Source organism: Bufo gargarizans, chromosome 2, assembly GCF_014858855.1.
Source record: "Bufo gargarizans isolate SCDJY-AF-19 chromosome 2, ASM1485885v1, whole genome shotgun sequence".
Lineage (NCBI taxonomy): Eukaryota > Metazoa > Chordata > Amphibia > Anura > Bufonidae > Bufo > Bufo gargarizans.
In genome coordinates, this window is record NC_058081.1 from 491,942,552 (window position 1) to 492,014,640 (window position 72,089).

Sequence of the window (72,089 nt, forward strand, 5' to 3'; positions counted from 1 at the left end):
CCAACATCCACCATGCAGTCACCCCAGCCAGCTGAAGTCCCAAAGCAAAAGAACTTGGGACTGAAGCTGGGGTGACTGCACGGTGGGTGCTGGGGGCAGCATTCCCCAGGGGACTACTACCCCAAACATCCACCATGCAGTCACCCCAGCCAGCTGCAGTCCCAAAGAAAAAGCACTTGGGACTGAAGCTGGGGTGACTGCACGGTGGGTGCTGGGGGCAGCATTCCCCAGGGGACTACTACCCCCAACATCCACCATGCAGTTACCCCAGCCATCTGCAGTCCCAAAGCAAAAGCACTTGGGACTGAAGCTGGGGTGACTGCACGGTGGGTGCTGGGGGCAGCATTCCCCAGGGGACTACTACCCCCAACATCCACCATGCAGTCACCCCAGCCAGCTGCAGTCCCAAAGCAAAAGCACTTGGGACTGAAGCTGGGGTGACTGCATGGTGGGTGCTGGGGGCAGCATTCCCCGGGGGACTACTACCCCCAACATCCACCATGCAGTCACCCCAGCCAGCTGCAGTCCCAAAGCAAAAGCACTTGGGACTGAAGCTGGGGTGACTGCACGGTGGGTGCTGGGGGCAGCATTCCCCAGGGGACTACTACCCCCAACATCCACCATGCAGTCACCCCAGCCAGCTGCAGTCCCAAAGCAAAAGCACTTGGGACTGAAGCTGGGGTGACTGCATGGTGGGTGCTGGGGGCAGCATTCCCCAGGGGACTACTACCCCCAACATTAATTTGCTGCCTCCTACATGCATCTACTATGTCTAGGACATAGTAGATGCATGTAGTTAATGTATTAAAAGACAAAACACACACTGAATACTCACCTCCAGGAGCTGAAGACACGACCTGTCCTCTCCCGCGCGGGTTGTCTGTGGAAGTTCGTGCCAGCCAAGACCTTCCTACTTCCTGGAGCAGGCGCAGATGCAACTTCCGGATCCGTCGTTGCGTCGTAACAACTGAAGATGTTAGGACGGATCCGGAATAATACATTTCAATGGGCTATTATTCCGGATCCGTCGATGCGGCAAGTGTTCTGGATTTTTGGCCGGAGCAAAAAGCGCAGCATGCTGCGGTATTTTCTCCGTCCAAAAAACGTTCCGTACTGGAACTGAAGACATCCTGATGCATCCTGAACGGATTTCTCTCCATTCAGAATGCATTAGGATAAAACTGATCAGGATTCTTCCGGCATAGAGCCCCGACGACGGAACTCTATGCCGGAAGAAAAGAACGCAAGTGTGAAAGAGCCACATGGTGAAAACGGGTCAAGAGAGTCCAAATTTGGAAAATGTAATTCAGGAAAAACCCTTTATGGTGGACTGTCCTAACAGGACAGTACCTAGATATGTCCTATGTCTTCAAAAATCAGGGAATCCTGGAAATAATACCCTTAGTGACCACTAATATGCCTTTTTACTGTAGAACTTGTCCTGCAAAAAATAAGACCTCATACAAGTACATTGATGAAAAAACAAAAAAGTTATAGCTTTTGAAATGCGATAAAAAAAAATGTGCGTGGTTACTAAGAGGTTAAAACTAAAACAACCATTTGAAAGTACAGATGGGTACACATACTCGATCACACTCCACTACAATGCATTTACAGGTTTTGTAGTCCTTGGTGGAGACTACGTGCACATTCCTGGCCACCAGACATTAGTAGTGGTACAGGCCACCAGATCTGTCTTGTATAACATGTCCCGTGAAACCCTTTTAAAGACCACTGTCTTGTATACGTCTTCACATTATGTGTGTGCCGCTGCAAAGGTTGGAAATAGCAGACAGGCAGCAGAATGATTGAGGCAGCAGCTTTATGGAAAGTGATGCAAGGCAGGCATGAAGGCATTAGTGGCATGATGAGGGCAGCAGCAGCAGTCGTACAGAACATGATGTTAGACAGGCTGTAGCAGTGCCATGATGGCAGCAGAGGCATGATGGGGGCAGGACAGCAGATAGGCAGACAGCAACAGTGCTGTGCAGTTTGGGCCACTGTTCCAGTCTGCCTGCCCAGAAATCCATGTTGTCAGGGAACAAGTTATGCGCCAGAGATTGGTTAGTGTAGGTAGTCCTGAACCTGGGCATTGAGGCAGGAGCTCTTAGCTTGCTGACTGTCCTCAGTTTGGAAAAACTTCTTCGTCATATCGAGGAGATTGAACTGGCTGCCGCTGCTGCTACTGCTGCTGTGGCTTCTGTTGTATGTGACGGCAAGAGGAGGGTTACTCTACACGAGGAAAAGAGGGGTCTTCCTTTCAGAGACACTGACAGCAGGCATCTGCTCGCTGAAGGATGGGGCAATCTTCACAGTTTTTTGTGGTGATAACGTAATTTGTCCTCCCTTTGTGCGGGAGGGAAACATTCCCCCATTTTTGCTTTAATAGCGAGGGTCTAAAAGCATGGCTATCCAGTAATCACCAGACAGCTCGCTGTCAACGATATGCCTGTCACAGCATAAGCAAGTGAGCATACAGGTCGCTATTCTGGCCAGCGTGCCCGAGGAGCCAGTTCTTTCTGGCACTGCCCCCCACTGAGACGATTAGGCGTTTTGGCTAGTGCCAGCGTCAACATTGTCCTCTTGCTCCTCTTACAGCTACAGGACGGACAGCAAGATGCGTTAGCTGTTCTTCTGCTGCATGAGCATCAGCATCTGTTCTAAGATAAATATGAGGGGGATGAAATTGCTCATGCCACTGACAAATTTTGTGGCCTCTTTGAAAGGGTTCAGCATCTGACAATTGTCTCAGATGAGCTGCCGCTACCTGACCTCGAAACAACACATCCTCTATTCTCCATGAGGAAGTCTGGTGCATGACAAAGCTATTCAAGGCTTTTCACTGCTCGATCAGACTCTCAAGCATGTGCAATTCTAGCGAGTTGGAATTTGCGGATTAAGGGGTGTTCAGCAGGCTGTTCTGTCTCTGGAAGTCCAGGAGAGTATTCTTCAGTATACAGTTGCAAGAAAAAGTATGTGACCCCTTTGGAATTATATGGGTTTCTGCACAAATTGGTCATAAAATGTGATCTGATGTTCATCTAAGTCACAACAATAGACAATCACAGTCTGCTTAAAGTAATAACACACAAATAATTAAATCTTACCATGTTTTTATTGAACACACCATGTAAACATTCACAGTGCAGGTGGAAAAAGTATGTGACCCCTTGGATTTAATAACTGGTTGAACCTCCTTTGGCAGCAATAACTTCAACCAAACGTTTCCTGTAGTTGCAGATCAGACGTGCACAACGGTCAGGAGTAATTCTTGACCATTCCTCTTTACAGAACTGTTTCAGTTCAGCAATATTCTTGCTGTCTGGTGTGAATCGCTTTCTTGAGGTCATGCCGCAGCATCTCAATCGGGTTGAGGTCAGGACTCTGACTGGGCCACTCCAAAAGGCGTATTTTCTTCATTTTAAGCCATTCTGTTGCTGATTTACTTCTATGCTTTGGGTCGTTGTCCTGTTGCGCTTCAGCTGGTGGACAGGTGGCCTTAAGTTATCCTGCAAAATGTCTTAATAAACTTGGGAATTCATTTTTCCTTTGATGATAGCAATCCGTCCAGGCCCTGACGCAGCAAAGCAGCCCCAAACCATGATGCCCCCACCACCATACTTCACAGTTGGGATGAGGTTTTGATGTTCGTGTGCTGTGCCTCTTTTTCTCCACACATAGTGTTCTGTGTTTCTTCCAAACAACTCAACTTTGGTTTCATCTGTCCACAGAATATTTTGCCAGTACTGCTGTGGAACATCCAGGTGCTCTTGTGCAAACTGTAAACATGCAACAATGTTTTTTTTTGACAGCAGTGGCTTCCTCTGTGGTATCCTCCCATGAAATCCTTTCTTGTTTAGTGTTTTACGTATCATAGATTCGCTAACAAGGATGTTAGCATATGCCAGAGACTTTTGTAAGTCTTTAGCTGACACTCTATGATTCTTCTTTACCTCACTGAGCAGTCTGCTCTGTGCTCTTGCAGTCATCTTTACAGGACGGCCACTCCTCGGGAGAGTAGCAGCAGTTCTGAACTTTCTCCATTTATAGACAATTTGTCTTACCGTGGACTGATGAACAGCAAGGCTTTTGAAGATACTTTTATAACCCTTTCCAGCTTTATGCAAGTCAACAATTCTTAATCGTAGGTCTTCTGAGAGGTCTTTTGTGTGAGCCATCAAACCCAGAACTGGTGGGTGTTTTTTATAGGGCAGGGCAGCTGTAACCAACACCTCCAATCTCATCTCATTGGTTGGACTCCAATTGGCTGACACCTCACTCCAATTAGCTCTTGGAGATGTCATTAATCTACTTTTTCCACCTGCACTGTGAATGTTTACATGGTGTGTTCAATAAAAACATGTTAACATTTAATTCTTTGTGTGTTATTAGTTTAAGCAGACTGTGATTGTCTATTGTTGTGACTTAGATTAAGATTAGATCACATTTTATGACCAATTTGTGCAGAAACCCATATAATTCTGTATGTCCTCTGGAACTGCCACTGCTGTGCTATTTAATAATTGGGTAATTAATTTGGCTAATTTTATCCCTTTTACCAGCTCATATCCTTTTAACTGACCTTCGGTGTTGTTAGCTAATATGCCTGTCAGGAGATCCTGTACAGTACTGTTGTTACAGGGTAGGTCTTTTCCGTTCATGGCATCTACACCAATACACTGCACATGGCTGTCTGTTTTTGAGTCATTGCAACCTGAGTGTATGTGTGAACAATAACAGTGTGTCCAGCTAGAAAAACATGTGACATTAGCCCAGTGTCCCTCTTGCCAGGGGGTAGAGCTATAATCTATCGAGGGTCCTGATCTGTTTATCATAAGCCATGGGGCATCTGCCCACCCTGCGACAGGCAAGGACACTTCCCGGTCCTTATCTTAACTGCATTTAACTTGGTATATGGGTCAAAGTCATGATAAGTAGGTGGATCCTCATAACTTATTGTTTTGGGGTCGTCAGGACGGAATTTACTCTTTTACAATGTGAGGCATGGATCTAAGTAGACTCCCTTCGAGTTTCACAGAAGTTGGGGTAGTCAACAGCACTTGGTAGGGTCCCTCGTATCGTGGCTCGAGGGTGCTTCTGATGTGTTTCTTGACTACTACCCAGTCTCCAGATTTCAGAGTGTGGATTCCTTTTAGGGAGTCTGGATCTGGAATGGAATAAAGAACTTGTGCATATATGTTAGACAATTGTTTGTTCAATGCTATCACATATTTTGCAACAGATTCATAATGCATTTGTAGCTGATGCGGAAAATACTGTGCCATTCTTGGCCCTGTCCCAAATAAGATCTTGTATGGAGTCGGTAAGGGGTGTGAAACGCTAGGTGTGACCCTACAATCTTCCAGACCTCTTGGGTTAGACTAGCAGTGAATGCTGCCCTGATCACTCTCAATGACCTCAGATACCCCAAACCTACAAACAGTTTCCTGCATTAGTTTCTTAGAAGTGGTAGTTGCTGTCTGGTTTTGGATGGGGTAGGCTTCTGGCCACCCAAAGAACAAGTCTATCACTACTAGCACATATTGAAACCCTTGGCACATTGGCATCTGGATGTGGTCGATTTGTATCCTCTGAAAGGGATATAAGGCCTTTGGGAGACATTTCCAGGGTGTGGGCTCGGTTATGCCGGGGTTACATTCTGCACAGATGAGGCGAGACTGGGTATGTCTTACCAGGATTGGGGTGATTCCTGGGGCCACCCATATTTTGTCAATTAGTTCTTTCATGATGGTTTTGGATTGGTGGGTGGGTCCATGAGCTACTAAGGCTATTAGGTGATAGAGGACTCTGGGTAGGCACACTCTCTTTCTTTGTGTCCAGAGTCCATATTCTTCTTTGAGGGCTGACTCTTTCAACCAGGTTTCCTTTTCCATGGGAGTGGCCTTTTTCTGCATTTGTTTCAGTAGGTCCTATGTGACTTCTTTTTGTTCCAAGTCTTCCTGTGCTACCATAATCAGGTCTGATTGGACTCTTTCCTCTTCCACTGCTTCTTTTCTGGCTGCTTGGTCAGCTAAGGCATTTCATCTGGCATCAGAGATATGGGCCTTTACCTTGATCACTGCCACTTGGGTTGGCAGGAATACTGCTGCCATTAGAGCCACTACTGCTGAAGCATTCTTGATTGGGGTTCCTGCGGCTGTCATGTAATCCCGGGCCTTCCATTTTACTCCAAAGTCATGAACTACTCCAAAGGCATATCTAGAATCTGTGTAGATATTAGCGGTAGAGTGTTTTGCCATGAGGCAGGCTTCAGTGAGGTCAATGAGTTCAGCCTCCTGTGCTGACTGGTATGGGCGCAATTGTCTTGCACACAGCACCTCATGCTCACCAGTGACTGCCATGCCTGTATGGAACTTCCCCTTGTCATTGGCGTACCTTGAGCCGTCCACAAAGAAAGTCCAATGTGGGTTTATCAGAAAAATGTCTTGGAATGATGGTGGAGTCCCTACTTCAGCTTCCATCATTGTGATGCAATTATGTTCTTGTTCCTTGTAAAGAGAATAGGTTATTGTTCATAGTTCCTCTTCAGCATGTAGATCAATGAAATCTTCAGAATCACCAGAATACTCCCCCCTTGTGCAGCAGGGTTGAGGATGTGGCATTTCTGAATGGTGACATTATCTGCCAGGAGCAGACTACACTGGAGCTGGAGGTGGCGTTGTGCAGTGAGGTGTTTAGGTTGAGTCTGCTGAAGGATGGCAGAAATGTCATGGGGATCCAGAATAGTGAGGGGTGGCCAAGTATGACGTCAGATGTGACGTCCAAAAGAGAGCAGGCAGCAAGGAAGGCTCTGACACAGGAAGAGGCGGCTCTGGTTACTGGGTCAAGGCACTTTGAATAGTAACCCAGGGGTCTATTGCAGTCACCATAAGTTTGAGTAAGGACTCCAAACGTGTGGCCCTGACGCTTCATGATACAGTCAGAAAGGAAGGTTGTAGTTGGGGATGCCAAGAGAAGGGACAGATGCAGCAATGGCGGCCTTTAATGACTCCGACCTCCATTGTCATCTGGAAAGGAGTAGTAGCATTGCAGGGTATTCAGTCTTATAGGGGCTGCATTAGTACTGAAGCATCAGGGATCCAGGGTCTGCAGTAGGAGATGAGCCCCAGAAAGGTTTGCAGCTGATGAGGGGTGGCCGGGAGTTGGATGTTAGAGATGGTCTTTTTTCTGGCATCAATGCGATGTTTGCTACCTTGAGAGATACAATGTCCTAGGAAGACAACTTTGGGAGACACAGCTGCAATGTGGCTTGTGAGCAGAGGCGTACATAGAAATCACTGGGCCCCATAGCAAAAATCTGAATTGGGCCCCTTAACCCCGCCCACTACCCACCATGGCCCCTCCCACTTCCTGACCTGGCTCCTCCTATGCCACACCCCCATTAAATAAATTTATACATGACCTACAGAAACTGTTAGGGGTTTCCTGGGGGCGACCTGTCACATGGGATATCTGCTGCAGCCTGCAGGTCTCCTTATTTGGGGTGCCCTGTTAAAGGGAATCTGTCACTAGCAATTTACCACAATTTTTTTTCCCATGAATCCATGTTTAACAGAGTACCTTTTTTCCATCTGTCTTGTTCTTTTGATTGTGAGTCTTGTCATTTCTTCAAAAAATCGATTCTTATGATATGTAAATGACGCTGTAAGGAGCCCAGAGGGGCGTTATTCTTTCTCCACGGTGCCCAGGAACGCCCCTCTGAAGTGCCGTGCCCGGCTAAATTTGAAAACTAATAACGCCTCCAAGACAAGTTCATCTAAATCGCCTCCCAGAGGCGCGGCTAAGTGCTCAACACCCCCCTCCTCAGCGCCGCGCTCTGCTGCAAACACCCTGATCCTCCTCTCGCCGGCATCCCAAATCCCGCGCATGCGCAGTGCCGGCGATTGCCTGCGCTATGATAAGAAGACTGACGGCACTGCGCCTGCGCGTGATTTGGGATGCCGGTGAGAGGAGGATCGGGGTGTTTGCAGCAGAGCGCGGCGCTGAGGAAGGGGGTGTTGAGCACTTAGCCGCGCCTCTGGGAGGCGATTTAGATGAACTTGTCTTGGAGGCGTTATTAGTTTTCAAATTTAGCCGGGCACGGCACTTCAGAGGGGCGTTCCTGGGCACCGTGGAGAAAGAATAACGCCCCTCAGGGCTCCTTACAGCGTCATTTACATATCATAAGAATCGATTTTTTGAAGAAATTACAAGACTTACAATCAAAATAACAAGACAGATGGAAAAAAATGTACTCTGTTAAACATGGATTCATGAAAAAAAAATTGGGGTAAATTGCTAGTGACAGATTCCCTTTAATCGGGACATCTGCTAGATTTTTGGGACCTGTCACATGGGACATCAGCCATGATGGTTGGGGGCCGGGGCACTATTTCTGGGGTTCCATGAGTCAGTAGTGGTAATTAAATATCTCTGGGTACATTGTGCTATAATATATTTGGAATTTGGACTAGTCGGCCGGGCCAGGCACTGCTGCAGGGAGTGCAGCCGGCAGTGACACGGCAGGGACGAACGAACGGTACTTCACTTGACTGAGTCTGAGACTAGTGACTTACTTCAAGACTCAAGTTCAGGCCAGCCCCAGCCAGGGACACAACCGGTGCACTGCTCAGTGCTCACTCACAGTACTACTCACTGCTTCAGAGTTCAGAATCTTCCTCCGGACTCCCTCTCTCTCCTCAGCTCAGGCACTGACTCTGGTGAAGGGCTGACGGCGAAGTTCGAGCCGATTCTCCCGCCCGCCCCCTTGTGCCACTGGCCAATCAGCAGCTGCCTCAACAGAGTTGCCTTGTGCTGATTGGCCAGCGCCATGAGCGCCACATGCAGGCTGGTGTTTGATGCTGATTCCGGCAGATACGGTCAGGAGGAGGTCAGGTCAGAGGGGGGGCGGGGCGATTGCAGAAGATAAGTTGATGTGTGGGCTGGGCCCTGGGGAGAAAAGCAGCGCATAGCCGGCTGCAGCAGGCTATGAGTGGGCGGGGCCAAATAGTGTGGGCGGGGCCTTCGCTGCGCTACGGGCCCCCTAGTGCCGCGGGCCCCATAGCAGTGGCGTGGTCTGCCTCTATGGGCGGTACGCCACTGCTTGTGAGACTCGCCAGCCAGCTGGGTAAAGGGGCGTGTTACAATGTTGTGAATTGATCTGCTAATTTTGCTTTTGACCATTTCTGTAGTTTCTCTATAAAGTATTCCCCAGACTCATGATCCCGGGGGTCAAAGTTCTGACCCTTCAGCTCAGGGATGGGAATGTGGTCCATTATCAGTGACGAGTATTCGCCTTTCTTGTTCTCCACAATGCTTTGCAGGTCTGTGCAGGTCTGACCATGTGCATCCATATGTTTGGTGCACTTGAGACAGTTTCCTGAAAAAGGGCATGGGGTGGGTCTCAGGATCACGCAGTAAGTTCACTATAGTGAACAACTGTTGTGGAGTAAAAAACACATGCTTGGGCGGGCCCTGGGGATGTGTTAGTGCCAGGGCTTCCCTAACGGTTTCGTAATTGCCCCTCTCTAGATCTTGTATGTTTCTTTGCAATGCAGTAATCTGAGACTGGAGGGCGGTGTTTGGGTTCTGTGCAGCAGGGCTACCCTCGTTCCATGGTGCCAATTGGGGAGGGGTGGGAGTCCTTGTGCCCAACACTGATTCTACCGCCTCGTCAGACTGCGTTTGATCGGGCTCTTCTGTCTGACCTCCCACTATTATGGGTGTGGGCCTCGTGATCTGACGGGGAGTCATAAAAGTGTCATCCGGGTTTATCATCAGTTACAGTGTACAGACCACCGGGACACTAGGGGGTGATGGAGGGATCCGGTTCAAAGGAGATTAAAAGGTCCAGTCTTCAAAACTTATAAACACAACACAGTACATCAAGACTATAAAACACATGGGGTTCTTACTTTCATGCCCTCGAGGATGTCCCAAGCTGTCCTAAGACACGCACTGATGGACTACACCAAATGACACATGGAGGAAAGATAAGACAGTTTTCTTAACTCTTATCATGGGCCTGCAGTCCCGGTGTCTGTTAGTGAGGTCCTCCTCGTCTGGTCTCTGGGGGTGCTGGATCAGGGGATCCTATCCTCGAGCCCCACATTGGGACCAACTGTTTTGGATCTGGACAAGTTACCAGTTCGATTGATGTACTGTTCCAAATTGTTAAATGAATACGTGAAAGATGAAGCTGAGATACACACACCTGGGAGACAAAGCAAGATCTCGGGTTTATTGTGGAACAGCAGACAGTATATAGGACAGCGAATATAGAACAGGAAGGAGTGGGGGCGTGTAAAGTGGCGCATATATTTTCTATTGGCTATAAACTCTGTATTTTCTGTCACATCTATGTGCAAGAGGAAGTCCCCCCCCCCCCTTCTAGATGGGGGAGGCTGCTTGCTTGAGATGAACAGTAAGATTCTTGTTCTAGGTGTTGGCTGGGTGACTGGCCGCCATTTTAGCTAAAGTATAGTTCTCAACAAGCAAGTATCCATTTTGTCTAAATATTCCATAACACTACTGCAGAAAAAACATTGACCCAGTGGGCTGTAAAAGAAATATACTGTCCCTGGCCATAAGAGCTGCTCCAGGTATCCACCGTGGCGTGAACCTTGCGCACAGCGAGAATGGCAGGGAGTGGCAACAGTCTCAACCACGTGAGAGTACAAAGTAGGGATGGATTTTTGGGAGGAATAATGGAGGCTAGGTCTCTTCCAGCAAGGCTGAGCACACACCATCTGTGGCAGGTGCAGCACTGTGAAGTGCCTTTTGTGCTGTGGCATTAGAATCATTTTTATATCTCTAAACTTTTAGTACAACCAGACTGTCTGTTTACTCTATAATTCTTCTAGCGCTGTTCTATGGAAACAATAGATTTAAAGAGCACACCAAATGCTTTAAATAAATTATTTATTAATTTTAACTTTTCTTCATATATAGCACTGCCGTCTCCGCAGCAGATAGTCCATGTACATAACACGTGTTGAATAAAGTATCACAAAATGGTGGCATGCATAAGATGGTGGTTCAACTCTTGTCATTCAACATAAAATGGTGGATATATTTCTCTCTTCACTATCTGTACTCTCACTTTGAGTTATTTAACACCTTATGGACCGGGCTCCTTTTCACCTTAAGGCCCAGGCCATTTTTTGCAAATCTGACCAGTGTCACTTTATGTGGTGATAACTTTAAAACGCTTTGACTTATCCAAGCCATTCTGAGATAAGTAATGCCTCCAAAAATAGTTATTACTTTACACTACTAAAGTAATTATTTTCTACTTCATGTTTGGATCATTTTGGGAATGATATTTTATTTTTTGGGGACGTTACAAAGCTTAGAAGTTTAGAAGCAAATCTTGAAATTTTTCCGAAATTTTCAAAAACTTACTTTTTAAGGACCAGTTGAGGTCTGAAGTCACTTTGTGAGGCTTACATAATAGAAGCCACCCACCCATTCTAGAAACTACATCCCTCAAGGTATTCAAAACAGATTTTACAAACGTTGTTAACCCTTTAGGTGTTCTACAAGAGTTAATAGCAAATGGAGATAAAATTTCAGAATTTCGTTTTTTGGGCAAATTTTCCATTTTAATCCATTTTTTTCAGTAACAAAGCAAGGGTTAACAGCCAAACAAAACACAATATTTATTGCCCTCATTCTGTAGTTTGCAGAAACACCCCATATGTGGTTGTAAACTACTGTACGGGCACACGGTAGGGCTTAGAGGGAAAGGAGCACTGTGTGGTTTTTGGAAGGCAGATTTTGCTGGATTGGTTTATTTACACCATGTCCCATTTGAAGCCCCCCTGATGCACCCCTAGAGTAGAAACTCCATAAAAGTGACCCCATCTAAGAAACTACACCCCTCAAGGTATTCAAAACTGATTTTACCAACTTTGTTAACCCTTTAGGTGTTCCACAAGAGTTATTGGCAAATGAAGATGAAATTTACGAATTTTAATTTTTGGGCAAATTTTCCATTTTAATCAATTTTTTCCAGTAACAAAGCAAGGGTTAACAGCCATACAAAACAATATTTATTGCCCTGATTCTGTAGTTGCAGAAACACCCCATATGTGGTCGTAAACTACTGTACGGGCACACTGAATATGTGATTGGTCAAGACTCCTGCTCAGTATGAGGCTTGCTGTGATTGGTCAAGATTCCTGGGCAGTAACAACAGTTTAACTCTATGCTTTATGTTGTGTCTGCTGTGTCATTGAGCTTACCTTACATTCATATAATGAATCTTAAAGGCATATTATCTTTTCTGCTTCTGTGAACACAATATATAACTGTTACATAACATCCAAAAACATAAAGTCACAGTAAATAACTCTGCTTTTGTCTTTAACATATAAACATAGGAACTGCATTAAGATTATTGGCAGGTCTAGCTGTATACACATATAAGCCATATTAGCAACCTAGGGCCGGTTTTAGCTGGCCAGCTACACCATCAGCTCCCTAAAGGCAGCAGCCTTGACTAAATAGTATGGCAGCAACTGCACCGCCAGCAACTTGCGAAGGTGGGAATTAAGCATGCTTGGCTTGTACAGTTGTTTCCTGACCACTCATTCCATTATCGATGGCTGACGATGGAGCAGGGAAGTAGTTTGATCGGGAGAAGCAGAAAAGGATAATGATGATTTGAAAGACGCCATACTGCCTGTGGAGTTGCAGTAGCTGGCTGCCACCTTTGCTTACTCACAGGATGTGGTGATCCAGATTCATGTGGTTCAGTAGAGCTATGGTGCCTACGTTTGTGTTTTGTCTACCCACTTTTTATTTTCTTCTTGCAGAGCTTGCACAAGGCAATGCTTCTGTTCTTTGGCAGCATGGAGAAAAACTGCCAGATGGGAGATACTAGAGGCCTTGGTTTAGCTCTGACACTTTTGGGCCTAACCCACCCATCAGATCCTGAAGCAGACATGGCCCTGGCTGTTCTTCTTATTGCTTCTGCTATCAGCCTTCTCCTCTGATGTTGCCTTCTCCTAAGCACCGCAATCCAGCTTCCAGGTCCTGTCCAACACACAATCGTCATTGGAGTCCTTACCCTCCCTGCTGCTGTATATGTGAAATATCATGGTGGGTTCTTTGTCCTCCCTCCCCTGTTCTGCATTTGGACTGCCCCCAAGTGGCTACAGGTGTCACTACTACCACTACCAACACAGCTATGCATGGGGTCTGCAACTTCCTTCTCAGGTCAGTACAAACGATGACTGCTCTCACACAAGTCGTCAACAGGGAGACTCTCTGACTATCTGTCATTGGGCATGGTTGCCACTTTCTAGGAAAAAGGAAGGCTCCCCACTAAAAAGGGGCAGTGAAGACTGAGAGGACCCCACTGAAAGACTTCTTTGGATCTGCAAGGAGGAGGAGCAGGAATAATGCTGTGACCACTAGCTACACGGCATGGTGTCAGACATCGAAGTCACCACCATGTCATCCTGCTGCGACTGAGAAGAGGAGTGAGCCATCCAATCCACAATCTTATCCTCTTTCTCCTCAACGATCGTGTTATGCCTTTCCGAAGCCAGGGACAACTGAGGCCCACTACTACTTCTGGCTAGATAGATGGTGCTAGTACAACCCACATTCTGGCTCTGGGTCTTTTATTTGCAACCCTTCTGTAGCCCTTACATTTTTGGGCCTAAATGTACACAGTCACACAAAGTATGCAATGGTTTTCAAATCTGCTTTCTGGAACTTAAAGACAATGAGGCGCAATACGATGTTCTTACCTTTCCACAAACAGACTGAAGACACTGCTATTGATTCAGAAAAAAAAAATCTTCACAAACTACTATGCAATTATTTCCTCACCAGCACCACCACTTGAAGTGCCTTGATGAAACAACTGTATTTCAGCCTAGTATGTCACGTTTTTTCTTCACAGATGATATCATCTGCTACCCTGCGTATTATACGTACTGAATTTGCTGAGTTTGAAAACTTCAAAAACAATAAAACGGGCTGTAGTAAAATGTAACTTTTAATGTTATTCCTTAAAAATTTTGAAAGGCCCATACTTCTATTCATGCACACCACCACTTAATGGGCCAGTACCACCAACAATTCCCTACCATGAAACTGTGTTAATACCTAAGAAGGGTAAACCAACATACAAAAAGGTATACACTTCTTACCAGAGCACGTGTACAGGTAGGGCCTTGCTTAAATCTCACAACCAATCAGGTTGTTCCCATCCCCACAGATGAGCGGTGGGGATTCTGCTGTATTCCACCATCTGTGACCACGCCGATATCTCACTGTCTGGTCCGTGTGTGTGTATATAATATTGCAGAAAGGGCAAAAGTCCCACCACTAATAGTAAAGAGTGCTAGGAAACCTAAATATAAGTGCTCAAATAAATAGATATATGTGTCCCTACGCGTTTCATCTATTTGTCAGCCCCAGATTCATCAGGGTACACGGGGCTAGTGCTACATCTATATGGGCTGGTTAGTCTCCGATGTAGCCGTCCTGAAAGATGATGCCACATGTAATATGGGACGCCATATATCGCTAATGGCGTGATCCCATGTAACAGTACCCTCATCCTATAAGGGTTAATAGATCCGGAGGTGCGAATATAAATCTTTCAGGACATCTACATCAGGGACTAACCAGCCCATATAGATGTAGCACTAGCCCGTGTCACCTGATGAATCTGGGGCTAAAAAATGTGTGTGAGGGGGGGGGCGTTGCCTGACCGGCAATGTAGGAAGCCGCACTCCGCTGAGCTCCTGACTGCTCCCAGCCCTATCCTCCTACATCCTGCGGCTAGACATCTGGTTTCTGCTCCGGATAGCTGCTACAGCTTCAGCGGTGCCTCCTTGTTCCTCGTCCCCTATATGATCATGACAATATCTGGTAAGAAGGATCGGGAGGCGGCGGGGTTTTGCTGTCTTGACACCTTTTTTTGGGAGGTCATTATCACCTACTGACTCCAATTAGGATAATGGAGTCAACACCTTTGACCCCATGTTGGGTATAATGACCTCTAACCCCATGCTGGGTATAATTGCCAGATGTTAATTCAGTTACATATTTATTCTCAGAGAATTCTTGTACAGTCACTCAGAATTGAGAAAGCTCGTTGGAAGAACGAGTGAAACGTTTTCAAGAAACCTACAGTAAGTCCAGTTGCCTTGATTTATTCTTTACAGATATACCATGACCTGGATAAACGAGAACCTTCACAGACAACTACTAGTAAAGATATATATGCTACAGTACAACAATGCAGCTCCGCTTTGCTTACTTTGAATACTTCAGTGGGATCACTGCAAGAGAATATGTCATTTATACGACAAGATATGCGAAAAATAACAGAAAGAGTTACAGAAATTCAGGATCGGGTGGGTCGCCTGGAGGATCAAGTTCCACCGGTAAAACGCAACTAAGTCAAGGTCATACATAATATTACACTTCTGATAAATAAAGCGGATGATCTGGAGAATAGGTCCTGTCGTAACAATCTTCGCTAAATAGGAATTCCAGAAAGAGCTGAGAGACAATATCCTGTCCGATTTTTTTTTTTTAAGATTGGATCAGAAATATGGTTGCTAAGGACTCCCTATCTCCTTTCATTGCTATTGAAAGAGTGCACAGGGTGCCATCTCGTCCTCCGCCTCCGGGGGGTCCTCCCAGACCAGTCTTGATGAAGCTTCTACATTTCCAGGACAGGGATATTATTCTTCGTAAAGCGCGGAATCATCCAGATCTTTCGATTGGTGGATATAAAGTCTAAATTTTTCCTGACTTTTCGGCGGAACTGCAACGACGTAGAGCCCGCTTCCTGGATGTGAAACACACTCTAAGGTCCCATGGAATTCAATATTCTATGCTCTAACCGTCTAAATTATATGTGCAATTTCAGGGCAAAAGTCACTTTTTTGAGTCGCTAGAGGAAGCCTCTCGTTGGACTGAACAATCGGGATGTCTTTCTGCTATGCCGAGGGAAGATTCGTCGTCGCAGACCTGAAGATGTCCTTCTGTAGCTAAGACAGACATTTGCCTTCACACTTGGGCGGGTGAGTATTCTGCTCTCTATTTGCACTAACCTTACTTTTTTCCTGCAGGATAGTATCCGTCGATAAAAAGATCTTTTGCCCTTTCCTGATGCAGGTTAATATATATGCTTTCTCAGGGGTGCTGCTTGCTGCTCTGGTGTTTTTTTTTTAATGCCGCACAGGACTAAACAGCCGCTTGTCATGTTTACTTATTAATGGCCGGGGTTGCTGTTTGGGAGTTCTGATAACTATTTTTATGTCTACTTTTTATGTGGGCCCGTTATTGCTTTCTATGTTGTGGGTTGCAGGAAAACTTTCTGTGCCTCACACTCTCCGTTGCGACTACCGAGAGTGTCCCTTTTTGTAGAATTTACTCTTATGTTTTCTTTCTACTGGGGAATTTTTTGAGCAGAGAGACAACATTTCTTATGGTGATACTGTTGGGCGATGAGCTTTGGTATAACGGATTTCTTATTATCCTTCAGCTATATGTACCATTGAGCGATGGCGGGTAAAACTAATGTTATAGCGTAGAACGTAAGAGGTTTGGGTAATCCAATCAAGCGTCAGGCGGTATTTACAGCTGTTCAACCTTATTAACCAGCCATGTTATGTCTTACTGAGACCCATTTGTCACGCCAGCATCACAGACTGCTTGCTAAGCCCTGGATTTCACAAACCTTTCATTCTACCTTTTCTTCGCAAGCTAGAGGGGTCAGTATTCTGGTTCACAGAGCCATTCCATTTGTATGCCATTCTAGTAAACTAGACACGGAGGGGCGGTATGTTTGCCTGCATTGCACTATTTTCAGAGTACAGTTCCTGTTGGTAGCTGTTTATGTCCCACCTCCATATTCCACTGTGGCATTTAAGGAGATTTTGGAATGGATCTCTTATAACCCGCAGATTCCAATTTTGATGGTAGGAGATTTTAATAATTGTCTTGATCCTGAATTGGATAGGTTTTCATCATCCCAGGCTGCGGCGCCTTCTGGAGAGACCTCATTGGCAAGACTATTGAGGGAGGTAGCTCTATATGATCTCTGGAGGATTAGTGTGACGGTCACGTACACTACACACAGGGGGGAGGATAGTGACCACTGCGCTCCACCCTCACCCCTGGCCCTGCCTACTTGCCTCGCAAGTCCTAATGACAGGGGACAACTAGACGGCAGTCCCTAACTTAGGATACGTGCTGGGAAGACAGACAAGACAAATAACGGAACGTGAACAGGCCGGGTCAATATCTAGAGAGCTACGCAGTACTAAGGAATGAGCAGAGAATAGTCAGGAAAAGCTGAGGTCAAATACCAGGATAGAAACGAAGTGCAACAGGAGTCCGCAAAGAATCGTCAGGTGGAAGCCGGGGTCAGGATACCAGGAGAGACGCGCAGTACAGGAGGAGAAGGCAAAGGATCGTCAGGAAACAGGGTCAGGTAGTATTCAGTAGTCCAACAAAATGCCAGGAACCTAGAATTAACAGACAACCTGTGGCCAGCAGGCTGCCTGTATTTATAGTGGGGAGTGAGGGTCATGTGACGTGGCCAGCATCACATGACCGACAGACCAACCAGTCGAGCACCGAGTGATCAGCTCGGCGCTTAAGGCAGACCTAGGAGCAGGGAGCCTCCCAGCTAGCAAAGCCACCCTGGGAACGAGGTCAAACACAGATCCTCGCTCCCAAAGCTAAGCAGCAGGTCTGCGGCTGATGGGAGACCAAGTGCGCCTTCGGCACCCCGTTAAGATTAGATTTCCAATGGAGAGACAATTTTCTTGCTTTTCTGCCTCCCACTCCTCTCTGTCCAGGATAGATTTGCCTATTTGGTCGCTAGAGGCCTCTTCTTATGTATCGGCAGTGGAATACTTACCCCGCAGCCTCTCTGACCACTCCCCCCATTCACCTGGTAATGATGCTTGAGGAATCCGGGAGTCGTCGGGGCATGTCATTATGGAAGCTTAATCCATTCTGGATCGAATTATTGGATGAGGAAGAGCCACTGACCAGATTTATTATTGAATTCTTTGATAACAATGTAGGGTCTACGAATTCAGTTTGGGATACCATGAAGGCGTATGTACGGGGCCTCTTTATTCAGAGTATCCAGAGACCCAAATATAAGTCTAGAGCACTTACTAAGGCCATGCAACTAGAGGTGCAGACATGGGAACACAGGTTTATAGGCGCCCCATCCCCACATATAGAGGCCAAGTGGAAGGAGGCGCAAGCTAGGCTCAATGAGCATTTACTACATATTGCTAATAATAATCGTTTTTTTCTGCAACAAAATTATTTTGAGGCGGGTGAGAGTACGGGTAGCTTATTAGCGAGGGTGATTCGTTCACAAGAAGGCCCTTCTAGAATCGCAGCAATACGGACTCCTGACGGAGATCTTTCCGTTGAGGATGATATTATACTAAATGTATTCCATGGCTTTTATAGGGAGTTGTACGCCTCTAAAATAGCAGTAAATAAGGAGGATATTCAACAGTATCTTGCTCATATATGGCTTACTAGGCTATCCCCGGAATCCGCTGCTCTCCTGGAAGAACCCCTGACACTAGAAGAATTAGAGATGGCCTTAAGCTCCTCTCCTAATGAGAAATCCCCAGGGTCGGATGGACTCCCGGCGGAATTCTTTAAGCGATATAGGGAGTGTCTTCTCCCTCACCTATTAAATACATTCAATGAAGCCTTACAGGTTGGTATCCCGCCCGCATCTCTGCGTGAAGCTATAGTGGTAGTGATCCCAAAGCCAAATAAAGATTTAACTCAACCCGAATCTTATGGACCCATTTCTCTTTTACCACATGATGTCAAAATACTAGCTAAAGCACTGGCCAATAGGTTAAATAAGGTCATATCTATGATAATACACAAAGACCAATCTGGGTTTATGCTGGATAGAAGCACAGCTGTTAATCTAAGGAGATTGTTTCTCAATATACAAAGACCGGTACACACAGGGGGCTGTCGGGCTGTAGTATCATTAGATGCTGCTAAGGCCTTCAACAGTATAGAATGGAGTTATTTATGGGAGGTACTAACAGCTATGGGTTTTGGTAAGGGTTTTATCTCCTGGATACAGTTATTATATCATTCCCCAGTTGCGAGAATTAGGGCGAATGGGTTGCTATCTGGATATTTCCCTCTACATAGAGGTACTCGGCAGGGATGTCCCCTATCACCCTTGCTATTCGCAATCGCCAGTGAATCCCTTGCTTGGTTGTTGCGTACATCGACACACTGGCAGGGTTTTCAGTTGGATCATCGGGAAGAGAGAGTTTAGCTGTACGCGGACGACTTGTTATTATATGTGGGAGACCTGCAGAATTCCATAGATTCCATAATGCAGGAAATTGCTGGATTTGGGACTTATTCCAGACTCACCATTAAGTGGGATAAGTCCACGATCCTTCCACTTGATCCACTTCCAGCCTCATTAGATATTAGAGGTCTACCCTTACAAGTGGCTGACAGATTTAAATATCTAGGGGTGATAGTGACCTCATCTCCGACAGACTACATTAAGTTGAACATAGAACCATTGATTGTCAAGTTTGTCACTAAATCTAATACTTGGTGTAAATTGCTTTTATCAGTTATTGGTCGCAGTAATTTTATAAAAATGGTACTTTTGCCTAGGGTTGGACAATATCAAAAATATTCCCACGATAACGATATTAAGAAATTTATTGCGATAACGATATATAGCACGATAAATGCCCATTTAGAAGAAAAAAACACTTGGGGCCACAAGGAGACATTATACTGTATGGGGGCAGCCACAAAGAGATGTTACACTGTATGGGACAGCCACAAGGGGACGTTATACTGTATGGGGGCAGCCACAAGGAGACGTTACACTGTATGGAGGCAGCCACAAGGAGACGTTATACTGTATGGGGGCAGCTACAAGGATATGTTACACTGTATGGGGCAGCCACAAAGAGACGTTATACTGTATAGGAACAGCCACAAGGAGACACTACTGTATGGGGGCCACAAGGAGACGTTATACTGTATGGGAACAGCCACAAGGAGACACTACTGTATAGGGGCCACAAGGAGACGTTATACTGTATGGGGGCAGCCACAAGGAGACGTTATACTGTATGGGGCAGCCACAAGGAGACGTTATACAGTATGGGGGTGGCCACAAGGAGACGTTATACAGTATGGGGGCAGCCACAAGGAGACGTTACACTGTATGGGGGCAGCCACAAGGAGACGTTACACTGTATGGGGGCAGCCACAAGGAGACGTTATACTGTATTGGGCCAGGCACAAGGAGACGTTATACTGTATGGGATCAGCCACAAGGAGACGTTATACTGTATGGGGCAGCCACAAGGAGACACTATACTGTATGGGGCAAGCCACAAGGAGACACTATACTGTATGGGGGCCACAAGGAGACGTTATACTGTATGGGGGAAGCCAGAAGGAGACACTATACTGTATGGGGGCCACAAGGAGAAGTTATACTGTATGGGGGCAGCCAGGCAGCCACAAGGAGACGTTATACTGTATGGGGACAGCCAGGCAGCAACAAGGAGACATTATACTGTATGGGGACAGCCAGGCAGCCACAAGGAGACGTTAATTGTTATACTTTTATATGTCATTTTTCACCATTTTGGGTATCTGTAACTAGTCGATTGACTTCTAGTAACAACAAAAACATTACAGGGTTAATTCTGTACTAGAACGAGTGGTTTATAGTAATCTTGTGTATCATCTCCTACTAGAAGGTGTATTGCAGGCTGTAAGAAGAAGTGTTGGTGGCGCTCCTGTCCTGTCCTGCGCTGCTCAGCCTCGCCTGTCATCTGATTCCGACGTCAGACGTCAGTGGGCGGAGCCTACATGGAGAAGCGGGGGTAGATGCTGGGACGTGCGGCCGCGGACGCAGATCTTGAAGCAGTCAGCGCACATGACCTTTTCTATGATGTCACGAAATACTGCAGTAATTAGGAAACAGCGATATCGCCATATCGCAGTTTTTTTAATACCGCGGTATATCGTGATACCGGTATATCGCCCAACCCTACTTATGCCTCAGTTGCTGTATCTTCTCCATAATTCTCCAGTCTGGATTCCACAAAGGCTGCTTTTTTAAATACAGGGGATTTTTAGATCCCTAATTTGGAGGAAAAAGCAGCCGAGGATAAGTATTGCAACGCTTCAAAAAAGTAAAGAGAGGGGTCGCCTATCTTTACCAAATGTATGCCTGTCCTAAAATCTACGGACATTGATGTCTCTCTGCTCAAGTTAGGATGGGGTGGGGGGAGGGTGTTATTGAATACAATGTTACGATACTTCAATCATTTTAATGGTGTATTGTTCATATAAACCTTGATTTCCCATAATTGCCTTAGGTGTCTGCGTACACCAATATCTTTGTATTTTCTTGTACTTATTTCTATCTATACAAAAACTAAGAACTCCTTTATGATGTTCATATGATAATGTTTATTTCAATACAAATAAGCTGATAAAAAAAAACGGGGGTGTGAGCTTTAAGCAAGGCCCTACCTGTACACGTGCTCTGGTAAGAGGTGTATACCTTTTTGTATGTTGGTTTACCCTTTTTAGGTATTAACACACTTTCATGATAGGGAATTGTTGGTGGTGAGGGCCCATTAAGTGGTGGTGTCTATGAATAGAAGTGTGGGCCTTTCACAATTTTAAAGGTATAACATTAAAAGTTACATTTTACTACTGCCCGTTTTATTGTTTTTGTTCTATTTACTGCAGTAGTCTGCTTGGACTGTATGTGGTCTTAAAAGTGGAACAGCCTTTTGGTTGGATTTGCGCTGCTGTAGTTTGATTTGAAAACTTCAACCAAACAAAAATACATTTGAAGTTGTGTGGAGATAAAAAAAAAAAAAAAACACAGATTTTTGCTTAATATGTCATGTTATCACTCACAGATAATTTTGTCTGCTACCCTGCGTATTGTAGAGCATGTATATCCTTGTTTTAATAATTACCCAAAACAAATTAAAAAACTGTGTGAATATGAAAAAGCACAGATTTAGGCCTAAAATGTCACGTTATCACTTACAGATAATTTTGTCTGCTACCCTCCATGTTGTAAGACATGTATATGCTGGTTTTCAAAAATTAAACAGAAAATAAATTAATTTTGAACTGTGTGGAGATGGAAAAACACGGTTTTAAGCCTAATAGGTCACATTATCACTCTCAGATATTTTTTTTTACTGCTACCCTGCATATTGTAAGACACGTATATATGCTGGTTTTAATGACTTCAACCGAAAATAAATAAAATGTAAAGTTGTTTGGAGATGTAAAAACACAGATTTTTATGTGACGTTATCACTCACAGATAATTTTGTCTCCTTCCATGCGTATAGTAAGACACAGTTGTGTTGGTTTTCAAAAATTCAGCCCAAAATATATTAAATTTAAAGTTCTATGGAGATGGAAAAACACAGATTTAAGCCTAATATATCCCATTATCACTTGCAGATAATTTTGTCCGCACACTGCATATTGTATAACATGTATATGCTGGTTTAATAACTAAACCCAAAAAATTTAATTTCAAGTTTTATGGAGATAAAAAAAAAAATTTATGCCAAATATGCCACATTATCACTCATAGATATTTTGTCCACTACCCTGAATATTGTAAAACATATATTTGCTGGTTTTAATAACTAACCAAAATAAATAAAATTGTAACTGTGTGAAGATGAATAAACACAGATTTAGGCCTATTAGGTCACAATGTCACTCAAAGATAATTTTGTCCACTACCCTGTGTATTATAAGACACATATATGCTGGTTTTAATAACTATCCAAAATAAATTTTAACTGTGTGGAGATAAAAAAAAAACATTATGTCATGTTATCACTTACAGATAATTTTGTCCGCTACACTGCGTATTGTAAGTGACATACAAAAATTGGTCATAAGAAATACAAATGCTGGCATAGGTTAAGTACACTTCCAAAAATTACAGACTGAGGCTACTTTCACACTGCCGTTTCTGGGTCCGCCTGTGAGATTAGTTTCAAGGCTCTCACAAGTGGCCCCAAACGGATCAGTTTAGCCCCCATGCATTCTGAAAGGATAAGGATCCGTTCAGAACGCATCAGTTTGGCTCCGTTCCGCCTCCATTCCACTCTGGAGGCGGACACCAAAACGCTGCTTGCAGTGTTTTGGTGTCCGCCTGGCAGTGCGAAGCCAAACGGATCCGTCCTGACTTACAATGTAAGTCAATGGGGACGGATCAGTTTACATTGACACAATATTGGTGCAATTGTAAACGGATCCGTCCTCCATTGACTTTCAATGTAAGTCAGGAGGGACCCGTATGACTTACACTTGGACTTAGACTTTTTTTTAACTTAATTATGCAGATGGATCTGTACTAAACGGATACCAGCGTTTGCATTTATAGGTGAGGATCTGTCTGTGCAGATACCAGACGGATCAGCACCTAACGCAGGTGTGAAAGTAGCCTGAGACATTTGTTCTGACAACTTGTGTTCACAAATTTGTATACATACTCCATCCTCATCTATAGTGTCACAGAGGCTGAACAGGCTACATTCTGCTTCCTAACTCTACTAAGAACAGAAACCAATGTTGATCATGTCAATAGATTTGTAGCTCTCTCATACATAGCAAAGGTTTTCCTCCAATAGTCGGTTTAGGCTGCAAAATCAGGTCATCAATGGCAACTGTTAGGACCTTCATCACCATTCTTGAAGGTCTTCAGCTGATCCACATATTGCAGGTGACAAGTTGTCCAAAATGTGCACTCTGAGAACTACCTGTAATTATCCTAAAACAAGGATCCTCATAAAATGGCCAAAGTAGATACAGTATTTTTCGCCCCATAAGACGTACTTTCTCCCCCCCCCCCCCTCAAAATGGGGGAAAAATGCCCCTGCGTCTTATGGGCCGAATGCTGACATTTTTACATCGCAGGCTGCGATGTATATGCGAGCGGGGAGGGACTGGGAGGAGGAGCTGGGGTCCGGTAATTGCGGCGGGGCGGTTCAGTCACCCTAGTCCGGCCCCGCCGCTCCACTGCTGCACTATACAAATATAAAATGTCTCATTCAATTAAAAGTGATTAAACATCCCCCCCCCCCCACACGTTTAATATTACCGTACACCCTAACAGCTTCTGTAGAATGCAGGCAGGCCATGTAACTCCCTGATGTCACGTGCCTGCGCCATCTATTAATGAAGCAGGCGGCGCAGGTAAGTGACGTCAGTGAGTGATGCGCCGGCCGTCCGGCCTGCCTGCCTGCATTGTACAGAAGCTGTTAGGATGTACGGTAATATTAGGAGTGAGGGGGCATGTTTAATCACTTTTAATTGAATGAGACATTTTATATTTGTATACTGCAGCACTGGAGCGGCGGGGGATCTGTGGATGACAGTTTTATGGGGAACATCTGTGGATGGCACAGTTAATGGGTGGGGGGTCTGTGGATGGCACTGTTATGGGCTGGGGGGTCTGTGGATGGCACATATATAACAATGCCACCCACAGATCCCCCATAACAGTGCCACCCACAGATTCTCCCCCTGTAACAGTGCCATCCACAGATCCCCCCTGTAACAGTGCCAGCCACAGATCCCCCCTGTAACAGTGCCAGCCACAGATCCCCCCTGTAACAGTGCCAGCCACAGATCCCCCCTGTAACAGTATCAGCCTCAGATCCCCCCTGTAACAGTGCCAGCCTCAGATTCCCCCTGTAACAGTGTCATCCACAGATCCCCCCTGTAACAGTGTCATCCACAGATCCCCCCTGTAACAGTACCAGCCACAGATCCCCCCTGTAACAGTGCCAGCCTCAGATCCCCCCTGTAACAGTGCCAGCCACTGATCCCCCCTGTAACAGTGTCAGCCACAGATCCCCCCTGTAACAGTGTCCGTCACAGATCCCCCCATAACAGTGCGTCATCCACAGATCCCCCCATAACAGTGCGTCATCCACAGATCCCCCATAACAGTGCGTCATCCACAGATCCCCCATAACAGTGCGTCATCCACAGATCCCCCCATAACAGTGCGTCATCCACAGATCCCCCCCATAACAGTGCGTCATCCCCAGATCCCCCATAACAGTGTCCTTCACAGATCCCCCCATAACAGTGCCATCCCCAGATCCCCAGTAATAGTGCCATCCACAGACCACCATTAGTTCCAAACCCACCAAAAGCACACCTTTTGGTTAAAAAAATGTTTTTCTTATTTTCCTCCCCAAAAACCTAGGTGCGTCTTATGGGCCGGTGCGTCTTATAGGGCGAAAAATATGGTATATACATTTTTGGTATCTGCTTTCAGTTGGCTTCTCTCCAGTTCAGTTAAGCAGGCAGTTTCACTGGTGTCATCTTGGAGTGATCGAGATAATATGTTTATGGGGGGAGATAGATGTCTAAATAACATGATCGATTGACTAAGTAGTGGGATCAATACACACTTAAAGATTTAGGCCAGGTTTGTTCCTTGTAAGAGTTAGACTAGTTTCACACTAGCGGCAGGGGAGTCCGGCAGGCGTTTCCGGCGGGTGAACAGCCTGCCGTATCTGTCCTACCGCTAGTTCACGTGTGCCCCGGACTGCCACTCCATCCCTATTGGGGGTGGAGTTGGCGGCAGCATGGCAGTGCAGGGTGAGAGACAGCCGGACTAAAAGGGCATGGGATCGCGCAGTAAAATAGAGGACGCCATGCTAGCGTGAGACTTCAGAATTGCGGGCTGTCACTCAAAGGCAAGAGGGGGGGTGGTTACCTTGACTTGAAGCAAGGAGGCCGCTGCCCCTTGACTTCAATCTGACATGCAAAATAGCGCAGACAGAGGATAAAAGATCGTTTTCTGACCTTATGCAGCATCGGACTCCACAATGAAAAGTATAATTAGTATCACACTGCGGGTTACCCTGAGGTACTGCTGGCGGTTTTACATGCATTTAGGAGGTGACAGGTGTGGCAGGTGCAGCACTATGAAGTGCCTTTTGCACTGTGGCACTAGACGAATTTTGATATCTCTGAGTTTTAGTCTAACCTGTCTGTTACTCTGCAATTCCTCTAGCGCCGTTCTATGGAAACAGTAGGTTTAAAGAGCACACCAAATGCTTGAAATAACTTCTTTATTAACTTCAACTTTTCTTCATACACTACGTGCAGAATTATTAGGCAAATGAGTATTTTGACCACATCATCCTCTTTATGCATGTTGATTTACTCCAAGCTGTATAGGCTCGAAAGCCTACTACCAATTAAGCATATTAGGTGATGTGCATCTCTGTAATGAGAAGGGGTGTGGTCTAATGACATCAAGACCCTATATCAGGTGTGCATAATTATTAGGCAACTTCCTTTCCTTTGGCAAAATGGGTCAAAAGAAGGACTTGACAGGCTCAGAAAAGTCAAAAATAGTGAGATATCTTGCAGAGGGATGCAGCACTCTTAAAATTGCAAAGCTTCTGAAGCGTGATCCAAGCGTTTCATTCAAAATAGTCAACAGGGTCGCAAGAAGCGTGTGGAAAAACCAAGGCGCAAAATAACTGCCCATGAACTGAGAAAAGTCAAGCGTGCAGCTGCCAAGATGCCACTTGCCACCAGTTTGGCCATATTTCAGAGCTGCAACATCACTGGAGTGCCCAAAAGCACAAGGTGTGCAATACTCAGAGACATGGCCAAGGTAAGAAAGGCTGAAAGACGACCACCACTGAACAAGACACACAAGCTGAAACGTCAAGACTGGGCCAAGAAATATCTCAAGACTGATTTTTCTAAGGTTTTATGGACTGATGAAATGAGAGTGAGTCTTGATGGGCCAGATGTCTGGATTGGTAAAGGGCAGAGAGCTCCAGTCCGACTCAGACGCCAGCAAGGTGGAGGTGGAGTACTGGTTTGGACTGGTATCATCAAAGATGAGCTTGTGGGGCCTTTTCAGGTTGAGGATGGAGTCAAGCTCAACTCCCAGTCCTACTGCCAGTTTCTGGAAGACACCTTCTTCAAGTGGTAGAGGAAGAAGTCTGCATCCTTCAAGAAAAACATGATTTTCATGCAGGACAATGCTCCATCACACGCGTCCAAGTACTCCACAACGTGGCTGGCAAGAAAGGGTATAAAAGAAGAAAATCTAATGACATGGCCTCCTTGTTCACCTGATCTGAACCCCATTGAGAACCTGTGGTCCATCATCAAATGTGAGATTTACAAGGAGGGAAAACAGTACACCTCTCTGAACAGTGTTTGGGAGGCTGTGGTTGCTGCTGCACGCAATGTTGATGGTGAACAGATCAAAACACTGACAGAATCCATGGATGGCAGGCTTTTGAGTGTCCTTGCAAAGAAAGGTGGCTATATTGGTCACTGATTTGTTTTTGTTTTGTTTTTGAATGTCAGAAATGTATATTTGTGAATGTTGAGATGTTATATTGGTTTCACTGGTAAAAATAAATAATTGAAATGGGTATATTTTTGTTTTTTGTTAAGTTGCCTAATAATTATGCACAGTAATAGTCACCTGCACACACAGATATCCCCCTAAAATAGCTAAAACTAAAAACAAACTAAAAACTACTTCCAAAAATATTCAGCTTTGATATTAATGAGTTTTTTGGGTTCATTGAGAACATGGTTGTTCAATAATAAAATTAATCCTCAAAAATACAACTTGCCTAATAATTCTGCACTCCCTGTATATAACGCTGCCGCCTTCGCAGCAGATAGTCCATGTACATAGCACATGTTGAAAAGATATCACAAAATGGAGGTATGCATAAGATGGTGGTTCAACTGTTCAATCTTGTCATTTAACATAAAATGGTGGATATATTTATCTCTTCACTAATAGTACCTGTACTCTCACTTTAAGTTATTTAAGCACTTTATGATCTCTCTGAGAGGTATATCTGAGGTCTAACTAATAGTTCACTTGCTGAATTTGGTCGCAATTTGCAATATGCAGTTAGCAGTAACTATTTGCAGATTGCTTGAGTATGATCTGGTATGGTTGTATGCAATTTGGATTGCAATATGGAATTTGAATTTGGATTGTGAACTTTGTTTTTTGCAATTGGTGGAACTGTAAGTAAACACACATATAACTGGTTCAGTATACAGTTCTAATCACTATATTAACAATATGGAACATTATATAACAGTTTTAAATACCTATTTTTGGCCTCACTGCTTCCATAAAACACAGCTCTTAGTAGAGTGAATGTCTGTTCTGTAATGATTCTAGCAGTTCCTGCTAGGGGAATTTCCCACACAGACTGTGTGTGAGGCTGGCTGTGATTGGTCAAGACTCCTGCCCAGCAACAACAGTTTAACTCTATGCTTTATGTTGTTTCTGCTGTGTCATTGAGCTTACCTTACATTATGTAATAAGTCTAAAAGGCATATTATCTTTTTTGTTTCTGTGAACACAATATACAGTGGATATAAAAAGTCTACACACCCCTGTTAAAATGTAAGTTTTCTGTGATGTAAAAAAAGGAGACAAAGATAAAATTATTTCAGAACTTTTTCTAATTTAATGTGACCTATAAACTGTACAACTCAGTTGCAAAACAAACTGAAATCTTTTAGGTAGAGGGAAGAAAAAATATAAAAATAAAATAATATGGTTGCATAGGTGTGCACACCCTTAAACTAATACTTTGTTGAAACACCTTTTGATTTTATTACAGCACTCAGTCTATTTGGGTATGAGTCTATCAGCATGGCACATTTCAACTTGGCAGGGGGTGGGAAAGTGACCACTGAGCTCAACCCGCACCCCTGTCCCTGCCTACTTGCCTCGCAAGTCCTAGCAACAAGGGACAACTGGTCAACAAACGCTCAGCTAGGATTAGTGCAGGGAAGACAGACAATACATGCAACAGAGTAATCAAACAAGCCACGTCAGAAACCAAGAGAGCAGCACGGTACCAGAGGAGCAAGCGGAGGATCGTCAGGAGAAGCCGAAGTCAGAACTAGGAGGAAATGCCAAGACCAAGGGATGAGACAGACAGGTAATTAGAAGACAAGCAGGACCAACAAACCAGGTAAGTAATATCGCAGGAAGGACCTCAATAACAGGCAATCTGTGGCTAGCACATTGCCTGTTTAAATAGGGCGCTAGGGGAGTCATGTGACGTGGCCAGCGCCACATGACTCCTGAGTTCCAATACAGCCGAGCACCAAGTGATCAACTCAGCCCTCAGCCCCAGTGTGGTTACCACGGGAACGGGCGACGCCGGACGCGCTGATGACGTGAGTGCACCTTGGCCATCCCCGCCTCCTGGAACCACGCACAGAGCCCGTGGCCCCAGTTCCAGCTGAAGAAAAAGAACCCCAAAGCATGATGCTGCCACCACCATGCTTCACTGTGGGTATGGTGTTCTTTTGGTGATGTGCAGTGTTGTTTTTGCACCAAACATATCTTTTGGAATTATGGCCAAAAAGTTCAACCTTGGTTCAACCTTGGTTTCATAACACCTAAAAGATTTCAGTTTGTTTTTCAATTGAATGGTACAGTTTATAGGTCACATTAAAGGTGGAAAAAGTTCTGAAATGATTTATCTTTGTCTCATTTTTTTACAGCACAGAAACCTGACATTTTAAAAGAGGTGTGTAGACTTTTTATATCCACTGCATGTAACAGTTATATGACATCCAAACATGAAGTCACAGTAAATAACTCTGCTTTTGTCTTTACAGGGGTTGTCCGAGTTATGAAAAAAAAAATATATAACACTGAAAATCTGATGGGCAGCAATATATACTAAGCTAAGCAAGTTTCAGGCAAAAAAATAAAATATATTTCCTCATTTCCCTGGTTCTCTTCTGGCCCTTGTTAACATGCAATAAAAACAATCTTTGCCTCTCCCCCTGCACTGCTAAGGGAGTGGATACAAGAGCTGCCCTGAGTGACATGTCTGCCTGCTGGGAGACTCTGCAGCATGTTGTATGTGTAGGACTACAATTCCCAGCTGTATAATGACACTGCTAAGGGAGTGGATACAAGAGCTGCCCTGAGTGACATGTCTGCCTGCTGGGAGACTCTACAGCATGTTGTTTGTGTAGAACTACAAGTCCCAGCTATATAATGACACTGCTAAGGGAGTGGATACAAGAGCTGCCCTGAGTGCTGGGAGAATCAACAGCAACTTGTATGTGTAGAACTATAAGTCGCAGCTGTATAATGACACTGCTAATACACACAGGATCTTCCCCCTACCTACTTGTGCAATGCTCTCTCTAGTCTGTCAGCTCCAGTGCCCAGCATTGTCTCCTCATTGCCTGCAGCTACCCAGTCTGTGCAGCTGAAGGGGTTAAGAATCCTAGGAGAGAGCAGACAGCCTGACAGTGAAGGGGGCGTGGCCAGCACAGTGACGTCTCGTTTACAGGCTTGTGCAACGAACTTTATCAGAGCAGGGAGAGAAGCTGACATCACAAGTCATGTGACCCTCAGTCAAATCTGATAAACCAGGCACGGCAGATAAAGTGAGTTAATTGTAAAGTTGTTATATTTGCCTAGTTAGAAACATAGAAAGAACAAAAAAATAACTTGGATAACCCCTTTAATTTATAAACATAGGAACTGTACTAAGGTTATTGGCAGGTCTAGCTGTTTAAACACACAAGCTATATTAGCAACCTAGGACATGTCTTAGCTGGCCAGCTACACTCCCACCAAAATTACCTATAATTCTATGTTCTTAATTGTAGGATTTAAACATGAATTTGAGGAATTTTCCAACAGGTTCTCAACTTCCAAGTGTCTTTTATCACTCTCAAGTAGAACAACTAACTTCTGTATAAGACGTTCCAACTTGAGTGGAGTAGTGAGACGTTATCCTTTTTGTCAAGTTCCTATCCAACTCTGGCCTCAAATTTTCAGATATGGGCTCGTCCCATCCCAACTTCTGTCTTGCAGTATTTCTTTTGCTCTGAGGATTACTGCGGCCAAGAATCCTAATGGATCAAATATAGAAGCCACTGCGGAAAGAATGGTAAGTCTAGTTGCAACTTTCACTTCAATAGATACTTCAAAGAAGAAGTTGTAATTCTCTACATTCCATCCCAATCCAAGTACGTTGATAATTGAGATATACATTCTTCATTGTTGATGTACGTTCAGAGTCACTGATGGATTCCAGTACCTCTCTGTTGTTTGAGATGAATTTATGCCTATTATGTCACTTTTTTTTCTCTACCCTGCGTATTGTTAGACAAATATATGCTGGTTTCAAAACTTAAACCAAAAAGAATTAAATGAACTATGTGAAGATGGCCTGACATAGAGTTTGGACTAGTATTTCAGGTGTACCCATTGAGATTTCAAATGCTACATGTTTTGTCTTGATGGTAAAACACGTAAAATAGTTTTGTGTATTATTTAATTTCTGTGTTTCCTTTCTTTTTTCCAGGCAGTAGAATAGAAGCCGTCCCTCAGCTCGTTTTTCTGTCTGACAATGCTCATCCACCCTTATTCACAGCCCAACAAAGAATGGCGTTCTGCAAGGGCACCTGACTGCCTGCTACAGCACTGATTGGCTCATCCAGGTTGTCTGTCAGCCTGGGACCCAATCAGGACAAGCCCTCCCACCCCCACTTCCTCTCGGGATCATGTGAGCACCTTTCTTCTTCCTCCCTCATGCTTTTTCACTGTCACTATCTGGTTTTAACTGGCAGATAAAATGTTTGGTGACACATTTCCTTTAAATCAACTTTTTGTAAATGTGCCCCATTGTGTTTTATGGTCTGAAAAACAAAAATCGAGAAACCATACTTTTGTAAATGCATTTATTAAAATATAGTCTACAAAAGTCCTTTACAGTACAGAATAGAAAGTGTAAAAAATATCAAGTCAAAGTAAACATGTCAGCCTATACATTTATCATCCTAATGTAGTTGTCAATTTATTGATTTATAAAAAAAAGTCAGCATATATACAAGAATGAAATATCATTACAGATATACAGATAAAAATCATTTCATCTATGAAAAATTGCCCATAGTAACCAGTCAGAATCTCATTCTGTACCATATGCACTAGTTTTAACATATGATGCCCATAGGGGTAGACTTGCCAAAGACCCTAATGCGAAGATACCAACGGCCACGGGCTGGTTACATAATGATCTTCCAGCTATGAATGCAAATGTCCAAGTTATAAAAATACAGAATTCCTGTTCTTGGTACAGTGTTCAGATCATCAGGATGTATAACTTGACTAACTGCGAACAGAGGCAAAATATACAAATAAGTTTTCATTCAGTGATGTAGCGTAGTCAATAGAATACAGATATAGCAAGCATCAGCAACCTATGCAGTGAGTTACTACTAAACTGTTTCATTGCTGCCTTAACCATAGGTCAAATGGTGCAAATGTACAGAGCCCCCCATTCATCCCACATCCAGTGGGACAGTTCTAGATTTCAGCTGCTGTCCCACGGTCCCGTGAAGGCTGCGGTATGTCCTGATTTCAATTGTCAGTGTATACATCGGAATAGATTGGTGAAGCAGGGAGCCCTCAGTTGCCTGCTCTACGATTCATGGGCCTGTGTTCTCCCCAGCAGGTGTGATACAGTGACGTCATCACGCCTGCTGAGCAGGAGAGCGCACACGCTGGGGGATAATGAGTTCCATTCATCAGGGGAAGGAGGCTAGGTGATTACAATTTTATTTTATTAAAACTACAGGCTCTTCACTATTATGAGGGGGCAGCACTATTGTGGAGGGGCACTGAGGGGGCAGCACTATTGTGAGGAGGCACTAAGGGGGCAGCATTATTGTGAGGGGGCACTAAGGGGGCAACGCTATTATAAGGGGAGCACTGAGTGGTCCAAACTATTGTAAAGGGGACAGTACTATTGTGTCAGGAGCACTAAAGGGTCATGCTCATGAAAATGTGTAGAAATCTGAGTCTCACTTCCTTCTGGGATTCTCGTACCCACATATGCCTTGGTTGAACTTGATGAACTTATGTCTATTTTCAACCATATTAACTATGTAACTCTTACTCTAAAGGGTGGCATCTGGGAACATAACTAATGTGAGGAGAAACTAAGGGGGCATAACAAACGTGAGGGGGCAGTAAGGTGACATAACTACTGTGTGGGGGGACTAAGGGAGCATCACTACTGTAAAGGATGTGAAAATGTTCAGAAAGGTGGGGAGGCCACTATTAAAACTTCTGCACTGGGCCCACAAATGTGTTAAAACGGCCTTGAACTGTATATCCCAGATAACTTTTTGGAGCAAGAAGTAGCTTACAGCTTTCAGTGTCAACCAACTTTCTTTGTCACTCAGAGGCCCCCTCTCCTTCTTTTACATCTCTACCACATTTGAAAACCTCTTTCCATCATCAACCTGCCCTCCTACCCTACAAGAACATGTTAGATTTAGTCAGTTTTATTGTCTATGTGGGATTTTCCTTGCTTATCAGAACCTTCAACCTAAGAGTTTCAATTCAATAAACTATAGTGCACCTGATAAGAATGTTCAGCACTTGATTGCTTTCCCTGCTTCCTGTGTCACTGTTACAGTGGATACCCACTAGGGGGAGCTCACTGTGTACAGACTATCGCTCCCATTGTGTTCTATGCTAGTTGCATCAATCCATATGCAAAAAGCTCCCCCTAGAGGTACCTGCAGTCAGTACCTTTATCCAGATATATTGTGGACCTTAAAAACTGAATAATGGACAAAAAACGTTAATAAAAGCATAGGGCTTTTTGACACATTGTTCATTTGGTTGTGCAAGCATTTTAAAGGCATAGTGTTTTTTTAAGCTCACCTACCTCTTGTCACTTTTTAAATTCATGTGCATTTGGGGAGGAGTTTTCTTTGCTGTGGGTACTTTTCCATCATTTCCATCTGTAGTTTCATTTTTTTTTTGTTTACGTTTTAGGCTGGACAAAAATTGCTGAGCAACTAAAATGATAAAAGAATATAAGTTGATACAAGGGTCATCAGTGTGCATTGCCTTCATAATTTCTTCGTAGATGCGTTGATCTTTACATTAAAGTGTTTTATGGGGGCTAAAAATAAACCTAAAGGTTGTCCAGTTTAAAAAACGTACTTTCAAACCAAATACCAACACTAAATTAGGGAATGTTGAGTCAATATCAAAGTGCCCTCTGTTTATCTCTTGGTCAGAGTGAAGAGCAGTCAGAAAGAACATTTTTTTACTCAAAAGGACCTTTCCTGTCCTGCATTGTATGAATAACATATTGATTTGAATGGGCACTGCATAATACCATGGCTCATCTCCATACAGTGGAAGTGATCACTGCATTCTAATACTGCTCTTCACCATCATTTACGAGTAGGCAGTTGTTGAATTAATGGTTCCTGACTGATAATTGACTCCTCACTCGGCGCATCTAAATGTGCCAAAAACGGATATGTGTGCCAGTTTGCGCCATAGATAACAGCTGATCATAGCAGATCACAGGGGGTCCCAACGGGAGGACACTTTGTAAACAGCTTATTGTCAAGGAACCTTTCTAACAAGTCCAAATTGAAGAACCACTTTAAGATGTTAAAAACGCATGCAAGATTTTATATGTTATGACTTATTTTACTTACTATTGTGGACTCTAGATGTGGACTTCATTTTATCTCTACCCATTATTATAATTTTCAGGGACCAAAAAGTATGTCTCACAGCTGCAAAAGACAAAATACTAAAATTGGTCATAAGAAATCCAAATGCTGGCATAGGTTAATTACACTTCAAAAAATGACAGACTGAGACATTTGTTCTGACACAACTTGTGTTCACAAATTTGTATACATACTCCATCCTCATCTATAGTGCCACAGAGGCTGAACAGTAGGGCTGTCGAATATAATCGATGCAGCGATGCATCGCGATTCGACCCCCGGCGATTCTGCATCGATGCGGTTGCTTTAAATAATCGATGCATGTTGATGACGTCAGCGTCGCGTCCGCCGTGCAGAGCCGAGTCGGAAAAAAAAGTTCTTTCCCGCCTCCCGCTGACGTGACGACAGTGACACCCCCCTCCCCCTGTGTCGCACACTCCGAGTCCCTTCATCCATCACAGGCAGCAGGAGAGGAGACCCGCAGGTGCCACGGTGCCAGACTCTGCCACCTTGTTGTGACAGGTAGGTGACCATCACACAGATACACCACTCACAGAGACTGCAGCTGGTCACTGCCTGTTATTACCGTACCTAAAAAAAAAAATTGTCACCTCACCTGTCCGTTTTTCCTCACTCCTCAGGCTCAGTCCAGTCCACCACAGGCAGGAGGAGAATCGCTCCACCACCAGCAGCCAGCAGTGTTACTTTTTCTGTTGATCTCGTGGCAGGCTTTAGGCTTAGTCACTCAAATTTTTATTTTTATTTTTTTCAAACTGACAGAGTTTGACAACATCATCGTCACGTCAAGACTTGTGTCATCCCTACTCACAAATTCACATAGATGCCTGGCATGCATTGCATTTGCTAGTAAATAAAAATGGCAGAAGTAGAACAAAAGGAACGAGAGATAAAAAATGCACCTAGCTTTTTAAAAGCAAACATCTGGGAACATTTTGGCTTTTATGAAAAAAGTAGGAAGCACGAATTGGACAAGTCATACGCTGGGTGTAAAATCTGTCACACAAAAATTAAATATCTAGGGAATACTACTAATCTGAGAAACCACGTCAGCCGTTTTCACCCAGAAATGCTAAAACCTACCACCACCACCACCACCACCAAGGAAATGAACCCAGATCAGCCAAGAATTGATGCAATGTTACAGTCAACTTTGCCGCCCAACTCTGAAAAGGTAAAGAGAATAACAAAAGCTGTGGCAGCTTTCATAGCGAAGGACCTGCGCCCTTACTCTGTTGTGGAAAACAGTGGGTTTCGCTACCTTTTGAAGACGATAGAGCCGCGTTACAAGATCCCGTCACAAAGTCACTTTACAGAAAACGTCATACCTGCACTCTACCACGAAACCAAAGCTAAGATAATTGCATCAATGAGCCAAGCAAGTCGAGTCGCAATAACGTGTGATTCCTGGACTTCAGTCACGACAGAGTCTTATGTTACAATAACAGCACATTACGTTAGTAAGGACTGGCAGATTTTGTCGCATGTACTGCAAACTAGAGCCATTTATGAGTCTCACACGGGTGCTCATCTGGCAGAGCTACTTTCTCATGTTGTGGAAGAATGGCAGCTGTCCGATAAATCTGTAGTGCTTGTGACCGACAACGCGTCAAACATGATAGTTGCAGCTCAAGTTGGAAAATTCCCCCATGTGAAATGCTTCGCCCATACACTGAATCTTGCATCCCAGCGAGCGTTGAAAGTGGCCACTCTCTCTAGGCTTCTTGGCAGAGTACGTCGGATATCCACATTCTTTCACCGCAGCACTAGAGCAAGCCACTGTCTAAAAGAGAAACAGAAATGTCTTGGCCTGAAGAATCATAAGCTGATAACTGATGTGGCAACAAGATGGAACAGTGCATACGACATGGTCGAGAGGTTCTTGGAACAACAACCTGCAGTCTGTGCCACCTTGCTGTCTCCAGAAGTCAGAAGAGGAGAGTCCGATCTCTGCACTCTAAACGAAACAGATGTGTCAAATGCAGAGGACGCCGTGAGTGCATTAAAGCCAATGAAGGATGCAACCATGCTGATGTCAGAAGAGCGCAATCCAACAGTTTCTCTCATTGCCCCTATAAATGCACAACTTCTCCAGAGCATGACAGACACGATGGGAGACACACCCATGATCCATGAGATCAAGAATTCTATTAGAACAGATCTCCAGAAGAGGTACAGCAGTGAGGCCGAGAAGGAGATCCTTCATACAGCCTCTGCACTGGATCCTCGCTTTAAGGGACTGCCTTTCATCCTCACAGATGAAGAAAGATTGGAGATATTTAAAGGAGTCACTGAGGAAGCTGCATCCTTGGAGGTAATTAAGTTAATTTGAAGAATTCCATCATGTTTCTTCTTGAAACAACAGTAGCACTACCACGCTTCTGAATCTGATGCGGTGCGGGAACTGTACTGTCCGCTTCCTGTGCTTTTTCATCACCCCATCAGAATCAAAGGCATTGACATTTGTGTTTTTACTTATTGTTTTTTTTCCGTTTCTTTTTTGTTCAAACACAGATTACATCAGAGAGTGAGAGGACACAAGAGGATCATCAAGTGCCTAGAAGAAAACAAACTCTGGAAGAAGAGGACAGTTCACCCATCGAAGACAACCATTCTGAATCTCCACCATCTCCTCCCAAAAAGGCCAGATCGCTGCTCGTGAGTTTGCTGGGACAGTCTTTCACTGACACTGAAGGTACAATAGAACCCAAAAAGACCCCCTATGCCAAGGCTGAAGAGGAAATGGAAAACTATTGTAAAGCCCCACCTCTGCCTCTCACTGAGGACCCTTTGAACTGGTGGCGTAAGCATGAGGTCATATTTCCCCTCCTTTCTCGGCTGTCAAAGCAATACTTGTGTATCCCAGGTACAAGCGTGTCTGCAGAGCGGGTTTTCTCCACTGCAGGAGATGTGGTAACTGCAAAAAGAAGCGCCCTCAAACCAGACCATGTAGATCAATTGGTGTTCTTACAGAAAAATCTACATGTTCCCAAATGCTGAGCAGTGTTTTTAATTTTATAGATTTTGTTTATAGCATTGTCTCTGCCACTGAAATTTTTTGTCTCCCCTGCCAGACTCCCCTTTTCCCTTCCCCCTCCCCTTTTCCCCCTTCCCCTTCCCCTTCCCTTTTCCCCCTTTCCCTTTCCCTCCCCTTTTCCCTTTCCCTCCCTTTTCCCTTTCCCCTTTCCCTCCGCTTTTCCCTTTCCCTCTCCTCTTTCCCTTCCCTCCCTCCCTTTTCCCTTTCCTCTCCCTCCCTTTTTCCCTCTCTCCCTCCTTCCTTTTTCCCCTCTCTCCTCTTCTTTCCTCTTCCTCATTCTTTCCTCCTCTCTCTCCTCTTTCTCTTCTTTCTCTTTCTTTCTTCTTCTTTCCTTCCTCCCTCTCTCCTCATTCTTTCTTTCTTTCTTTCTTTCTTCCTCCCTCTCTCCTCATTCTTTCCTTCTCCCTCTCTCCTCATTCTTTCTTCTCCCTCTCTCCTCATTCTTTCCCTCTCTCCTCATTCTTTCTTCCTCCCTCTCTCCTCATTCTTCCTTCCTCCCTCTCTCCTCATTCTTTCCTTCTCCTCCCTCTTCCTTCTCCAAGAGAAGGAAAGAAGGAGAGAGAGAGAGAAGGAAAGGGGAGAGACTAGAGGAGGAAAGGAGGAGAACTTTTCCTCTCCTCCGGCTCCTAGTCCTACTAGTCCTTTCCTCAATTTTACCTCATTCTACTCTCCTTTCTCTTTCTTTTCTTTCTTTCTTTCTCTCCTTTTTTCTGTCTTTCTCTATCTCTCTTTCCGTCTCTCTATCTCTCGTTCTGTCTCCCTCTCAGTCTCTCTATCTCTTTTTCCGTTTACCGCTCTCTGTGTCTGTCTCTGTGTCTGTCTCTGTGTCTGTCTCTGTGTATGTCTGTGTCTCTCTGTGTCTGTCTGTCTGTGTCTGTGTCTGTCTGTGTCTGTGTCTGTCTGTGTCTCTGTGTCTGTCTGTGTCTCTGTGTCTGTCTGTCTGTGTCTCTGTGTCTGTCTGACTGTCTCTGTGTCTGTCTGACTGTCTCTGTGTCTGTCTCTGTGTCTGTCTCTGTCTCTGTGTCTGTCTGTCTGTCTCTGTGTCTTTCTTTCTTTCTCCCCCCCTTTCCCTCCCCCCTTCGCCTTTCCCTTCCCCTTCCCCTTTCCCTCCCCCCCTTTCCCTTTTTCCTCCCCCCCTTTCCCCTTTCCCTCCCCCCCCTTTCCCTTTTTCCTCCCCCCCTTTCCCTTTTTCCTCCCCACCCCTCCCTCACGACGAGTTACTCCAACTCCATCCCTGTCATTGTCAACAAGACCAGTTACTTAACGGTTAACGCCAGTTATGCCACTCTCGTCCTCAACGGAACGCACTCAGTCACTGTGACTGACTGACTGGTGGGGTGCCGTCGTGGCACTGGCAGTCAGACTGGCAGTGACCGCCTGCAGGTGACTGGCAGTGGTCGGCAGGTCGTGGCAATTGCAAACGATCAATGAATGTAACATTTTGTTATAATATGTATATTTGTAATTGTATAATATCATATATTCTAAGTTCACTGTGATGATTAATCAGAATATATGATATTATTCTAGCTTTTAGCAGCACTGGAGTGGAGAGGAGATGGAGAATGGTTTTCTATTATGCGACTGTCCGTCCGATCCATTTTGTATTTTTACACTGACGTGTTTTTTGGTGTTTTCCCAATGTGTCTGTCATGCTCTGTGAATTTCTGACTCTGTTTAGGGGTTTAACCTTCAACCAAAAGAATTCTGTATTTAATTCCAGACAACTGACGCCCGCCAAGCCACCAGAGGAAGGCAAATCCTTGAAAGAATAAATTGAAACTTAAAACCTGGAGTAAATCTTTATTGGATCACACAAATACACATTCACACAAACCAAAAAAACACACACCGACCTTCTGACATCATGTCTGACTATGGTGGCTGTGCCACATTGCCCGTCCTGTGGCCTGCCCTTTACCATTGTGATTCAGTGAGGAGGATGTGTGTTTATTTTTTTTCTGGTATTCTGTGGTGTGTGTTTGTGATCCCATAAAGATTTGTCCAAGGTTTTCAGATTCAGTTGAAAATGTATTCTGTCAAGGATTTTCCAGCTTCCTCTAATGGTGGCATGGCTTGGCTTCAGTTGATGTATCGTGGTAGAGTGCTTGCTGAGTGCTCAGTGCAGGTAACGTTTTCTGTAAAGTGACAACTCTGAGAGCTTATAGCACTGATCTAGACGTACTACCCATCTGGTGCTGGTGGTGGTGGTGGTGGTGGTGCTGGTGGTGGTGCTGGTGCTGGTGGTGGTGGTGGTGCTGCTCCTGCTGCCAAAACAATCACGGTGAACCAGGAAGTTCTGCAACACAGACAACTTGAACACACTGTGTGACAGACAGTTCCTGACTGGCAAACATCACAGTGAGTGAACCTATAACACAGTCACCGACTGTGTTATAGGTTCACTGACTCACTGTGATGTTTTACAGTCAGGAACTGAAGTGCTCCTTTTTTTGTAGGTACTGTTTAATATTATATAATATATAAGATATATATTATATGGTAAAACTATTGTAAAACTTATAAACTAACTGCACCAGCCAGGCCAGCACAACAGTTTAATGTTACAGAGACACTGACAGTACTGTTTTAAATAAATACTGTTGTCTGCTGCACTGTTTTGTTCATTCAGACTTTGCTATATGATATGCAGGGAACTTGGTATGATTTGTTTAAATAGCAGATACAAATAAATATTTTTGTGCAATTTCTGACTGATTGAATTAATTTTTTGATGTAAAATTGAAAAACAAGGGGACTTGGGTAATAATCTTGATGCATCGTGATGCATCGCCGAATCGAATCGAATCGTGGACTTGATAATCGTAATCGCATCGAATCGTGAGACGAGTGAAGATGCGCAGCCCTACTGAACAGTCTACATTCTGCTTCCTAACTCTGCTAAGAACAGAAACCAATGTTGATCATGTCAATAGATTTATAGCTCTCTCATTCATAACAAAGGTTCTCCTGCAATAGTCAGTTTAGGCTGCAAAATCAGGTCATCAATGGCAACTGTTAGGACCTTCATCACCATTCATGAAGATCTTCATGATCTTCAAGATCTGTCCAAAATGTGCACTCTGAGAACTACCTGTGATTATCCTAAAACAAGGATCCTCATAAAATGGCCAAAGTAGATACAGTATATACATTTTTGGTATCTGCTTTCAGTTGGCTTCTCTCCAGTTCAGTTAAGCAGGCAGTTTCACTGGTGTCATCTTGGAGTGATCGAGATAATGTTTATGGGTGGAGATAGATGTCTAAATAACATGATTGATTGACTAAGTAGTGGGATCAATACACACTTAAAGATTTAGGCCAAGTTTGTTCCTTAGTCCGGCAGGCTGTTCCGGCGGGTGAACAGCCTGTTGGATCCGTCTTAGCCCTAGTTCATATGTGCCCCCGGACTGCCTCTCCGTCAGTAATGACTATAATGGGGGTGGGGCGGAGTTCCAGCGGCAGCACCGCAGTGCATGGCAGGAGGCAACCAGATTAAAAGTACTGCGCAGCAGTCCAGGGTTACACGTGAACTAGCGAAAGTACCCTTAGGCCTCATGCACACAAACATATTTTCTTTCCGTGTCTGTTCCGTTTTTTTTTGCGGATCGTATACGGAACCATTCATTTCAATGAGTCAAAAAAAAAAGGATGCTACTCCGCGTGCATTACGTTTCCGTGTGCCCGTATTTCCGTTCCACAAAACAATAGAACGTGTTCTATTATGGGCAGCATGGTGGCTCAGTGGTTAGCACTGGTGTCTTACAGCGCTGGGGTCCTAGGTTCCAATTTGACCAAAGATAACATCTGCATGGAGTTTGTATGTTCTCCCCATGTTTGCGTGGGTTTCCTCAGGGGACTCCGGTTTCCTCCCACACTCTAAAGACATACTCATAGGGACCTTAGATTGTAAGCCCCATTGGGGACAGTTGGAAGCTAATGTCTGTAATGCAGTGCAGAATATAGTAGCGCTATATAAGTGCATAAAATAAATAAATAAATAATTAATGTCCGCGTTACGGACAAGAATAGGACTGTTCTATTAGGGGCCAGCTGTTCCGATCCGCAAAATAAGGAATGTACACAGACGTCATCCGTATTTTTTTGCAGGTCCGTTTTTTGGCGGACCGCATGAGGCCTGAAGCTGGAACTACTAGGGTGAGGAAGTTGTAGGTTCTCCGCCTTTGTAATCTCAGATTTGTTTACCAAAGAAAATCACTCCCATGCTTGTTTATGTAAAAAATATAGTATTATTAGCTTTTAACTATTTAATCATTACCTTTATATAAAACAATTGTATTAGTACTTATGTCAATGTTATTGCTTTTGGAGATGTAATTATTCTCATGTTGTCAATGTGGGAAATGACAATGAGGCTTCAAACTGTCACCTCCTAAATGCATGTAAACCCGCCAGCAGTACCTGCAGTCCGATGCTGCATAAGATCAGAAAACGATCTTTTATCCTCCGTCCGCGCTATTTTGCATGTCAGCGTGAAGTCAAGGGGGCAGTGGCCTCCTTGCTTCAAGTCAAGGTAACCACGCTCCCTCTTGCCTTTAAGTGACAGCCCGCAATTTGGCTTAGTTTTCCAAAGTCTCGCGCACGTGCAGTGCCCTCTGTTTTACTGCGCAATACCATGTCAGGGCATGGGATCGTTTTCTGACCTTGTGCAGCATCGGACTGCAGGATGAATTATGGAGCATCGGACTGCAGGATGAATTATGATTAGTATCACACCTCCCCAAAAAATGACCCAATTTTGGAAACCATGGGACAAGGTGGCAGTTTTGTTGGTACTATTTTAGGGTACATATGATTTTTGGTTTCTCTATATAAGATAACAAACAATTGCTGTTTTGGCACCGTTTTTATTTTTTGTTATTTACAATGTTTATCTGACAGGTTAGATCATGTGGTATTTTTATAGAGCTGGTTGTTACGGACGCAGCGATACCTAATATAAACTTTCTTTAATTTATTTATCTTTTACACAATAACAGCATTTTTGAATAAAAAAACATGTTTCAGTGTCTCCATATTCTGAGAGCCCTAGTTTTATTTTATTTTTTGGGCGTTTGTCTTAGGTAGGGTCTCATTTTTTGCGGGATGAAATGACGGTTTGATTAGCACTATCTTGGGGTGCATGTTACTTTTTAATCACTTGCTATTACACTTTTTGTGACGTAAGGTGACTTGAGAAGTTATGTCATGTGGTATTTTTATAGAGCAGGTTGTTACAAATGCAGCGATACCTAATATGTCTACTTGTTTTATTTGTTTTTACATTTAACACAATAAAAGCATTTTTGAAACAAAAAAAAATATGTTTTAGTGTCTCCATAGTCTGAGAGCCATAGTTTTATTTTTAGGCAATTGTCTTATGTAGGGGCTTATTTTTTGCGGAATGAGATGACGGTTTGATTGGCACTTGGGGTGCATAAGACTTTTTGATCGCTTGCTATTACACTTTGTGATGTAAGGTGACAAAAAATGGCTTTTTGTACACCGTTTCTATTTTATTTTATTACGGTGTTCACCTAAAGGGTTAGGTCATGTGAAAATTTTATTTTATAGAGCAGGTCGTTACAGACGTGGCAATACCTAATATGTATGCTTTTTTTATTTATGTAAGTTTTACACAATAATATCATTTTTTAAACAAAAAAAAATCATGTTTTAGTGTCTCCATAGTCTGAGAGCCATATATATTTGGGTGATTGTCTTATGTAGGAGCTCATCCCTATTTTTTACAATTTTTTTTACTTTATTTTGGGAAAAAGTCGCTTTTTTTACTTGAAACTTTCTTTTTTGAACTTTATTTTTTGTCCCAGTCTCTTCAAATTTTGGGGGTCTGATCCCCTTTACAATGCATGACAATACTTCTGCATTGATATGCATTGGCTGTAAGTGTATTACACACTGTAATACACTTACAGCCTGCTTGCCTATGAGATCCACGGAGCTGAATCTCACAGGCTTTCCCAGAAGGCAGCCATGATGTCTAAGGAAGGCATCGGGCTGCCTTCCCTGCCATTAGGTCCCTGTCACAGCAGCGCGGGGACCCGATGGCTGCTTTCTCCCTGCTCCCTGCTGACCGCAGACGTGCAGGGGTTAATGCGACGGCATTAGTGATGCTGGCGCATACAGCAGGGGTCTGGTTATCAGTGACTTCAGGACCCCTGCCAAGGATCGGGCAGGCGCAACTCCTGCACCCAACCGATCAGCGATTCGTACATGTACTGCGCTGGGCATTAAGTCACGTCCAGTTGCACCGTACATGTATGGCGTTGGTCATTAAGCAGTTAAGCCAGATAAGAACAGTGGCTTTCATCGCTGCTGTAGTTTACTTGGGAAAGTATAACTAAGTTATGAACAGATACTTCTACAGAAAGACTAGATCTGCTGATGAAGGCCTGCCTTGCTGCCTAAATGTATTAGGTCGGTGGGTAACATTAGTTTTAGTTGTTAAAGCAGGCGATAGGTGCTGAGCGCTGGTATATTGGGGCCAAGCTCAAACACAAGAAGCACACTTTTATTGTAATATATCTTTATCAGAGAAAAATGTCATTTTCTTCATCTAGCATCTCATTTCCTCCCTTTTTCTTCATGTCTGTCTCTATAAAGGGGTTGTCCAGGATTTTATTTTAATGCTGGCAGCCACTCAAGACATACATAACGCAGAATGTTATTCATATCTGAATTGCCTTCATATTGTTTCTTATATTCAACTGTACTATTAATTTATACAAAGTTTGTTGAAACTACAGTGGTCCTTTACATTTCCAATCCACTGTTTCTTCATCTTATTTCTCTTTATATTCTTATAAATATCATTGGCATATTCTTTCTTATGTATTTATGACCTGAGGGCATTATCTAAAGTGGTCAACTGGTGTTCACTCTTTCACCCTTGTACAGGTATATGGACATCACTGCACGGGTGCTAACAGGCATCTACCATAAACAAAATTCATGCAGTACAGTAGGCATGCAGTAGGTCTGGGTAGCTGGCACAGGGTCAATATGAAAATCAGGCAGGAGTCAGGACAGGCAGCACAAGGTCAATCTGGTAAACAGGCAGAGGTCGGGCAAGGGAGGTTAGAATAATACCATTGTGCACCTTCATAGGTTTAGACAAGCTAGGAAACTGCCATCTGCGATTCTTTACTGTGAACAGTTTCCAGAAACAATACTCATTTGTAAGGGACAACCACAGCAATGCAAAGCAGTAAATATTGTTCTATAGGTAACAGCTCAACAGCCCTTACACCAGGTGCTCTTTTAGTTTAATGACTTGGACACTCTGGGTTTCTATCTGGTGCTTATTCTGATATCATCAGCTCTCCTCTTACAATCCACTTCTCTGTTATGGGACTGGCATACATCGGGTCTGGATCTGTATTCTGCTTGGGTATTATCTATTTAGGCATTTCTACGTAATTCTACAGTAGCATTGCATAATAGCGAGATGTAAGGACATGTAAAAACACAGGAGCCAAGAATGCGATGCAAATCACCTACTTCTAGTTACATTTAACATCACAACATAAATTCACTGTCTGTACAGTATTAGAAAAAAATGTTTTGCTAGTTCTTTTATACACCAACTAGCAGAAGGACCCGGCTTCACGCGGGTATATTTCATCTATTTTATTTAATGTTTCTGTGTGTCATTAAAAGATATCCACAGTATCACCCATAACAGTGACCTCTACAGCACCCTGCCCCCTTAACAGTGAACTCCACTGCCCCTCACTCCTTAACACTGACCCCCCTCCTTACAATGGGATGTCTACAGCAGCCCATCCCCTTAACTTTGAGCTTCACAGCAGCCCACCCCTTTAACAGTGAGTTTCGCAGTACCCCACTCCCTTGACATTGACCTTCTCAGGGCATGTCAGTGACCTATACAGCACCCCACCCCTTTAACAGTGACCTCCACAGTGTCTGCCCCTTTAACAGTGACCTTCCCAGTGCCTGTCAATTTAACAGTGACCTCCACAGTGTCCATCCCTTTAACGGTGACCTCCACAGTGTCCATCCTTTTAACAGTGACCTTCACAGTGCCCACAGCTTTAACAGTAACCTTAACAGTGCCTGCCCCCTTAACAATGACCTTCACAGTGGCGATACCTTTACCAGTGACCTTCACAGTGCCAGCCCCTTTAACCATCCCAGGACCGCCGCACGCAGGATTGCGTCCTGGCGGCGGCCCTGTTGTTCCTCCTAGACGCACCGGCGCGTCATCTCGTGAGATTTCCTGTGAACGCGCGCACACAGGAGCGCGTGTTCACAGGAACTGAAGGTAAACCAGTGGATCTACAGGATGCCAGCGGCGATCATTCGCTGGCAGGCTGTAGATGCGATTTTTAACCCCTGAAAGGTATATCAGATGCTCTTTTGTGAACAGCGTCTGATATACCTGCTACCTGGTCCTCTGGTGGTCCATTTTGCTTGGATCAACCACCAGAGGACACAGGCAGCTCTGTAATAAGTAGCACCAAGCACCACACTACACTACACAGCCCCTGTCACTTATTAACCCCTGATCACCCCCCTGTCATTGATCACCCCCCTGTAAGGCTCCATTCAGACGTCCGTATGTGTTTTGCGGATCCGTGGATCCACGGATGGATCTGCAGATCCGTGGATCCGCAAAACACAGACACCGCGGATCTGCAAAACACGGACACCAGCAATGTGCTTTCCGCATTTTGCGGATCCGCACATTGCCAGAACTATATAGAAAATGCCTTTTCTTGTCCGCAATTGCGGACAAGAATAGGACATGTTCTATAGGCTCTACAAAAAACGCAGTGTTCGCCCGATCAGACCTGATCTTGTGCGCACACTTGCGTTCAGTCCGCCCCACCGCAGTGACAGAATTTTTTTTCTGATCACTGCAAAAACACCGTAAAAATCGCTGCGGCACTATAAAGATCACTTTTTTGCCACAAGTTAGCGGAAATTTATTTATTTATTTATTTTTTCTTACAAAGTCTCATATTCCACTAACTTGTGACAAAAAATAAAATCTCACATGAGCTCACCATACCCCTCACGGAATCCAAGTGCGTAAACATTTTTAGACATTTATATTCCAGACTTCTTCTCACGCTTTAGGGCCCCTAAAATGCCAGGGCAGTATAAATACCCCATAAGTGACCCTATTTTGGAAAGAAGACACCCCAAGGTATTCTGTAAGGAGCATGGCGAGTTCCTAGAATTTTTTCTTTTTGGGCACAAGTTAGCGGAAAATGTATTTATTTAAGTCTTCTCTTACAAAATAATTTTCCGCTAACTTGTGGTAAAAAAAATAAATATTCTAGGAATTCGCCATGCCCCTCACGGAATACTTTGGGGTGTCTTCTTTCCAAAATGGGGTCACATGTGGGGTATTTATACTGCCCTGGCATTTTAGGGGCCCTAAAGCGTGAGAAGAAGTCTGGAATCCAAATGCCTAAAAATGCCCTCCTAAAAGGTACTCATTGGAATTTGGGCCCCTTTGCGCATCTTGGCTGCAAAAAAAGTGTCACATATGTGGTATTGCCGTACTCAGAAGAAGTAGGGCAATGTGTTTTGGTGTGTATTTTTACATATACCCATGCTGGGTGAGAGAAATATCTCTCTAAAAGACAACTTTTACAATTTTTTATACAAAGTTGTCATTTGACAGAGATATTTCTCTCACCCAGCATGGGTATATGTAAAAATACACCCCAAAACACATTGCCCTACTTCTCCTGAGTACGGCGATACCACATGTGTGACACTTTTTTGCAGCCTAGGTGCGTAAAGGGGCCCAAATTCCAATGAGTACTTTTAGGATTTCATAGGGCATTTTTACGCATTTGAATTCCAAACTACTTCTCACGCTTTAGGGCCCCTAAAATGCCAGGGCAGTATAAATACCCCACAAGTGACCCCATTTTGGAAAGAAGACACCCCAAGGTATTCCGTGAGGGGTATGGTGAGTTCATGTAAAATTGTATTTTTTGTCACAAGTTAGTGGATTATGAGACTTTGTAAGAAAAAAAAAATATCATTTTCCGCTAACTTGTGACAAAAAATAAAAACTTCCATGAACTCACTATGCCCATCAGCGAATACCTTAGGGTGTCTACTTTCCGAAATAAGGTCATTTGTGGGGTGTTTCTACTGTCTGGGCATTGTAGAACCTCAGGAAACATGACAGGTGCTCAGAAAGTCAAAGTGTGTAAATTCACATTTTTGCACCATAGTTTGTAAATGCTATAACTTTTACCCAAACCAATAAATATACACTTATTGCATTTTTTTTTTTTATCAAAGACATGTAGAACAATACAGTTAGAGAAAAATGTATATAGAAATGTAGTTTTATTTGAAAAATTTTACAAATTCATTTGGGTGCTAAGTTGTATGACCGAGCAATAAACCGTGAAAGTAGTGTAGTGCAGAATTGTAAAAAGTGGTCTGGTCATTAAGGGGGTTTAAGCTAGGGGGGCTGAAGGGGTTAAAAGTGATCTTTACAGTGCCCGCCCCCTTAACTGTGACCTTCACATTGGCGCTCCCTTTAATAGTTCCCTCCATAGTGCCCACCCCTTTAACAGTGACCTTCACAGTGCCCGCCCCTTTAAGTGACCTCCACATTGCCTGCCCCTTTAAGTGACCTCCACAGTGTCCGCCCCTTTATGTGACCTACACAGTGCCCGCCCCTTTAACAATGACCGCCGCAGAGCCCGCCCCTTTAACAGTGACCATCCCTTTAACAGTGCCCTCCACAGTGCCCGTCCCAGTAATAGTGACCTCCACAGTGCCCGTCCCTTTGTGATCTCCACAGTGCCTGTTCCTTTATGCGACCTACACAGTGCCCACCCCTTTAACAGTTACCTCCACAGTGCCCGCCCCTTTAACAGTGACCTCCACAGTGCCCTTCCCTTTAACAGTGACTTCCACAGTGCCCGCCCCTTTAACAGTGACCTCCACAGTGCCTGCCCCTTTAACAGTGACCTCCACAGTGCCCTGTCCCTTTGAGGCTAGGGCTACACGATGACATGTGTTGCGTGACATTTTGCCTCAACAATTTTCATAATGATAGGCTATGGTGTCGCACTGCGACATGCGACATGCTGCGACTGTGACACGACAGTCGCAAAACAATCCATCCAGGATGGATGCATGTAGCAGTGTAGTTGTGCCCTATGTGTCATGCAACTTGGGTTGGCTGGGTTGTTATGGAAACCAGGAGTAAAACTGTGTGTATGTGGAGACTAAGGGCCTGCAAGCTTCTATTGGCTGATAAGGGACATGTGACCGTGTGTATGGCAGTTGAGATATGAAGTGAAAGACTTGCAGGCTTTTATTGGCTAATGAAGGTCATTTTGGGGGAATACCTCAGGAACGGTACGTCCCAGAGATCTGTGACCCCCACAAGATTTGTTTCCAGGTAGCAAGGGATGTGTATACCAAGTTTTGATGAAATCGATGGTTGCGTTTTTGAGTGATCGCGGAACATACACACATACATTCATATATACGTCCTTCTTTATATATATAGATAAACATGGGTCAGCAGCACTAAGTTGCTCAACTATTTTACAACATTATATAATTATAATGATGATAATTATTACACAACGCGGTCAGTTCATTGTCCCAGGTTTTGTTGAATATTTTTGCATTTCCTTTTTTAAAAACAAAAATAGAAAAAATATTTGCACAAACCGCAAAGCTTTTTGATTTACAGAATATAACATTTTATTGAAACTGAACATTTAACTATTTTGTGGGGGGGGGGGGTTACTATGTGCTCTATAACTAACTGATTGTTGCCTCTGTGGCAGATTTGTTGCATACATTCCTGTTCCTGATAAATCCATTCCATACCTCTGAATGGGGTTGTTTCTGCAGCATGTGCATGGATTTCAATTAACCCCATTTAGATAAACAGCATAGTCACAGAAATTCCTGCCAAAAATCTGCGACATGTGAATATGCCCTTATACTGGTACCCAAGATTTTAGTTGGAATTGCACATCAAATGAGCTGTCAATCTGCACTTCTGTCATTATAGGTCTGAGCAATGTTAGCTTTTTGGACCAAAAGCTAAAAAGTTCATAAATATACATATTTCAAAATGCTATAATTTTATATGCTCCATGTTTAGAAAAACATCCAAGAAAAATATACACTATATCAACAAAAGTATTGGGACATCTCTCACTCATTAAATGCAGGTGTTTCATTGCCGCAGGTGTATAAAATCCAGCATTTCATTGCCACAGATGTACAGCCCCTCGCCATTCAGTCAGCCTTTACACACATTTGTGAAAGAATGGGTCATTCTAAAGAGCTCACTGAATTTGAGGATGGTACTGTAATAGGATGGCACTGTTATAAAAAGTCAGTTTGGGAAAATGTCTTCCCTCCTAGATCCCACACTCACCTGGTATTATTGAAGTAGTCTGATAAATCTGGGTTTGGATGAATGTCAGGAGAACGCCACCTGCCTGACTACATTGTTCTAAATGGACATTTTGGTGGAGGAGGGATAATGCTATGGGTTTGTTTTTGAGGACCTTTAGTTCCAGTGAAGGGAAAGCCTAATACTCGGGCATGCCAAAACATTTTGGACAATTGTATACTTACAACTTTGTGGGAACAATTTTGGGAAAGTCCCTTTCTCTTTTAGCATGACTTTGCCCCACTGCACAAAGCAAGGTCCCTAAAAGCATGGTTGGGTGAGTTTTGTGTGGAAGAACTTGAGTTGCCTGTGCAAAGCTCTGACCTCAACCCTACTGAAGAACACACACTTCAACACAACTTGTAGAAAGCCTTCCCGGAAGAGTGAAAGCTATTTTAGCTTCATGGGGGGATGGGGGGAACTCTATATTAATGCCTATAGAGTTAGAATGGGATGTCTTAAAAGTTTATATGCTGTAGGTGTAATGTGCAGGTGTCCAATACATTTGTCTATATAGTGTGCAAGAATATATATATATATATATATATATATAGCTATATCAAGTCTAAGTGTAAAATAATTATCAAATACATTTCAAAAGTCTCAAAAATATAAAATAATCTTCCCAAATACTAAAAGGGATCACAGTATGAACTTTTAACGCTTAAATTAAAACTTCATTAAATGTAATTACAAAAACTATTCTAATGCAAAACTCAATAGGCAAGCAAAAACATTAAAAACAAGACAAAGGATTATATAGTGATATATGGAATTAAGTTAATAATACCTGTGTTTTTTCGTTAGGGCTGGAGTATGTCGTGTGCTTACAGCTTCTTTGTCTGCTGGAGATCAAGACTGAGAGCCGTCTTAAATACAAGGATTTTCCAGGAAATGGGTGTTTACGAGGCGTGGTTGGGGTGAGTTCTGCCTGCTCACTGCTCCTTTCTCTCAGATAGTTCATATTACAGGTAATATCCTTTGAGTGGTTCAGCAATGTACATGCAGTATATTTTTTGTTTGTCCAGAATCACTTTTTATTTCTCTTTGACTCAATCTTAAATAAATATTGAACAATGACTGGATTACATAAATTCGACATTGTGTAATTCTTTAAAATCATGCCTGTACACATACCCATTAATCATTTACTTTTCCTAAGAAGTTCCTTCCTTCACACTTGTCTGCCCATCCCAGCCCCCCAGCAAATAATAAAAAAAAAACACTTCTCAAAAACACGGTCACTTTAGTGGTCGGCTTATTGCTGTAGGACCAGCTCCTGGACTGAATTCACAATGATTAGCTATTATTTCCAGGAGAAATTTTGCTCAATTAAATATTTCTTCAGCCTTAGGCTACTTTCATATTAGCGTTCGGAGTTCCGCTTGTGAGTTCCGTTTGAAGGTTCTCACAAGCGGCCCCGAACGGATCCGTCCGGCCCTAATGCATTCTGAGTGGATGCGGATCTGCTCAGAATGCATCAGTCTGTCACCGTCTGTCCTCCGCTCCGCTCAGCAGGCAGACACCTGAACGACTGCTTGCAGCGTTCAGGTGTCTGCCTGGACGTGCGGAGGCAAACGGATCCGTCCAGAGTTATAATGGAAGTCAATGGGGACAAATCCGTTCGAAGGTGACACAATATGGTGCATTTTTCAAACGGATCCGCCCCCCATTGACTTTCAATGTAAAGTCTGGACGGATCCGTCTGAATGCAAATTGTACTTAGACTTTTTTAGTAAAATATAATGCAGACGGTTCCGTCTGAACGGATACCATCGTTTGCATTATAGGAGCGGATCCGTCTGTGCAGACACCAGACGGATACGCTCCGAACGCAAGTGTGAAAGTAGCCTTATATTTAATTAATGGCTAACCATTTAACAGATGCCTGGGCCAGAACCAAAAAGTAGGAGCCGCTTTTATATCTTGTCAATCAGACAGATCATGGGAGTAACGTGGTGGGGGATCTGAGACACATTGTTGCAAATCATTGATTATAGCTGAAAAGCAATAGGCTCTGAACATCTAGAGTACACATAAATGTGATATCACTGCAATCCATAGTTTCAATCCTATTTAAAAAATCATTAGTGTCCCTCAGGCCAGACCACAATCTTCTGCAGAAAGAAATTTACATAAATAGCAAGAGGTTGCAACAGAAACCCGATACAGGAGACAATCAGGTGTCCAGGTGGTTTCTTACTGTTCTTATGAATCTTTGGAAGCAGATATGAAATTGGCACCTTAGGATGCTCATAAAGTAGTGACTTGCCTGTCCTATCACAAATTAACCCTTTTTTTATAGCTTCAGCCAATCTTCAGAAATCATGGAATTAATGTATGGCCTTTAATTCTTCTCTAGTACAATTTTCTTGCCCCTGGGACACTAGTTTAAGCCCTCCTGACCTCAGACCTCAAAAGATCTTAAAGCGGCTCTGTCACTAGGATCAACCCTATTAAACCAGACATACTGCCTGATAGGGCTCATCATGCTGATTAAAACAATACCTTTCTTTTTCTGTATGCTAAATAGCTGCACAGATATCTGTGTTCAAGTTGGGGCATTAGAAGGCGGATGCCAATCATTTGAGCACTGCTTTGTAACACCCCCCTCTTCTCGTGATTGACACGGCTAGAGATCAGCAGACAGAGCTATGTCCTAGCATCTACATATCATATACTCTATGTACTATAGCATTAACACACTGAGATCTGCTCAGAAAGCTGATATACACATTACTGCTTTTATTCACAAGCACGATATATGATTATAAATAGTATTGAGCGAACCCGAACTGTAAAATTCTGGCCCATACCCGAACTTTGTCGGAAAAGTTTGGGTTTGAGTTCAGTGTTCGGGCATTTAATAAAACTTTTGAAAGGCTGTAGGGCATGGCTGTGATTGGCCGGTGCATCATGTGACCCAGACTCTATACAAGCTGGATCACGTGTAGCACCGCCCATCAGCTCTGAGTAGTGCAGGCACAGGAAGCAGGCAGCTGAAGCAAAGGAGAGTGTTAGGAATCTGGCTATTTGTTTTGTGGGTCACCTATAATGATTTTTTGTGGGTGCAATACACCAGCTTTGCACCCCTGACACAGAAATATAATAATAATACATCTGGCTGTTAATTCTTTGGGTGACCTACAGTGATTTATTGTGGGTGCAATGCACCATCTTTGTACCCATGACACAAAATTATAATAGTTAATCCGTCTGTTAGTACGATGGGTGACACATACCTATTTTTGGTGTGAGATACACGTGTACTTTATACGTGACAGGAAAATTAATATACAAAGTTAAGGGTACTAGCGGCCAAGGAATCCAGCAGGCAGTTCCGATACTGGCAAAACGTATGCCAACTAATTGCATTTTAAGACTGATCAAGATCCTGATTCATCTTAAAAAATGCATTGGAAGAACGGATCCGTCTGTCCGTTTGTCATACGGACAAACTGATCTGTTTCAATTATTTTTTGAAATTTTCAGATTTTCCGGTATTTTGAATGCCGGATCCAGTACTAATACATTCCTATGTAAAAAAAAAAAAAATGCCAGATCCGGCATTCTGGCAAGTATTCAGTTTTTTGAGCCGGAGATAAAACCGTAGCATGCTGCGGTATTATCTCCATCCTGATCAGTCAAAAAGACTGAACTGAAGACATCCTGATGCATCCTGAACAGATTTCTCTCCATTCAGAATGCATGGGGATAAAACTGATCAGTTCTTTTCCGTTATAGAGCCCCTAGGACGGAACTCGGTACTGGAAAAGAATAATGCTAGTGTGAAAGTACCCTAAGGCCTCTTTCACACTTGCGTTGTCCGGATCCGGCGTGTACTCCACTTGCCGGAATTACACGCTGGATCCGGAAAAACGCAAGTGTACTGAAAGCATTTGAAGACTGATCCGTCTTCAAAATGCTTTCAGTGTTACTATGGCACCCAGGACGCTATTAAAGTCCTGGTTGCCATAGTAGGAGCTGGGAGCAGGGGAGCAGTATACTTACAGTCCGCGCGGCTCCCAGGGCGCTCCAGAATGACGTCAGAGCGCCCCATGCGCATGGATGACGTGCCATGCGATCACGTCATCCATGTGCGTGGGGCGCCCTGATGTCACTCTGGAGCGCCCCGGGAGCCGCACGAACGGTAAGTATGCTGCTCCCCACTACACTTTACCATGGCTGCCAGGACTTTAGCGTCCCGGCAGCCATGGTAACCATTGAGAAAAAGCTAAACGTCGGATCCGGCAATGCGCCGAAACGACGTTTAGCTTAAGGCCGGATCTGGATCAATGCCTTTCAATGGGCATTAATTCCGGATCCGGCCTTGCGGCAAGTCTTCAGGATTTTTGGCCGGAGCAAAAAGCGCAGCATGCTGCGGTATTTTCTCCGGCCAAAAAACTTTCCGTTCCGGAACTGAAGACATCCTGATGCATCCTGAACGAATTTCTCTCCATTCAGAATGCATTAGGATAATCCTGATCAGGATTCTTCCGGCATAGAGCCCCGACGACGGAACTCTATGCCGGAAGAAAAGAACGCAGGTGTGAAAGAGCCCTAATCTGACTGTTAGTTTGTCCGGTAACATATACCCATTTTTGGTGTGAGATACACAGGGAAATTAATATAGTTAATCCGTACTGTTAGTTCGGTGGGTGACATATACTCATTTTTAGTGTTAGATACACGTGCACTGCATATTTGACAGGGAAATTAATATAGTTAATCCGTCTGTTAGTCCGGTGAGTGACATATTCCCATGTTTGGTGTGAGGTACACAGTGCCGTCTTTAATATTGGAGGGTAATGCACCCAAACTTACTTGCGTTTTTCAAAAACGCACAAAAGTCTATCACGGATTGATTTAGCTTTCACTAATAATAGAGGTTCACTAGAAATTGAACGAGTAAACTATGGACAACGGGGGATTTCGGATCATAACCCCATTATTATAAACACGAAAACGGGTGGTGGGAAAAAAACAAGAGGTATGAATATAAATATAAGCTGAATAAATATAACGGAGGCACATGACAAAATTTTGAAAGAGATAAAGGAATATTTTCTCATAAATGAGGGCTCAGCGGAAACGAACATGGTTTGGGAGGCTGCAAAGGCCTTCATTAGAGGGATTATTATAAAATACACGGGAATACAAAAAAAAAAATCAAGGGGGAAAATACTACATTTAGAACATGAAGCGGAAAGATACGAGAAAAAATATATTGAGAATCCAACAGAGCAAATCTATAAAGAATGGCAAGATAAAGTTACGAAAATGGAAGATGAATTGTTTTTGATGGCGGAACAACAAAAAGAGAATTTTGTGAGAGACAACTACATTTACGCGCATATTCCTGGTAAAAAGTTAGCTGCGTTGGTGGCAGACAAGATAAATAAAAATAGGTACATACATTGCTTGGTAGATAAATTTGGGCATAATATCGTTGAACAAGCAGCTAAAATAGATCTGCTTAAAGAACATTTCAAGAATATATATTGCAGTAAAATAAAGAAGAATACAGTGCAGAATCACTATTACCACATTAAAGGGCTTCTGTCACCCCACTAAAGTGATTTTTTTTTTTTTGGGCTAGGTGAAATTAGTTATATTGCGATATATCACAATATAATTGTGTCACTTACTTTGATCCAGCAGTTTCTTCAAAAAACGAAGTTTTATCATATGTAAATTCGGTCTCTAACAGCAAGTAGGGCGGCTACTTGCTGCTAGCTGCTGCAGAAATCCGCCCTCTCGTCGTGTTGATTGACAGGGCCAGCCAGGATCTCCTCCTCCGGCCAGCCCTGTCGGCATTTCAAAAATCGCGCGCCTCTGTGGATTCGGCGCAGGCGCTCTGAGATGAGGAGGCTCGTCTCCTCAGAACTCCCTCAGTGTGCCTGCGCCGATAACATCACCGAAATAGAAGACGTCATCGGCGCAGGCGCACTGAGGGAGTGCTGAGGAGACGAGCCTCCTCATCTCAGAGCGCCTGCGCCGAATCCACAGAGGCGCGCGATTTTTGAAATGCCGACAGGGCTGGCCGGAGGAGGAGATCCCGGCTGGCCCTGTCAATCAACACGACGAGAGGGCGGAGCAGCAGCTACTTGCTGCAGCAGCTAGCAGCAAGTAGCCGCCCTACTTGCTGTTAGAGACCGAATTTACATATGATAAAACTTCATTTTTTGAAGAAACTGCTGGATCAAAGTAAGTGACACAATTATATTGTGATATATCGCAATATAACTAATTTCACCAGCCCAAAAAAAAAAAAACACTTTAGTGGGGTGACAGAAGCCCTTTAAGTATAGATCAAAGGGATAAGTTGGAAATTCCCTTAGACCCAATAGAGGTAGATAATACTTTACTAAGGATAACTAAGAATAAAACCCCTGATACTGACAGTATTCAGTTTGAAGTCTATTCCCAATACAGAGAAATATTGATTCCGAAATTGCTTAAAATGTCGGAGGTCTTGAGAGAATCAGGGAAATTGCCAACTCCTTAAAGGAAGCCCTAATTACTCTTATTTTGAAGCCCGGGAAAAACCCAACTTTCCCAGATTCTTATCATCCCATCTCACTGATCAACACTGATAATAAGATACTAGCGGCTAGGTTCAGGGAGGTTTTGCCGGTGCTTGTACATGAGGATCAGACGGGATTCATGTCGGGCAAAACAACAACCGAAAATATTATTAGTGTGTTCACTGGCTCACTCAGAGGGTGAGTTAGGAAAAAACAGGGATAGATTATAAGAGGGAGACAGATACTGGGTCTCTTCCCCTAAAGGTGTCCCTGTGTCCTAACTATAAAATAAATCCCTCTCTGACTGCCCCTAGATGGCCCTCAGACCTATACATTGACTGCCCAGCTTCGTCGGAAGTAATATAGACCAGTCACTTGCTAGGGCTGGCTGTACGCCAGATCATCAGGGGACCAACCAATACCAGGGTTAACAGCAAAAGGTAACAGACAGTATATGCCCGTTATGGCCTAAATTACCGGCGCTAGCAATTAGTAAGACAATCCTGTGAGTATATCAGGATATACTTAGCTTGCCAAGTTGTTTGCATGCGTCCTGGGTCCGCTCCAAAAAACAACAGGGAAGCTTGACTCAAGTGAAACTGATATCTCGGAAGGCGAAAAGGAGGGTAATCAACCCATTCGTGGAAGAGATCGTGGACGCAGAAGGGGAAGAGGGCCACGTGGAAACCTATGAAAATAGTGGTTCACGTGGATCCTATGATAACAGTGGTGTGCGTTTTTTAGATCAAGGAATACCGTACTACTTGCGAAATCGCAACCAAGCTGCATCACCCACGACCCCAAGTCAAAACAGTGTGGGCAGATACTAAACCTGTCCTCCCGAAAACTGGAGCAGGCAGAAATGGCAATCCTTGGTAAAGGGCTATCATTTGTGCCGACATCCTTCTTCAACCTGTTCAGTTGGATCAAGGACCTAAGTTTGTTTGCCAGGAAACTAAAATGACACAAACACTTTGCCTTGACCAACAGAAGGGAAAGCAGAGATCTAGACATTCCATCAGATATTTTACAGGATGTCAAACTTTTGTTTAATCAGAATGACAGCTCTATGCAGGAGGGTAAGGGGCCCTTTACTACATTAAAAAATAGAAGCATCAGAATACCACCAGCTGGGGACCACTCCTGTATAGATGTTTTTCTGAACCAAGTGTCACGGGAATTGGAGCAGATGACCCTGGAGAAACCCAGATTCAACTGCTCCAAAGCAGAATACAAGGCCATAGAAAACTTGGCACGTGACAAAACCATCACGATTAAATCCTCTGATAAAGGGGGTAATGTGGTGGTTCTGGACACACCAGACTATAAAAAACTTTGCCTTGATTTACTGAGGGACAAAGACATGTATGAAAGACTCAGAAATGATCCCACGGTTGGTTATCAAACAACATTGAAAACCATCCTTGGCGAGGCTAAAACATCTGGCCTAATCTCAGTGCATGAGTTTGAGTTCTTGTATAAAAAATATCCTACTACCCCGACCTTCTATAGTCTTCCGAAGGTTCACAAAGGAACAACACCCCTTAAGGGAAGACCTATAGTGTCTGGGGTGAACAGCCTAGGCCCTAGGACAAAATGTGGGGATTTATCTGGACTATATTTTGGCCCCTTTTGTGAAGACTCTACCGTCTTACATTAGGGACACAAGTGATCTCTTGGGCCGACTGGAAGGTGTCTGCATAGATGGGGATACATGGTTAGCCTCCATTGATGTGGAGGCACTATACTCCTCAATCCCACATCATCTGGGATTGAGAGCAGCAGAGACCTTCCTGCTGACCAGGGGCCGACAGCATTATGCCCATAATGATCTGGTTATGAGACTTTTGGAATTCACGCTTACATGCAACTATTTCCTTTTTGATGGTGTCTTCTACCACCAGCTCAGGGGCACGGCGATGGGGAGCCCCTGTGCCTGGGCTGGTGGGAGGAGACAGTTGTGTTCGGTGAATCTCTGGCCCATGTCATCACACAGGCGGGGACGTGGGTCAGATTCATCGATTACATTTTTCTTCTGTGGAATGGAGAGGCTGGCCAACTGCAACAATTTGTAGAAAGACTTAATATCAATGATGTGGGGCTACCGTTTACGTCAGAGGCCCAAAAAGACTCCCTACCTTTTTTGGATATAATCATCATGAGAGGGAGGCAGGGTGAGCTTCAAACCAAAACATATAGAAAGCCCACATCCACTAATGCCCTTCTTAGTTGGAACAGCCACCATCCCCTTCCGCTGAATAGGGGGATACCCACTGGACAGTACTTGCGAATGAGGAGGAACTGTTCCTCCTTGAGAGAATTTAAACAACAGGCGGATTATTTACGTGAAAGGTTCAGGGAAAAGGGCTACACTGAATCGACTCTCAGAGCAGCATACCAAAAGGCCCGCTCAAGGAGTCGTACAGAATTGTTACATCCTAATAAATAGAGAAAAAGGAAAAACAGATTCGCCTAATAGGCACCTTTGATGGTGCCGCAAGAGAGGTACGCGAGGTCCTATCCAAACATTGGAACATTCTTTTGTTAGACCCAGACATCAAAGACATTGTCGCGCCCACTGCTAATATCACATATCGCAGGGGCCGATCCATATGGGACCGTTTAGTACTCAGCCACTTCAGCGAGACCAACGAGCAATCAGGTAGGTGGCTAAAACCACTTGTGGGTTGCTTTCGCTGCAGTGGTTGCAGTGGAGTAATCTATAAGGCCACATGTCATTGTGGCATGGAATATGTGGGCAAAACCACACAGGAATTTTGAAGGAGATTGGGGGAGCATCTTGGAGACATCAGCAGGGGCGGATTAAGTGCATGATAGGCCCGGGGCTGTCTACCCAACTTGGGCCCCCCCATTTTAGTTTAGTTTTTTTTTTTTTTGTATGAAGAGGCTGCGGTGCTTTACGAGCGCCACAGTCTCTTCTTAGGCCATATGACATCTTCAGACAAAAAAAAAATACCCCAAATTGGGTCCTAAACTGAAAAATTTGGTCGTCAAATTTAAAATACATATAATTGTAATAAAAAAGACATGGAGGAGAATACAGCACCACATACCTGTTACATCCAGTGACATCTCCTGTCATGTAGACCTTCTCTTTCCTCTTCTCCTCCGTTTGACCCAGACCACCATGGCAAATTCTTTCAGCCGCATCTCGTCTCTACAGTTTGTAACACAGACACGTTAGATTTCTCAATTTTTCCATCAACCTCCTCATCCTGGTGTCCCCACAGTGTCATCCTGCCACCCCCAATACTGTGCCCGTTGTGCTCCCCAATGCCCCAGGAACTATACTGCTGAAAAAATAGTGACCCTGAAAGATATAATTGGGGTAATTTATCAAACTGGTGTAACATAGAACTGGATTTCCAAAAGAGCTGTCAAATATGAAAGGTGGAATCTGATTGGCTGCTATGGGCAACTAAGCCAGTTCTGCATTACACCAGTTTGATAAATTACCCCAAATGTCCCTATAGTGTCCACAGCAGCTATAATGTCCCCTAGAGACCCCCAGTAATAATACCACCCTCTATTGTGCTCCAGGCAATAATCCCTGTATAGTGTCCCCAGAAATAATATAATTGCCCCTATAGTGCCTCCCCAATAGCAACACCCCCATATAGTAATTTCCACCACACTGCCCCCACATAGTAATCCCCCCATAGTAATTTGCCCCCACACAGTAATTTCCCCCAAACTGCCCCATATAGTAGTTTGCCCCCACACAGTAATTTGCCCCACACTGCCCCCACATAGTAATTTGCCCCACACTGCCCCCACATAGTAATTTGCCCCACACTGCCCCCACATAGTAATTTGCCCCACACTGCCCCCACATAGTAATTTGCTCCACACTGCCCCCACATAGTAATTTCCACCACACTGCCCCCACATAGTATTTTGCCCCCACATAGCAATTACCCCACACTGTCCCCACATAGAAATTACCCCACACAGAAATTACCCCACACTGTCCCCACATTGCAATTTCCCCCACACAATAGTTTCCCCACATAGTAATTTGCCCCCACACTGCCCCATCTAGTAATTTGCCCCCACACTGCCCCATCTAGTAATTTGCCCCCACATAGTATTCCCTCTCATAATAATTTGCCCCCACACAATAGTTTTCCCCACACTGCCCCCACATAGTAATTTGCCCCCACATAGTAATTTGACCCCACACTGTCCCCACATAGAAATTACCCCACACTGTCCCCACATAGCAATTACCCCACACTGCCCCCACACAATAGTTTCCCCCACATAGTAATTTGCCCCCACATAGTCCCCACATAGCAATTACCCCCACACTACCCCCAGATAGAAATTTGCCCCCACATAGTAGTCCCTCCCATAATAATTTGCCCCCACACAGCAATTTGCCCCCACACAATTGTTTCCCCCACACTGCCCCATCTAGTAATTTGCCCCCACATAGTAGTCCCTCTCATAATAATTTGCCCCCACATAGTAATTTGCCCCCACATAGTATTCCCTCATAATAATTTGCCCCCACACTGCCCCATCTAGTAATTTGCCCCCACATAGTATTCCCTCCCATAATAATTTGGCCCCATACAGCCCCCACATTCCCCCCCATGTTCGATCGATTTATCTTCCCTAATAGGTCCTCCTGTGTCCCCCCCAAGTGATGAAATAAAAAAAATAAAAAATGAACAAAAAATGAAAAAATAAATACTCACCTATGTCCAGGGCCAGGCGCTTGCTCGCAGAGGAAGGCGGGCGGGATGAGTCAGGCGCGTCACAGTGCTGCGTCCCGGCACAGGCGCACGATGACGTCATCACGCACGCCTGCGCCGGGATTTCACTACCGCATAGGCCTCAGGCCTGTAGGCCTGAGGCCTATGCGGTGAATGCCGGTGATCGGCGACGGGACAGGGAGCTATGCGCTCCCGTGCCCCGCCGCAGTATGTGGACGTTCGGGTCAGCGTTGGGCCCCCCAGCGGTGCTGGGCCCGGGGCTGCCGACCCGAACGTCCCTATTATAATCCGCCACTGGACATCAGGCATAAAAGAGACACCCCACTAGCCAAACACATTGAAATCAGCCACAATGGAAACTATAAGGGTATTACCTTTATGGGCATTGAATCAATCCCACCCTTGAAGAGAGGGGGCAACTGGATCTTTGAGCTCAAAAATACCAACCCTACTGACCTCAATGAGCAGCTTTCCTTCAGCTGCTTCATTGAGGAGGCAAGATCCACCCATTGATTTTGGGAAGATCCATCTATTCCAGTATACCTATTTGTATACCTATATATATTTTAAGATCCACAACACGAGCTACCCATCCCGACAGGATAAATACACCTATCCTGCACCCAGTTTATTAAAGAATAAGAGTTCACAATTTCCACATACTTCCCAAAACATTCATATTGAAATCAATCACCGGTAGATGATCTGTTTCCAGACTGCCCATACAACATCTATATATGGGGAGTACTAATTTGACCTACCAACATGCATGACCTCTAAACCATTGATATGTATCTATCCGGTCTCTGACCTATTAAAGTTGTTATTTAAATACCCTAGGTAGCGCCTCCAGTGACAGCACGGAGTGACGCACCTCACATGGATATCCTAGCCGGATTATTTGGTAACTTTTGGGGAGTGGTAATAGCCCACTTCCATCTCGCCACAGGTGTACCTAGGCATCCGTCCCCTGGACTATTGGACCAATCAGATATTGAATAGATTCGGCCGTAACATAGGGACGGCTCTGCTTTCAGTGTTGCTCCCAATCATGTGATCGTAAATGGTGACGTGACTACATACGTCATGAGTCACGTGACTGATCATGTGCTGTTGGGGGTGGAGCCAACACGACACGACTGATAATATTCCCATTGGTAGGGGTGTTAGACAAGGTTGCCCCCTTTCCCCCCTTCTGTTTGCCATAGCTATGGAACCCCTAGCAGACATGATCAGGCAAGATAGGGAGATTGTGGGATTCAGGTATGGATCCCACAAAGAAAAAATTGCCTTATATGCAGACGATATTATGCTGTTTGTGGGGTCACATAGTTCACTCCCTAGGATTTTCCCAGATATTTGATGACTATAGCAAATATGCTGGACTTGAAATAAATTGGGCTAAATCGGCCTGTATTCCAATTGACCCTCTAAACAACTTAATACTGGGCCAACTGGAAATTAAGAAAATAGATGAACCGGTAAAATATTTAGGCATTCAGATTACACCTAACCCTAAGGATTACCTGTATTCAAATGTGATCCCCAAAATACAGAAAATAAGGAAAAAAGTAGAACTATGGGAAAAAAAACTACATGTATCAATGGCAGGGTGCATTTCACTGGTGAAAATGTGTATTTTCCCCTCCTTGAATTATATTATGTGGAATGCGCCTGCAATAATTCCTAAGAGAATCCTTAAAAGGATAGTTTCCCTATTGACGGACCTGATATGGCGCGGTAAAAAACCTAGAATAAGAGCGCAAATTTTGTATATCCGAGAGAAAGAGGGCGGACTATTGGCTCCAGATTTGGAACTTTATTTTTTTGCTGGCCATATTAGAAACATGATAAACTGGAGCAATTCACAAAGATATACAGGGAGTGCAGAATTATTAGGCAAGTTGTATTTTTGAGGATTAATTTTATTATTGAACAACAACCATGTTCTCAATGAACCCAAAAAACTCATTAATATCAAAGCTGAATATTTTTGGAAGTAGTTTTTAGTTTGTTTTTAGTTTTAGCTATTTTAGGGAGATATCTGTGTGTGCAGGTGACTATTACTGTGCATAATTATTAGGCAACTTAACAAAAAACAAATATATACCCATTTCAATTATTTATTTTTACCAGTGAAACCAATATAACATCTCAACATTCACAAATATACATTTCTGACATTCAAAAACAAAACAAAAACAAATCAGTGACCAATATAGCCACCTTTCTTTGCAAGGACACTCAAAAGCCTGCCATCCATGGATTCTGTCAGTGTTTTGATCTGTTCACCATCAACATTGCGTGCAGCAGCAACCACAGCCTCCCAGACACTGTTCAGAGAGGTGTACTGTTTTCCCTCCTTGTAAATCTCACATTTGATGATGGACCACAGGTTCTCAATGGGGTTCAGATCAGGTGAACAAGGAGGCCATGTCATTAGATTTTCTTCTTTTATACCCTTTCTTGCCAGCCACGCTGTGGAGTACTTGGACGCGTGTGATGGAGCATTGTCCTGCATGAAAATCATGTTTTTCTTGAAGGATGCAGACTTCTTCCTGTACCACTGCTTGAAGAAGGTGTCTTCCAGAAACTGGCAGTAGGACTGGGAGTTGAGCTTGACTCCATCCTCAACCCGAAAAGGCCCCACAAGCTCATCTTTGATGATACCAGCCCAAACCAGTACTCCACCTCCACCTTGCTGGCGTCTGAGTCGGACTGGAGCTCTCTGCCCTTTACCAATCCAGCCACGGGCCCATCCATCTGGCCCATCAAGACTCACTCTCATTTCATCAGTCCATAAAACCTTAGAAAAATCAGTCTTGAGATATTTCTTGGCCCAGTCTTGACGTTTCAGCTTGTGTGTCTTGTTCAGTGGTGGTCGTCTTTCAGCCTTTCTTACCTTGGCCATGTCTCTGAGTATTGCACACCTTGTGCTTTTAGGCACTCCAGTGATGTTGCAGCTCTGAAATATGGCCAAACTGGTGGCAAGTGGCATCTTGGCAGCTGCACGCTTGACTTTTCTCAGTTCATGGGCAGTTATTTTGCACCTTGGTTTTTCCACATGCTTCTTGCGACCCTGTTGACTATTTTGAATGAAACGCTTGATTGTTCGATGATCACGCTTCAGAAGCTTTGCAATTTTAAGAGTGCTGCATCCCTCTGCAAGATATCTCACTATTTTTGACTTTTTTGAGCCTGTCAAGTCCTTCTTTTGACCCATTTTGCCAAAGGAAAGGAAGTTGCCTAATAATTATGCACACCTGATATAGGGTGTTGATGTCATTAGACCACACTCCTTCTCATTACAGAGATGCACATCACCTAAAATATGCTTAATTTGTATTAGGCTTTCGAGCCTATACAGCTTGGAGTAAGACAACATGCATAAAAAGGGATGATGTGGTCAAAATACTAATTTGCCTAATAATTCTGCACTCCCTGTAAAGCTATGGTAGGGATTAACAAAAAACTAAACAATTGTAGTATTTTCCAATTGCTGGAAGCTGACATTCTATCACAACAACAAACCAATAAAGTATCACTATTTGGGCTATGGACCAAAATATGGAAAAAGGTAAGAGGCATGTGGTACCACACATGGATACTCGACTGTGGGATAACACCTATCTTAGAGAGCTAGAGTAAATTCAACAAGAAATCTGGTGGAAAAATGGAATTTGTAGAGTGGGACAGGTATGGAAGGAGGGGGATATAATTGCATACTCAGACCTAATAAACATCTGTAGAATTGGAGCGAGTGATCTGACCTTCTTTTATCTACAACTAAAACAAGCCCTGCAGGTGTCGTTGGGAAGGGGAACATACATACCTCCCCATCCACAACCCATAGTCAATATAGCCAACCTAACTGCAGGTAAGAAGCTGATATCAAGGATATATCAAGGTTTACTATATGAGAGAACAGAAAAAAAGCAGCTAATTGTCTGAGGGATAAATGGCAAAAATCTTTTTCCCAGTAGACAGAGTTTTGGGAGAGGGTGATTCATGCAAAAAATGGGGTTTCACATAACTTTTCCCATAGGGTCACCCAATTCAACATAATATACTGATTATATTACTCCTCTAAAGATCTGATGAAATTCTATAAATCCAAAGATTTCAGCTGTAAAAAATGTGGGCAGAAAGGTGTGGCTGATGTTCATATACTTCACTTGGACATGTAGAGAGATCCAAGATTTCTGGTGGAGGGTAAATGAAAAAAAAGAGGTATATCATGGGTTTAGAGTCCCGGTAGAATTTGAAACATGTATTTTTGGGATGATGGATGGGATAGATAACCTAAACCACAGACAAATAGCAATTAAACTCCTATTTCAGGCTAGGAAATGCATTATTGGGCACTGGGGCAGTAGTGGGTCACCCACGGTCAAGGAATGGGAGAATCTTGCTAGAATCTTGATTGCCAGAGAGAAATTCTATCTGATATCGATAAAGAAAAAACATAGATTTACTAAATTGTGGCAGAAATGGTCAATTGAATAAAAACTTTGGACTGGGGAGGAGTCGATAGAGGTGCGAGATAGGGAGCATTCTCTTTTTTTTAAAAAAAATTTGCCCCCGCAAGGTGAGCAACATGCACTGGAGTTAAATTGGGTGGGTATTTTATGAAGTGTATTCATACTGTTTTATAATGTCAAAATAATTAATACTGCTGATGTTTGTAATGAATTGTGTAAAACAGCAATAAAGATTTATAAATAAAATAAAAAAATAAATATAGTTAATCTGTCTGTTAGTTCAGTGGGTGACCTCAAAGAATAAGGAGAGCATCAAATAAGGGATGTGACCCTGGTCATGGTGCTGCTGGTGCTGGTGGAGCTCCTGTTGCAGGGAGAGGACGTGGTCGATCTGTTCCAGCTACACGCCCAAATGAAGCACCTTCCTCAGGTGCATGTAGGCGACAGGACGTTCAGCGTCATTTTGTAGGCCCGAATACCGGTGTACGAATGGTGAGGCCAGAACAAGTAGAAGCGGTAGTAGATTGGGTGGCTGACAGTGCCTCCTGGTCCCCTGCTGAAACCACAGAGTTGGCACCTGCAGCCCATGGGCATCTGTTTTTCACCTGACCCCCTTGCAAATCAGCCAAGCAGTCCGAGCCCCAAGTCATGCAGCAGTCTCTTATGTTTTTTGATGACTCTGCTGGCAGGGTTTCCATGGGCCATCCACCTAGCCCTGCCCCAGAAGTAGAAGAGATTGAGTGCTCTGATGCCCAGCCACTTATGTTTGAGGTTGTGGAAATGGGAGGATCACCGCAGCACATCTCTGATGATGATGACAAAACACAGGTGCCAACTGCTGCGGCTTTATGCCATGTGCAGACTGGCAAGGAGGACAGGGGTGAAAAGTGGGTGGAAGATGATGTCAAGGATGATGAGGTCCTAGATCCCACATGGAATCAAGGTCATGCAAGTGACGTGTACAGTTTGGAAGAGGAAGAGGTGGTGGTCACACGGTGCCAGCCACACAGCAAAAGCAGAGTGGCCGTCCCCTAGCCACGCGAGTGGTTTGTGCAGCGGGCAGGCGCGGCGCGGCTTTACTACGGGTCCATTTAAGGTGTTATGAGAGTTTTTGTTGTGACGCCAGTTGCATTTCAGCAATGAGGGATGGAGTCCCCCTAAGTAGATGGTGATGGTGGTACCCAGATGTAGGAATACCAGAGTGGTATAAGGGTAGCATATAATGTCCCTTTAGGTGTGGCTGTGCACGTGTCATGGTGTTCCTACCTAGATACGCTGGAACCCCAGGCGTGGTCGTCAGCTGCAGAAAAGAGGGTAGTTGATGAAGGGGATGGAGAAAGAAATGAAATCAAGACTTTTTATAACGCTGAACAACAGCTTTATTTGAATAAACTTGCATCAGAGAACAATCTTCCAACTTTATCTTTGTCGCCAGCAGGCTTTGGCTTAAATTTTGGCAGGCAGACACATTCGGCTCTGCTACATCTGTCACTTTTTGTTCTGCTGTGCTATCAGGATTAAATAGAAACATTTCCTTTCTGCTGAGCTTGGCTTTCTGTAGTCTGACTCTGTCTTTATCTTTCTCCGGTATCTTTATCTTTATCCAGAAAATCTTTCCTCCTGGCTCCGGAAGCTCTCTGCTCCTTCTTTTGTTAAAGCAGAGTTGATGGTGAGGGGCTACTCTGAACTCCTCACTAACTAAACTCCTCCCTTTCTAGAGAGGACTAAAATGGATAGAAGGTTCCATTCTATGTAAAACTAGCTCTGCCAAGCTTGCTGCCACCTGCTGGTGAAACAGGCACATTACATGTTAATATCACATTACAGGGAAATGGGAATACACATTTTGCAGACCCTGGCAATAAATACACATGAAGACAATATATTAACTGGTGGTAATGCCACTCTGGAGTGTTACATTTGCATGCTGTGCAATCAGTGCCTGAAGCAAGGCATAAATGTTTCAAATCTGAGCACCACCTGCATGACCAGGCATCTAAATGCAAATCATGAGCTGCAGTGAAGTACACACCTGAAAAACCACAAAAGATCTCAGGCTCCTCTTGCTCCCTCTTCTGCTATGGTCTCGGCCTCCTCCCCCCCTGAAGTGACAGTGCAAACACCACCTCCACCACTGTCACCCAGCATGTCCATACTGTCCCATGAAAGCATTCAGCTGTCTATCCCCCAAAGACTGGAGAGAAAGAGGAAGTACCCCCCTACCCACCCATGATTCCTGGCCCTAAATGCCAGCATTTCAAAATTCCTGGCCTTTGAAATGCTGTCATTCCGTCTGGTGGAGACAGAGACTTTTAAAAACCTTATGGCGGTGGCTGTCCCACAGTACGTGGTTCCCAGCCGCCACTACTTTTCCAAGCGAGCCATACCTTACCCGCACAACCAAATGGCGGACAAAATCAGGTGTGTACTGCGCAAGGTCATCTGTGGCTAGGTCCACATAACTACCAATATGGACCAGTAAGCACGGGCAGAGACGTTATATTTCCCTAACTGCACACTCGGTAAATGCAGTACTGGCCGGGCCTGATGCGGATAGCAGTTTTGGCGCATGTCCTACCACCACCGCGGATTGCAGGATATTACTCATTGCCTCTGTTGCCTCCTCCTCCTACTCCGCTTCCTCCTCTACCGCCTCCTCATCCGGTCTGCGTAACACGTTCACCACCAACTTCAGCACAACCAGGGGGAAACGACAGCAGGCTGTTTTGAAACTCATCTGTTTGGGGGAAAAATCCCACACCGCGCAGGAGCTGTGGACAGGCATGGAACAACAGAGCGATGAGTGGTTGGTGCAGCTGAGCCTCAAGCCTGGCCTGGTGGTGTGCGATAACGGGTCAAATCTCGTAGCAGCTCTGGGGCTAGCCGGTTTGACGCATATCCCTTGCCTGGTGTATGTGCTAAATTTGGTGGGTATGAGATTCCAGAAAAATCACCCCAATATGTCAGAGCTGCTGCAGAAACTGCGGGCTGTCTTGCTGCTGCTCGCCTGTCTGCGCTGCAGCGTAACTTCGGCCTTCCCGCTCACCTCCTCATATGCTACGTACCCACGAGGTGGAACTCCTCCTTGCACATGCTGGAGAGACTGTGCGAGCAGCAGCAGGCGATAGTTGTCATGTGTCATAGTGCCATGTTGCGCTGCTTCGAGAACTCCAACATGGCCAGTGCAGATAACGCAGTCCTCAGCGTTACTATCCCACTTCTATATCTCCTTGAAAAAACACTTTGGGCGATGATGGGAGAGGATGTGGCACAGGAGGATCATTTCCACGGATATCAGGCCAGTCATCCACAAATGGCTCAGAGGGTGGATTCCTGCACCAACAGAGGCCAGGTACACAACTGTTCAGCCAGGGCACAGTTCTGCAGGATGAGGAGGAGGACGATAATGAGCAGGAGGAACCGTATTCACAACAGGGTGGCACCCAAAGAAGATTATGGGCATCAATGGAGTGTGGCTGGGGGGATACAGAGGACACAGACGATACACCTCCCACAGAGGACAGTTTGTCGTTGCCTCTGGGCAGCCTGGCACACATGAGCGACTACATGCTGCAGTGCCTGCACAATGACCGCCGAGTTGCCCACATTCTAACCAGTGCTGATTACTGGGTGGCCATCCTGCTGGATCCCCGCTACAAGGACAACGTGCAGTCCTTAACTTCGTCACTGGAGCGTAATCAGAAGATGCGCGAGTACAAGTGCACACTGGTAGATGCATTGCTGATGGCATTCACACCTAACAGCGGGAGCTCGGTGAAAGCACAAGGAGAAGGCAGAAGTGGAGGAAGAAGTCGCCAACGCAGCTGTATTTTTGTTTAATAAATAACGGCTGCTGTGGCCGATTTAAATCCGACTCAAGTCTCTGTGTCTTATTGGTAAGGGGGAGGTGAAAGGGTTAAGGAGGGAGGTATTACAGGGGAGGAATGGTTGGTAGGCCCCGGTGGGGTCACCAATAATTCGCTCATGTTATCACTCACAGATAATTTTGTCCGCTACACTGCGTATTGTAAGTGACATACAAAAAATGGTCATAAGAAATACAAATGCTGGCATAGGTTAAGTACACTTCAAAAAATTACAGACTGAGGCTACTTTCACACTGCCGTTTCTGGGTCCGCCTGTGAGATCCGTTTCAAGGCTCTCACAAGTGGCCCCAAATGGATCAGTTTAGCCCCCATGCATTCTGAAAGGATAAGGATCCGTTCAGAATGCATCCGTTTGGCTCCGTTCCGCCTCCATTCCGCTCTGGAGGCGGACACCAAAACGCTGCTTGCAGTGTTTTGGTGTCCGCCTGGCGGCGCGGAGCCAAACGGATCCGTCCTGACTTACAATGTGAGTCAATGGGGACAGATCAGTTTACATTGACACAATATTGGTGCAATTGTAAACGGATCCGTCCCCCATTGACTTTCAATGTAAGTCATGACTTACACTTGGACTTAGACTTTTTTTAACTTAATTATGCAGATGGATCTGTACTAAACGGATACCAGCGTTTGCATTTATAGGTGCGGATCCGTCTGTGCAGATACCAGACGGATCAGCACCTAACGCAGGTGTGAAAGTAGCCTGAGACATTTGTTCTGACAACTTGTGTTCACAAATTTGTATACATACTCCATTCTCATCTACAGTGTCACAGAGGCTGAACAGGCTACATTCTGCTTCCTAACTCTACTAAGAACAGAAACCAATGTTGATAATGTCAATAGATTTATAGCTCTCTCAGACATAGAAAAGGTTCTCCTCCAATATTTAGTTTAGGCTGCAAAATCAGGTCATCAATGGCAACTGTTAGGACCTTCATCATCATTCATGAAGATCTTCAGCTGATCCACATATTGCAGGTGACAAGTTGTCCAAAATGTGCAGAACTACCTGCAATTATCCTAAAACAAGGATCCTCATAAAATGGCCAAAGTAGATACAGTATTTTTTGCCCCATAAGACGTACTTCCCCTCCCCCCCAAAATGGGGGAAAAATGCAGGCTGCGATGTATATGCGAGCGGGGAGGGACTGGGAGGAAGAGCTGGGGTCTGGTAATTGCGGCGGGGCGGTTCAGTCACCGTAGTCCGGCCCCGCCGCTCCACTCCTGCACTATACAAATATAAAATGTCTCATTCAATTAAAAGTGATTAAACATGCCCCCCCCCCCACACACACACACACACTTTTAATATTACCGTACACCCTAACAGCTTCTGTAGAATGCAGGCAGGCCGCGTAACTCCCTGATGTCACGTGCCTGCGCCGTCTATTAATGAAGCAGGCGGCGCAGGTAAGTGACGTCAGTGAGTGATGCACTGGCCGTCCTGCCTGCATTGTACAGAAGCTGTTAGGATGTACGGTAATATTAGGAGTGAGGGGGCATGTTTAATCCCTTTTAATTGATTGATACATTTTATATTTGTATACTGCAGCACTGGAGCGGCGGGGGATCTGTGGATTATAGTTTTATGGGGAACAGCTGTGGATGGCACAGTTAATGGGTGGGGGGTCTGTGGATGGCACTGTTATGGGCTGGGGGGTCTGTGGATGGCACATATATAACAGTGCCACCCACAGATCCCCCATAACAGTGCCACCCACAGATTCTCCCCCTGTAACAGTGCCATCCACAGATCCCCCCTGTAACAGTGCCTCCCACAGACCCCCCCCCCTGTAACAGTGCCATCCATAGACCCCCCTGTAACACTGCCATCCACAGATCTCCCCTGTAACAGTGCCATCCACAGATCCCCCCTGTAACAGTGCCAGCCACAGATCTCACCTGTAACAGTGCCAGCCACAGATCCCCCTGTAACAGTGCCAGCCACAGATCCCCCCTGTAACAGTACCAGCCACAGATCCCCCCTGTAACAGTGCCAGCCACTGATCCCCCCTGTAACAGTGTCAGCCACAGATCCCCCCCATAACAGTGTCCGTCTCAGATCCCCCATAACAGTGCGTCATCCACAGATCTCCCTATAACAGTGTGCCATCCACAGATCCCCCCATAACAGTGCGTCATCCACAGATCCCCCATAACAGTGCGTCATCCACAGATCCCCCCCCATAACAGTGCGTCATCCACAGATGCCCCCATAACAGTGCATCATCGACAGATCCCCCATAACAGTGTCCTTCACAGATCCCCCCAGAATAGTGCCATCCCCATATCCCCAGTAATAGTGGCATCC

General features: G+C 44.4%; 1 long non-coding RNA gene across 1 annotated transcript; it reads right to left on the reverse strand.

The window, feature by feature from the left end:
- Nucleotides 1-31,816: 31,816 nt before the first annotated feature.
- Nucleotides 31,817-51,069, reverse strand: LOC122928394. Its single transcript, XR_006387882.1, has 4 exons — nt 50,929-51,069; nt 34,621-34,701; nt 33,831-33,963; nt 31,817-32,264 (listed from the first exon to the last, which is right to left on the reverse strand). It is a non-coding gene; the product is annotated as an uncharacterized LOC122928394 (long non-coding RNA).
- Nucleotides 51,070-72,089: the final 21,020 nt, after the last annotated feature.